This window comes from Medicago truncatula, chromosome 8, assembly GCF_003473485.1.
Source record: "Medicago truncatula cultivar Jemalong A17 chromosome 8, MtrunA17r5.0-ANR, whole genome shotgun sequence".
Taxonomy (NCBI): Eukaryota; Viridiplantae; Streptophyta; class Magnoliopsida; order Fabales; family Fabaceae; genus Medicago; species Medicago truncatula.
This window is the reverse complement of record NC_053049.1, coordinates 17,611,297-17,683,385: the sequence shown is the minus strand read 5'-3', so window position 1 is coordinate 17,683,385 and position 72,089 is coordinate 17,611,297. Positions and strand designations below refer to the sequence as shown.

Sequence of the window (72,089 nt, the reverse complement as noted above, 5' to 3'; positions counted from 1 at the left end):
GTTATTATTTCTCAAATTTCTTAGATTATTTTGTTTTCAACCGTGTGACTTGTGTGTAATATGTACTTATTGCTAGTGTACCTCTTATTTTTTTCATAAAAAGAGAAGCATCCCTTTTACTCCAATTCATAACAAAATTTGTTTACTGTAAAAATATATGATCAAGGGTGTTGTTTAAATTTAAATTTGAATCATCTTTCAGAAATAATATTAATATTAATTCATAACATAGAAGTACTATATGATAAAGGGTATTGTTTAAATTTAAATTTTAGTCATTTTCAGTAACAATATCAAGTACTATGATGATTTGATTGGGATTTGAATAATTTGTGTCCCTTTTATTCTATACCAGGAAGAGGACCATGTCCACGTCAACAAGGGGAAAAGCAAAAAAATCTCTTTTTTGGACAAACCTGTCCTGCTCTTCCCACCCACCTCTGATTCAACTTATATCTTAGGTAATATCCATGAAATTAATGGCCATTTTATATCCTTTTTGCACCGTCTAAAAATTGTATCTATCACATTTTCCAACTTTTTTTTGCTAACAAATGATGACTTTCATTATATGGTAATAATTATATGTAATATAATCACAATTTACACCTGTTTGGATTTGTTAATTTTGTTATGTATATCCATTTACTTTGTCCTTACCCTAAGTTGTTTCCACATTTCTGACCAAGTGTCACTTTTTGCTATAAACTTGAACAAATATTGCAGGGACTCCTGTGGACTTTGAAGTGGGTCGATTTTACCAGATTAATCATTCATACCTTCCACCAAATTGCCCAGTTCAAATAAAATGTGTGAACCTTGTAATGGTAATATAAAAAAGCTCACTCTTTTTCATTTGATTTTAAGTATAACATAAAAAGATCTCTCTTTTATTTCAAACACTTTATGAAGTTCTAAAAATGTCATCTTTGTTGGGTTTCATTTCATATACTAGTTGTTGAAATCTTGTAGGTCAGTGACAAAGGGGAGCAAAAAGTATCTCTAAGGTATCCAAGCCTCAAATCTCTTAGCACTCACTTTAACGATCAAAGCTTTGGAAAGCCAGAGGGGAAGAAAATCCCTACACTTGACGAGAAATACGTGATGGGAATCGAATTTGCAATCAAAACACTTTGTAGAAGCATCTCAGCTAATGAATTTGCAGAGAAAGGAAACTCATGGAGCTTCTGGGCCTCTCCTCCTAAGAGCCCAGTTATCAATGATGCTGCTACTAGTTTGGTTCCCAAGCAGGGTTCATGTTTGTCTGAGATCAAGTTCTCTGGTATGATGCAGTGGGGCCAACGCCGGCAAGTTCGGTTCTTGGGCCGTCATGAGGAGCAAAAGGTTGAACCTTTACCTGTGATTCAGAAGGAAAAAGGTGTCATTTTTAAGGCCAGAGTAGGGACTATTGTGAAGAAGAGAAAGAACATTGAAAAAGAAGAAATGGAAGAAGTTGTGAAGGTAGCTCCTTTTGAGGTACAGAGGGTGACTCGTCAATGCAACAAAAATCAACAAGGTGTAAGTAGTAGCAGCGTGGCCAAAAAGTCTAAGAAAAATCACCAAGGTGTGAGTAGTGGCAGTGGGGATAAAAAGTCTGAGAAAGCAGTGAATGACACCAAGAAGCAGGAACTTGTGGTTTATAGAAGAAACAAGCCAAAAATATGGATTGATAGATGGGCTGCTGAGAGGTAAATGGTTATTTGTATTTAAAGATGTAACCTTTTTTTCAGTACACAGTTCAGTTTTCCACTTGGTTTAATAGGTGTTAGTTAGTTAGTTTAGTTATTAATTTGATGTTATATACTTATATATGTTATCTTGTACATTTGAAGGTATAAGTTAGCAGAGGAGAACATGTTGAAGGTTATGAAGGAAAAAGGAGCTGTGTATGGAAACTCAATAATGAGGCAAGAGCTGAGATCAGAAGCACGAAAGTATATTGGTGACACAGGTTTACTTGATCATTTGCTGAAACACATGGCTGGAAAAGTGGCACCAGGAGGAGTTGAAAGATTCAGACGGAAACACAATGCCGAAGGTTCAATGGAATACTGGTTAGAGAGTGCTGATCTTGCTGATATTAGAAAGGAATTGGGTGTTCAAGATCCTTACTGGACTCCTCCCCCTGGTTGGAAGCCTGGTGACAGCATTTCACCAGAAAATGTTACTAGTCATGAACTCAGAGAGATAAAGGAGGAAATAATTAAGTTGAAAAGGTATTGCCAATTTCATTTTTTATTTTATTTTTATGATTGAATGGCCAGTGTTATTGGTTATTCTATTGATTGAGTTATTGCTTACTTTTCTTGATCTGCAAACAGAGAAATGAGGGAGCTCACATCAAAAAGAGAAGAGGAAGCATTGGCTCTTGTGACTACTCCTAGTTCTTGTATGTCAAGTTTGAATTTTGAGGACTATGGTTCCCAGGTTTCTAAGCAGGTGAGAGGAAGCATAGTAGTACCAGCTCATTGCTAACGGTTAACATGAATAGTAAAGTTGGGACTGGGAATTTGGGAGGTCACATGACATATAGACAACAGTAGCTTTTAATAATGATTTTATCTGTTGAATTGCAGGATATTTATTTGGAGCTGGTTCATAAAAAGGCTAAAATTGAAGAACAGCTAAAAGAAATTTCTTTGGCATTGAATGGCATGGAGGTAACATATATAAACTCTTTATTTTATTGAGTGCTCATTGATTGAATGTTTTCATTGCAAAATAATTATGCTACCTACCTTCATCAGAATACAATAAAATAATGATGCTAATGATTGCGTTGTAATATTCTATGGAGAGCTCATAGGATTGAGTGTTTTCATTGCAAAATAATGATGTTATGATTGCTATGAACTTTACCCTCAAAAATCTATATTTATTAGTCCAGAGTGTACCATAGAGTATGAACAGAATTATAAAAATCCCATTATGATATTGTGTGATGTTGCTTGTTATATTTTACTTTATATTCCCATCCATCTATCCGAATAAATGTTGAAGACTGATGAAAATCAATACTGTAATTACTGGCTTTCAACCTAAATGAAATGAATTTTTCTTGCCACTGATGAAATGCACTTAATGTAGGATCAAATGGGAATGCTGAAACCAACACTAGTAGAAGAACCACAAATGTCAGAATCATTAACACCACCAGTGTTATTGCTTGGACCAACATCATTGACAGAAAACATTGGAGAAGAGAAAGGTAATAATGTCAAAAAAACAAAATCAGCAGACACACAAATGGTAGTAGGAAGCAGAGCAGCAGAGGACAAAGCAGCAAAGATAGAAAGGCTGAAAAGTGGTTTCCAAATTTGCAAACCAAGAGGGACCTTTATGTGGCCAAACATGAGCTTGTCTCCACATGTTGTAACCAACCTTGATGAACATACTGTGGTCCCAACCCCAACCTCAGCTTCCTCATCTACCACCTCAGCACCCAAGCTTGTCTCAAATTCCAACACTCATAACTTGTCATTGTCCATACCTATTCCATCTTCTCCTGTTAAGCCATTAGCAGAGAGGCGCCCTGTGAGCACAACTACTTTGACACATGTCACTGGACCCTTTTCCCCTCATCTTTCTCCTCCACTAGAGACCACAAAAACCACAATCACTACCTCCATCACCAAGAATGGTTCATTTATTAACCTTAATGAAGCTCCTTTTGGCCAAGAGTAATGCTGCTAAGTCCTGCTGCATACATATATACTTATATAGTTATATATATTTGAAAGAAGCCACATCATTTTGAGACTCTGTTGGTAATAGTAGATTGAGCCAACTTATAGGCAGTGTGGCAACTATTTTTACTTATTTGACATTTAATGATTGAAGTTATATTACAATTATGTTGCAAATGAGATTGCAAATTGAATGTTAACATTAAACTAGCCAATTGCTAATATAATTGCTAATATTATGTTGCAAACTTCATATGCCTGGATGTCATTTATGATCAGCTGCTGTCCATTGGTGTAATGTTCTAACATCCTCCAAGTGGAGATTCTAGAAAGGTGCAAAATTTGTGCAGTCAGGCAGGATTTTTTTCTCGTAACTAGGTAGAAGCTGCTGAAGTTTATAATAGTAGTGAAGATAATATTTTCATTCCACTAAGTAATTAGATGGAGTATGGTTCTCATCAAATTGAGGATTTTATTTCAATTGCATATATAATGTGTGTGCTGTGCTCTATTAGGAATTCATATAATGTTTAATAGAACTTCATGTATTTTACTCTGAATATTTAAATCAATTATAATATTTAATAAAAATATCCTTTAATTGCATTTTTAGGCGAACCAATCAACTGAACCAAACCGCATATCCTCAATTTAGTTTAGTTCAGTTTCACTTCTAAGAACATTGAAAACTAATCTGGATCGATATAAATTTGATCGGTTTGAACAATTTTTGACCGTAAACCAAACCAAATCGTTACACTTAATGATACTCTCATGCCTTGGCCACGAACATAACTACTTTTGATGCTTCATCCAGTTTTCAACTCTGTTCTAAAAGGTTTATTTATATTGTGTACTTTAACCCTCAAACATCATACCAAATAATTTTCAAGAACAGTACTTCATTCATAGATTTATTGAACTTAACAACTCTTTATTACTTAACAAGTGGACTGTAATGTTATTTCAAGATTGATATTCTTGTGATATAGAAATGCTGATTCTACTAGAGGATTTTTTTTATTTTATGGCAAATCACATATACATTATAAATAGAGAAATGAAATGAATATAAGAGGTGCTCAGACCTACTTGAAAATAAAAGGAGCAGCAATGAAAGCTGGGACCTACAGATAAAGATTGGAGAGGACAACAACAAAGGACAAAGAAAATAACCCAAAACAAAGGGACCACAAAAACAACTAAAATCAGAAGCCGACATTCTACTAGGTCGTAATGAACTTTTTTTGGATTGAAATCATGATCTAATAATTTGCTAATTCTAGAAGTTGATATTAAGATGCAAGTGGTTTAAATTGCAATTAACTGTAATTGCAGCTACAATATAAATATTCACGATATAACAATAACTACAGTTTAAAAGCATGTTTGCATCTTTATAATCCATATACCAACCTTCAAGGTTCCAAGCTTAGACATTATGTTTAAAATTATTTCGATTTTCCTTAACTCATCAACCGAACTAGTAAATTACCTATATGGAACCATGGTCGTGAGCTGAACTAGTAAATTAATATAAAAGTTTATTTATTTGCATAAATTATTTAACATAAACTCAAAATAAGTCTATTTCAAACGAACCCTTAATCAGCAAACGTATAAAAAAAATCAACAAGCACTCCGTTAAAACAAAAAAGAAAACAATAAGCACACCAACAACAAAAAAATATTGGAACTCTTGTATGTTGAGGAGGGTATTAAAGGAAAAGCATGAATAAAGTTGTCTCTATCCTTGTTTCTTCGCATAGTTGGCGAGAAACAAATTCTTGTGGGATCCACACTAATTTTAATCTCTCGTCCCTCTCTCTTTCTCTACTCAAGAAACAGGGTGAGTTTGACATTTCTCTCTATCTTCTCTCGTCCCTCAATCTCTCTTCTTTCACGCGTACAAAACAGAGGTTTAGGGTGCATTTGATCTTCTAAGTACTAGAGAGAATAACACAACATAAGATAAAACAATACCTGCATAAAATTTTATGGTATTGAATAATTTTTGATCTTATACAATTTTTTGTGGATAAAGTTATTTTGGTATTTTTAATCAACTTATACATGAGACAAGAATTTGTGTTGTTGTTTAGTGAGGGACACAAATTTCAATATTTGTGTTGTCGCTTGCACCTAGTTGGTCATGTCTTTGAAACAGTCTTACGATTAAGACAATATCTCTTGCATCTAGTTTGTCATGCCTCTGAAAAAGTTTCACAAATCAAACAGTGTACAACAAATTGTCATGTCCCTCACTTTTTAATTGATCAAACAAACCTTTAGATGCTATTTCGCAAAATAAGTGTTCTCAAAAAATAAATAATATACAAATGCTAAACATTTGGTGATATTATTTTGACCAACACTTGTTCTCCTAGTAATAGACAAAGATGTGTCAATTGTACCTTTTTAAGTAGAAGATTTGTCGATTATGGTTTATCTTTCATACTACATGCTAGACTAGATAAGGTTCCAAATGGCCTTCGATTTCCAGCATAACACCATTATGAGAATTATTGCCTTGCAGAGCACCATTACAACATATAGATCCAGGTTGTGATTATATTTTTTTTATAAATAAATGTCATTACAGAAAATAATTATTGAACGTACAATTAATTTAGTCCAGAAGCTATAACTTCTCGCCAATAAATATCGACCAAAAATTCCTTAAACTATAAAAAAAAAAAAAAAAAACATCAATTAAGTTTCTAAACCATTATGAAAATTAACCAATATTGTTAACCGAGGGACTACATAATTGGATGGAAGAATAGGTCTAGGACTTTTTTTAATCGATTTTAATAGTTTAAATATTAAATTGGTGAGAGTGATAGTTTAAAGACTAAATTGATTGTTTGTTCCATGATTATTCTATAAATACACAGTTAATGGAAGTACATACACATACACATTCCAAATCATAACTCAATTTTGGTTTAATAGTCCTTAAAAATAAATACTTTCATCTTTAGTCCATAGTAACTTTATCTTCAACTCTGAAACTCATTTAATATTTATCTCGTGCTATAAATTCAAATATAAATAGCTTCACTTTAAGAAATTCATTTTCAAAAGGTAAAAGACGCACTCTTAGCAAGGAATCCAGAAGGTAATGTTACCATCCTAGGATATGGCCACTAATCACTATCATGTATGAACCTGTACGTATATCTTAGTTTCAAGACACTGTCTGAGAGATGAAAAAACACTTTCTCTAACAGTCATAAAGTCAATTGGCCATTACATTCCAAAGTCCAAACTATAAACTTGAGTCTTGAGCTCCTATCAGTGAGTCCAGAACCAGTATAATCGTAGCTGTAACTTTTCGTGAATCCAGGAGTATAAGGAACTCATAGCCATCCATCATCTACTTTGCACTGTACAAGTCTCTTCTTTATTATCAGTTGCAGCACACAAAGCCTTCCAAACATGAACTAGCATTTTAATTGGTGGTCTCATATTCTAGCAAACAAATTTATAGATTCTCCATTAATAGGTAAAAAAACATAAAACAGTTGTCTGAACGGTATCTCAGTTAAATAAATGCCTTATCATGTTACCATGAACTCTATACATTTAGCATTCCAATAATAAGCAATAGTATTCCAGAACCACGTAAAAAAGACGCTTAGAATGAAACCTAGTGCGAAAAAAATATAGATTTACCTTGAAAACTAACACCATTTCAGACTCGTCGCAAACAATCAAGGATAGAGTCCAGTAGCAAGTTACCGGAGTCACACATTCTAGTAAAACAGGTTTTAGAATCTTGTCAACGGGGACAAAGCTTCGGATGACTTCTCCACTGTAACAAAGCATCAACAACAAAATAAGTACATCATAGAACTGAATATAGGAAAAGCCATGCTGGAGTTAGAAGTGTCGTTGTGAAAGGCAAGCAAAATAACTACTTAAATGAGCTTAAAAATCTAGAAGAAATTTTCATGACCCACGAATGGATGTGGATTCTATACAGTCAAAGTAATTCCACATTCACATAGTGAAGTATTCTTCCACCATTTGATTCACCCAAAGGCCCATATCAACTCCTTTACTCCATTTTAGTTTTCAGTTTTGAGCTGAAAAAGCACCGTTAAATTTAATGAAGACCCATGATTGAACAAGCATACAGTTACCATTGACAAATCTGATACAGTAAACGGAAATGAAGAAATTGAATGAATTTAACATAAACAAATCTGATACAATATACAGACACAAATCTAATACAATTTGAGCTACAGGTGTTGGTATAGCAGTTGCTTTCCCTTGTGAAAATGGGACCCTTGTACTTCAGATGGCAAATTTATCCACTGAAACCCCAAAGCAGAGAGCACAGTTTATCACACTCAAACCTTGGTCTTGAATCTGAAATCCCCCTGAACCCAAAAGCACAATTTCTATCAGAAAGCACAATTTACTATCCATGCACAAGTTGCTTTCTAATAAGACCACAAAGCACAGATTCCTGAATCATTCCAAACGTATCCAGCAGAGACTCGAGTCCATGCAAATAATTTGTTGCCATCACAATCGCGGCAGAGGAAAATGTTGAAATTTGTCCCAAATACTGGAGCATATGTTCCGCCTATAGTCTCTGCCGTAGACGATGATGGAATCCATAACTGTATATCGGCTCTTCTGGGAAAGACCACTACCGGAGATGCAAGGTGTGCTTGAAAGGTGGTGCTGTTTTTGCGATCGAACAGTATCCAATCCTAGAATTGGCCTCAACACGGCCTCATGGGTCGGAGGAAAAAGTGTGCGCTTGAGTAAATCAAACAACTCCTTTGTGGTTTAAGACTTTGAAGTGAAAAAGAAATAAAGTGGACCTTTGGCTGAATCAAATGGTGGAAAATATGTTGACTTTGTGATTACGGTATTTTCCTACTGCAAGCAATCCACATCCCACAAACAAACTAAAGAACCCTGAACTAGCAACAGCATTCTAATGTCCCATCCTTTTCTTCAAAAGACTATTTATTATGAGTGCACAATTCTTTATAAAAAAGCTATATCTACACTAAGCTTTTCATGCATCCTAACTTAACGTTGATTGTTGAGTGAGTAACTGATTAATAAAAAGATTACCTCATATAGTGAGTCTCAAGTTGTACTCCAAAACCCGGCATAATCACAACAGACTCTGCAAGCAAATGCTAACCCTTGTTAAAATGACTAAAATAAGTTTCAAAACAAAACATACATTAGATTTATTTTCTCTCTTCTACAATGAAAATAACAATTATCTTTCAGAGCATCACATGCCCTGTTAGTCAAGTACTCACCTTTATTAACAGCCTTCCGAAGTAACAACTTGACAAGAAATATGTCAAAAAACAAGCTGTAATACACAAGACTGATCGATTTTTCCTGTTAATAGAAGGGATATAACCAGGTTAAAAAGAAAGAAACAAGGAAAAAGTCACAGAATTTTCAAATTCAACATCCTCAAGTCACAGACAAAGAAAATTTGTTGGAAGACATACCTCAAGAAAACACAGATAGATTGCACATGCTAAGACAAGAAGTGCTGAGGCATACACAAAAAAATATTTTGAACCACTCCTCCTCAGAACTATATGGTGCATGTCAGCATTTTGAGAGGGATTTTCCTGGTCATGCACATAAGTATATCTAGCATTACTTACTGAGAACTCAACCATCCTGAAATGCCAATACCTACGGTTGATATGGTCCCAATGTTATAAAACTCACATCAATCATCAACTCGATCAAAATACAACACTAGGAGTCTAGGATAATGGGTCATCAATAGAATTATACTAGAAATTGTTTTCACCGTGCAAATGATGCTTGGTTTTTACCAAATTTTACACGAGAATTAGCAACATATATATAAGTACTTCCACATGTTTATCTGGATTTCATCTTACTAAAATTTATCTAAAAAAATTCATGCCAACTACTGTTTCAGCCCAGAACTTTCTAGCACCATCTTATTTACACTACATGCAATACAGAATTTTATTTCACGCACTAAAACTTATATATATGCAACCAATTTTGATACACAACATCTCGACATATAGAAACAGTGACTTTTCACGAAATCATCACCCATAAGTGCTGAAAATTCGCTTGACTTTCAAGCTAAATACAGAAAATTTCCAGCATGCATTGTCCAACATGTTCAATATCTTTGAAGGCTCAACACTCAAATAAAAATTCCAAATTTAAAAACACAAGTCCCTAACTTACATATAAACACAATGCAAGCAATCCAATGTCAAAATTTTAAGTCAATAGTTCCTAGTAAATTCATGCAGAAGCTGTTTCAAAATGAAAATCAGAAAAGTTGAACTTCTATAATGCTTTGTAGTATCTGTGTAGCACCGACATTTCTGATAGAAGGTGTGACCAGTGTCACGGACACGTGTGATTACGTTCAATTAATTTATTTTTTCATATTTTTACCAGTGTCAATGACTCAACGTATCCGTGTCAGTGTCGTGTCCAGTGTTCGTAGTTGTGTCGGTGCTTCATAGTGCAGTATTAACGATATATACAATTGATTCAAGAAAAGCAAATTAATTTGTAAATGAAGTTGAAATTATAAATTTAGGGTTGGATAGAATTTGGGGGAAATGGATTGGTAAAGTAATTATGTGAGTGTTAACTTACCAGAGCAATGAAAGGGAGGACAGGATGACAATGGCAGCTCTATAATCTCCGACACGGCGGAGGGAACAAATGCCTCTGTAGAGTGACTCAGTTTAAAAATTAATGTGAATACTATTACATGAATAAATGATGAATTTAGTTTAAAACTATTTTTTTAACGAATGCTCGGGACTCTTTAAACATTCTATAAAAAGAAATTATCAATAAAAAAATTAAAAATTTAAATTTTCAATGATTACATTAATTTTAAAAAAGTTTTTTTTTGTCAGGTAGCCTATTAGCTAAAATTCATCTTATAAAGTGAATAAGTGGGATATCCGAGGTTCAAACCTCAGCCCGTCATGTAATAATGCTATGTTCATGGGACAAAATAAAAATTACTTTTAAAGGTCTTAACGAATGTTCTAGAGATACTCGTTAACATTTCCCTTACAACTATCATTCTCTAATTTAATTTCTAATCAAATTTTCATTTTTTTAATATTTTAAGTCTCTAAAAAAAATTCCCTCAAAAAAATAGATATCGTAATTCGGTATTTAGCTATGAGATATACATAAATTGATTCATTCTTTCGAATATTTATCATGTGGAGTTCATTAAACTTAATTATTTGGATAATTTCTAAACGGTATCTTCTTATTTATTAAAGTTAACCTGTAAACCTTAATTTTAACCTAAAATCTATTGCATAATTTTACTGTTTTAATCCTAATGCTCACACATAATCTCCTATTTTCATGAACAGTCCTAATGCTCTCACCTAATCTTCTTATCTTCTTATATATTAAAGTTAACCCGTAAACCCTAATTTTAACCTAAACCCTATTGCATTATTTTACTGTTTTAACCCTAATGCTCACACCTAATCTCCTATTTTCATAAACAAAGCAAATCGGCATCGCTTTATTTCCCCTATTTCTTCAAAACAAATCGGCCTATTTCTTCAACAAAACAAATCGCCCTAATGGAATAAAAGGGTTTTGAAAGATTATAGCAACATTTTTTTTTGTTAATATTACACTTTTCATCCAAATTAGAACTGAACTATCTTTGTTAAATATCTATCACAAAATGCATCAGAATTTTGCAATCTATATAAACAGGTGGAATAAACATTTCAACAAACAGTTAAAGGGTGTCATTTACGGTAAAGGCCAAATATTCGATAAAAGGAAAATTATTTAAATAAAACATATAACATTAACATATAATTTTTACAAAAGAATGAAGTAACATTTTGTCAAAAAAAATAAAAAAAAATGAAGTAACATAACAATAATATAACATTGACATATAACTTTAACAAAAGAAGGAAATAACACACGATTGATAAAAATTAATATTTTTAAGGTGAATAAGTGTGGTGTCTGAGGTTCAAATTCCAACATCTGCATATATTTGAGACCACATATTTCATTCTCTTTGATATGCATTGAGATTTATTTTTGTCTACTATATCTACAATGTATATGCACGGGTGGAAAGTCTAGTAAATATTAAAAGTGGTGAACAAAGTATATCAATTATCACCCCAAAGTACATAAATTATGTTAATTTAGTCTTGTCAAAAGGGATGAGAAACAAAGAATTAAATTGATACTTTATTTTGTATATATAATTTTTAAATTAATTTTAGAATTATTTATACAGCTAGACAATCATTGTTTTGATGAGACATACTATGAATTATTACTTAATTTTTTTCTTTTTCGAGAGAAACAAGGTCAAAGTCCAAAAAAGTAAGACAAAAATTTGTTTATAGAAAACAATTCTCAACAAATCAAATAAATCAAGTCTCTATTTATACAGAATAAAAAATCATAAATTTTGGTAATTTATTTTTAAATTAATTTACAACGAAATAAATGAGGTTCCATTAATAAAATGATAAAAATTCGGAAAACCAATCAAAACGCACCACGTGTTCCTATCTATCCAAAAGGTTGTGTAATTTAAGTTTAGTTCCTCTAAGGTTTGTTGTAATTTAAGTTTAGTTCAATTAGGGTTTTGACTAACTTGATCTTTCTTTCAACTAATGTTTTCAATGACTTAAGTTTAGTTCAATTAGGGTTTTGACTAACTTAATCTTTATTTCAACTAAGTTTATGACTAATTGAAGTTTAGTTCTAAGACGGATTTGACTAACTTAATCTTTATTTCAACCAAGGTTTTGACTAATTAAAGTTTAGTTCAAATAGGGTTTGCACTAACTTGATCTTTCTTTCAACTAAGGTTTTCAATAATTGAAGTTTAGTTCAACTAGTGTTTTTGACTAACTTAATCTTTAGTTCAAGGACTAACTTGATCTTTCTTTCAACTAAAGTTTTCAGTAATTGAAGTTTAGTTCAACTAGTGTTTTTGAGCAACTTAATCTTTAGTTCAACTAAGTTTTCGGCTAATTAAAGTTTAGTTCAGAGACAGATTTGACTAACTTAATCTTTATTTCAACCAAGATTTTGACTAATTGAAGTTTAGTTCAACTAGGGTTTTGACTAACTTGATCTTTCTTTCAACTAAGGTTTTCAGTAATTGAAGTTTCGTTTAGCTAGGGTTTTGACTAACTTAATCTTTAGTTCAACTAAATTTTTGACTAATTGAAGTTTAGTTCAAATACGGATTTGATTAACTTAATCTTTATTTCAACCAAGGTTTTGACTAAATGAAGTTTAGTTCAACTAGGGTTTTGACTAACTTGATCTTTCTTTCAACTAAGGTTTTCAGTAATTAAAGTTTAGTTCAACTAGGATTTTGACTAACTTAATCTTTAGTTCAACTACGTTTTTGACTAATTGAAGTTTAGTTCAAATTCGAATTTGACTAAAATCTTATTTCAACCAAGGTTTTGACTAATTGAATTTTTGTTCAACTAGGGTTTTGATTAAATTGATTTGTTCAACCAAGGTTTTGATTAATTGAAGTTTAGTTCAACTAGGGTTTTTACTAACTTGATATTTTGTTCAACTAAGTTTTTAACTAATTGAAGTTTTTCTTTCAACTAAGATTTTCAATAATTAAAGTTTAGTTCAACTAGGGGTTTGACTAACTTAATCTTTTGTTCAACTAAGTTTTTGACTAATTGAAGTTTAAGTGGATTTGACTACTTAATCTTTATGTCAAATAGGGTTTGAACTAATTAAAGTTTATATCAACTATGTTTGAACTAACTTAATCCTAAGTTTAATTAGGATTGAACTAACTTATTCTTTAGTTCAACTAGGATTTTAACTAATTAATGTTTAGTTCAACTAGTGTTTGAACTAACTTATTCTTTATTTTAATTAGGATTGAACTAACATAATTTTTAGTTCAATTAAGATTGAACCAACTTATTCTTTAGTTCAATTAGGATTGAACTAACCTATTCTTGACTTCATCTAGGTTTTTGACTAATTGAAGTTTAGTTCAACTAGTCTTTAAAATAACTTAATATTTAGTTCAATTAAGATTGAACTAACTTATTCTTTAGTTCAATTAGGATTGAACTAACTTATTCTTTAGTTCAACTAGGGTTTTGAATAATTGAAGTTTAGTTCAACTAGTCTTTGAAATAACTTAATATTTAGTTCAATTAGGATTGAACCAACTTATTATTTAGTTCAATTAGGATCGAACTAATTTATTCTTTATTTCAACTAGGATTTTGGTTAATAGAAGTTTAGGTCAACTAGTCTTTGAAATAACTTAATATTTAGTTCAACTAGTCCTTGCACGTGCTGCCGCACGGGTCATACAAATTGCACATGTGTAAATCATAAAAGCAAATTTTAATAGTAAGTATGAAACCTTCAAACATAAATTTTATAAGTGAGTTAATAAAATTGGGAGACAACAAAATACAATTCATGATAAAATTGCGAAAAACTTCTTTGTAAACGACATTTGAAGTATTGTTGATGCAAGCCCCATCGTCATCTGTCAGAAATATTTTCAGCCCACTCCTAGAAGTCACACGTGAAATAGCAACATAAAGTTGACCATGAGAGAACACAGGTTTTGAGAGATATACTCCAACTTGTTTGAGAGACTGGCCTTGACTTTTGTTAATAGTTATTGCAAAGAATACACAAATGGGAGATTGTCTTCTATTGAATTTAAACGGAATTCTTGTGTCAGATGGTGAAAGAGATAATCTAGGGATATACACCTTTTCTCCAACATTGCTCCCTGTTATTATCTTTCCTTCAAGAACATATCTACCCATCTTTGTAATTATCAACCTTGTTCCGTTGCAAAGGCCTGCAGTAATGTCCAAGTTTCGCAATAACATAACAGAGACTCCTACCTTCAATAAATCCCATGGTTATTCCTTTCAACCAGTACTTCAAACTGATTGCGTTTTGGATCTACCAGAGTAGCATATTGTTGGATTTGGTTTCCAAAATCATGGGAAAACATCATCGGCAGCATAATAGCACCCTCTGGAAACAAAAAACGTTGTTAGGGTTTTAAAAAAGAATAACAAATGGAAGGAGAACAGACCATAACAAAACCACACACATATTCAACGTCAACTTCAACCATGTATGTCCTATACTTAAGGCGTAGCTCGTTGATCCTCCTATCCATTTCGGTCACTGGATTGGGATCAAGTGGTGCTGCAAAAAACGACACACCAAATATCATGCTTCAAACCGCAAAAATAAGGAAATTGTATAGGGAAAACATCATGTTTTTAAGAAAAGTTTGTGCATACATACCAATGGACATGCTGTAAGAGAGCATCGCCAAGTTGTTATGGTGGAAAGTCATGTCTGCGCAGGAGGGTTTGGAGATGGTGGAAAGACAAATCCTGATATGCTGTTTATAAAGGAGAGCAAAACTCCTCATTTGGTGGAAACCAACCCTGGTAACGGCAAGGAATTCATTGCAGAATGGAGAAAACCAAAAGACTGTAGCTGTCTGCATTTCAATCATAATTATCCACTATAGTTAAATTTGGAATTCAAAAATCAGAATTAAATAGATTAGGGTGAGGGAATTCCCGCTGAGGGATTTAGGTTTTAGGCAAATGGAACATGCACTGTGAACCTTAGTATTATATATTAAGATTAGGATTGAACCAACTTATTATTTAGTTCAATTAGGATTGAGCTAACTTACTCTTTAGTTCAACTAGGGTTTTGATTAATAGAAGTTTAGTTCAACTAGTCATTTAAATAACTTAATATTTAGTTTACTTAGGATTGAACATACTTATTCATTATTTCAACTAGGGTTTTGATTAATTGAAATTTAGTTCAACTATTCTTTGAAATAACTTAATATTTAGTTTAATTAGGATTGGACCAACTTATTTAGTTCAACTAGGGTTTTGATTAATTGAAATTTAATTCAACTAATCTTTGAAATAACTTAACATTTAGTTTAATTAGGTTTGAACCAATTTTTTTTTTTTTTTTTTTTTTTTTTTTTTTTTACAGATGAATTAAACCAACTTATTCTTTAGTTCAATTAGGATAAAACATAATACCAATTTTTCTTTTCGAGGGAATACATAATACGAAAAATATTACTAAAAATATTAAGGTTAGGGTTATATTTTATTAAAAAACAATATTATCATATTTTCCATCCTTTTGTCTCTCATCTATTTATATTGTCTTCTCATAGTTAGATCAGCCAAACTTTTATCCAACCCACATCACATAACTATCGTTCATAACAAAATTTCATACCCATTTATCATTTCATGCCATCCTTAGCTAACAGATTAAGTTGTCCTCAACCATGGATTCGTTAAATTAACAAGGAACATGTTTGTGGAAGAGAGTGTGAGATTGTGATTTCGGTTTCAGATCCAAATCCGAAGAGACTTTACTATGCTTGCAAACTCAACACATGCAAGTTCTACAAGTGGTGTGAACCAATAAAAAAAGATTCATTTGTTGAGCTACCAAATGAACTTGATTTTGATAGCAGGTTTGGTAAAATCGAAGAGGACGTCAACTACATGATCCTCATCCATGAAGCTTACTACCGAGGTTTTCCTCGACAGTAAGCTACCGAGGTTTCCCATGACAGAGTTCTACGTAACTGACGTAGATACCCATAACAAAACCAAAAAATGAATGGATTAAAATGCTCAATATCTGTTTTTTACGTCAAAAGTGTGTTAATACCTCCTATGCTTGATGCTTGAATGATTTTGGATCAAGATTTGATGAAAAAAATATTGGATTTGGGGTTTGGATGGAAGTGGTATGGAAGTTGATGATGAAATAGTGTGTAGGGGGAGCAGGTGGCTGTTTCATCTGATGAAACATAATTCTCGGCAGTTAACTACCGAGGTTTTCCTTGGCAGTTAACTGCAGCCGGTTTTTGAATTCTTCGGCAGTTAACCGCCGAGGTGGTAAAAACGTATTTTACTCGTGTTTCTCAGCCTTATAAAATATAAAATGTATCAACAACAATTTTCATCTCAATATATGTTTCACATAGCTGGGACAAACATCAGAATAGATTTAAAAAAAAAAAAATTAATTAATTTAAACTTGTCGCAATAATTGACACATATATTTTAAATGAATTTATGTTAACCTATGGGTTTGATCTAACGGCAAACAAATGCATGTTTAAGATACAAAGGTTTTGAATTTGAGAAGGGTGTGTTTGGCCCAACTTTTTTTATGGTTAGAAGCAACTTTAAAATCAAAGTTAATAATAAGAACTTTAAAAATGAAGTAAAAGTTGTTTGGAAACTTTAGTTTTTTAAACTAAATTTATGTACAACTTTTTTTTTCTTTTTACAAAATGATAGTATATTAAAAAAATTCAAGAAATTGATTTGTGATAGAAACATTATATTTATGATAATTTATATCCATGCATTAAATTTTTATTTCAGATTATAAATTCTTTTATGATTTATAAACAAATATCATGCCAAAATTGTATATTTAAATTAAAATATTTATTATTTGAGATGTCATAATCACTACAACTCTTCAATTATATAAAACAAATTGATAATTATATTGCCTGTCTTATAAAAATAAAATTGACGAATCGGAACCGTCAAGAAAAAAAAATAGTTGTAATAACTTTTACGAGTTTAAAAAAATATAAAGAAGTTTTGAATGTCAAACAAATAGCAAAAGAAGAAGAAAAATATGTTGCCAGCGGGAATCGAAACACGAGTAGGAAATGACAAGGCGCATAAGTTTGTCCAAAGTTCAATTTGCTGACTTCTCCTTTTTATGTTTTTCTTCTTTAATATTAAGTCACTTTTTTTTATTAGGAACTTAAAATGAAATGTGTTTGACCCAACTTCTTCTTTAAAGAAGAAGAGAAGTTAAAATTAAGTCAGACCAAAAACTACCTAAGTAGTATATTTAAAAGGAGATTAATAAAATTCTTTATGAGAGTGTTCTTTGAACCCCTGAGGATTTCGACATTCTCTATCTTGCTACGACACTGTCCCTCCCATCTCCTTAATTTTTCTTATAAAAATGAATTTAATTTGGTATACTGTCAATATAATTATTTTGATGCTTTCAAACAAAGATTGTTAGCAACACTCTCTCTAACATTTACAGTTTTATTTGATTGAATCAATATTGGTCTGATACTTTTAAAAATAGGTCACACACAAAGTTGTGAAACTCACAATGATTTCATCGATTGAGAGAGTAAGTGTTAGAAAACATGTTTGAAAGAGAGTGTTTCTTACACTTGTCAGCAAGTTAAACCAATTTTTTTTTTACATAAACAAACAATATCCATTTATTCAAATTTATAAAGTATATCGATACAATATAAATTCATGGTCGCTAAAAACAAAATAGATGAATGTACTAACAAACTTACAACATCAATGTTAATAACATAAAACGATATAGTACATGTACCTACAAATATGACTATACTCAATTATTCTCCGGAATACTCGTTTCCATAACTGCAACGTTGACGATGCCAAAATTATTAATTGAATCTGCACTTGATCAAAGCTAATATTTCAACTCAAATCCAATAAACACCAAATTAAGACGAGAAATAAAAAACACAACATACAAAGACGGGAAATCAAAACAAACAAAATCAAACAAACGAAAAAGACCGAAAAAGATGTGAAAATCACTAATTTAACTAAGATAAAAATAATAATTTAGAGGAGTGATTTCGGATAAAACGGACCCTAAACCATTGCTCTTTGATAAAATAACTTTTGGCTGCCTAAGTAGTGTAAAATTTTCAAAGCGATTTTTATCAACCGTGAGAGCATTTACCATGGGGCTTCTTTGTCTATTAACAAATGATGTTTAGTAGCTTTCTGTAGATTGGAATCAAAGTAAGAGAAAATGCTTATATAAGCAATTAATGAGATTCGAAAAATAAAGTTTTTTTTTGGTAGAAAATCGAAATATAAAGTGATATAAATTAACTATCACATCTTTAGCAAAGGTTATCAATTTTGTAATAAAAAAAATGTTAAGTTTTACTCTAGCAAATTTATGTTTTGTTTTATGTGTTAAGCCAAATTTCAAATATTGCACTACGTTGACATTTATTCTTTTGAAAAACAAGGATAAATTACACTTTTTATTCTTTAAGTTATTTTTAAGTTTCACTTTGTTTCTTTAAGTTTGTTTCAGTTTATTTTTGTCCCTTAAGTTACAAAAGTTATATAATTTGGTCCTTAACGTTGGACTAAGTTAGAGATATTAGAACATTTTGGTCCCTCGTAAAAAGGATTGAACAGTTTAAAGTTTGTTGTCTAAATGATCAAATTATTTAGCTTAATTAATGATTTGGTCCCTTAAGTTATTTATTGGTTATATTTTGGTTCCATAAGTTATTAACGTTACAATTTAGTCTCTTAAGTTAGTACTCCCTCCGTCCCAAATTGTATGTCACTTTACAAAAATAATTTGTTCCAAATTGTATGTCACTTTACAATACCAATGAAACATTAATGTTACTTTTCCTATTATATCCTTAATTATTTATTACTTTTTCTTATTTCAATTCTTTCATTTATTTTTCCCATATCATTTATTAAGGACAATTTTGTAAAACAACTCATAATATCTATTTTCCACACAATATTAATTACATTTCTTAATATGTGTGAAATGCCCAAAACGTCATACAATTTGGGACGGAGGGAGTATATGTTAGCCAAATAAATCCTCACCGTCAATCTTTTGCCAAAACGTTAAATAGACACATGTGAACGGTGACGTGACAACTTGCAACGTGTATCCACCTTAGACATTGACTTAACGGTTTTGACGGTGGAGATTTATTTGCTTGATGGAAGATTACTTAAAAGGATCAAATTGTAACATTAATAACTTATGAGACGAAAATGTAATCAACAAATAACTTAATAGACTACATTATTAATTAAGCCAATTATTTAATGGTTTTGTGTTAAGTGATCAAAATGAAACGAAAAAAACATAAGGGATTAATTGTCTAACATTTGCAATTTAAGTGACTAAAATGAAACGAAAAAACTTCCGGAATCAAAGAAAAACTTAAAATTAACTTAAGGAATCAAGAATATAATTTAGCCGAAAAAGTATATCATTAATGTTTTAATTCTTAGTACAAATAATAAATCATGGACTATTTAAAGTGAACAATGAAATAAGAGAATTTTTAAGTAAACAATTGTCTGCATATTTTTTAAAGAAAGAAAATAATAAAAGAATAACTTTTATTATTTTTAAAAAATGCATCATCACATGGCCAGTACTACATCTTCTCTCCATATCACATCTTATTATTAGCAAGTTCAGATGAACGTTTATTTTTTAAAATGACAATGAAATATTTTTACAAAATAAACATGCCCTAATGTTTTCATTGGTACATATATAATTACTTTCAACATAAGATAACTTTCAACATTGACTTTGAAGTTGTTACTTAATATAATTACTTTCTATTGACATTTTTGTGACAAATACTACTTATACTTTTTAGTCTAATTTTCCTAAATTCACGACATATTACGAATTTGTAAATGCTATGTACCCACAAAAATAGCAATGAAAAACCTTTACCTGTTCATTCACTTTACTATATTAATTTTTGAAATATTTCTACAATTTCCTATATGATCAGATGTGACTGGATAAACTTATAAAAAAAATTAGATTGAGACATACCAAATAAATTTTCGATGATTACTACAACTAGATTCGTATTTTGAGCTACAAATATACAACAATCTAAGATGATTAATTCGAAAAAATGAGCTACAAATTTCTTTTCTATGAAAACCAAAGAAAATTAGTTGTGGGAAGGAGGACGTGTTCTTGGTCTAGAATAATCCGAGTAAAATCCTGGATTTTTACCCTCTTTTCTATGTGGATCATGGTCTGAAATCTCTTGCTTTATGTGGTGTACTTGCACAACTCCAATATTATTATTCCTAACCTTAATGTCTGTTTTTGTTGCTCCATTTGATTTTAAAGGTAGTTTCTCCACATTCTCTGACTCCTGTTCATAAATAAATCATTTGAAACATTCACAAAGAAATTAGCCTTATAATAATGAAATGGAAAATAGAAAAAATATAGACGTTAATATATGTGGTTGCAATGTGTTTTCTTCAACTTGATGTACCACTACCACATGTGAAAATTAGGTTTTAAAATATAGTTTTTTTTTATAAGAAAAATGAAAAAGTTTAAAGCATTTGAATGGTTTTCTTCTTTAGGAGGATACTAAACTTATAAATGATGATAAATATATATTCTGCATATATAATTATAAGTATGGAACTAACCTTTTCAGAAATGTTGATCTGGGTATCTTTAACACCTAAGAGAGTTCGAGAAGTGCATACATTCAAGGAAAGGAGCAAAATAAAAATGCACAATTGAAGGTACATTTAATTTAAATTATCATAAGCTAGTGGGAGGGTTTTGTGAGAACAATGGAAGGTGAGATTATATGTGAGAAAACCAAAATGTAAAACTAATGATTTTAAAGGAACTAATGAGGTAATGATTAAAGAGATGCAACTTTGGTTGATCTTTTAGTAGGATGAATTGAAATGATTATGTAGGTTGTGCAACATTTCAATTCCTTTCTAGCTGGTTGAAAGTACGTTTTGCTAACAAAGATAGGTTTGGGTCCCTAAATATATAATAGAACAATAATGAACTACTTTACTAGGTTATGTGAGTTAGGATGGAAAAAAGAAACTTTGAATTTTGAGAAATATAAGATTGACTACACTTTTGGATAATATAAAATGAGATTAAAAATTGAAGGAATATCACCTTTATTGTCTACTATGATGTACATTCCAAACTTAGGATACAGGAGTAAAACCCTTAATATAAGGAGAATGCTAATCAGTTCCTTAAAGATATTTGTTAAGCATCCAAAATAAGTAAGCTTTTATGAAAAAATTGTGTAATCATTACTTAATCAAAAGTAACATGTTATATTTTTAAGACAAAATTTTTATTTGTAGATTTCTTAACCATTATCTTGAGGACACCGATTAGCAATACCCTTAATATAATCAACCTTTGTTTCATTGTCATGGTTTCAATCAAGTCAAGGAGTAGAAACAAAAGTAATAAATAACATATAGGGACATTGAAGATGCATGTTTCCGTTCCTTGCGGAAACTATGTTCATTGGCAACACTTTGTGGGGGTTTGTGATTGTTTGAAGACAGCTACATAGAGGTTGGTGTAAAATTGTCAAAGTATTTCAAAGTGTAATTGTTATTTTACCTTTGAAAATCACAAGGGGTGTTCAAATCCAAGGAATGTAGGTATTGATAAATTAATTGAGTATGTTTGAGATTTTTAGGTATGAAAATCTCATGAGTACACCTTTTTCGTTGGTGTTAGTATTTTATACTTTGATTATGCACTTTTTACTCTTGGGTTGTACGCCACTTAGGGTGCAAGTCACATTAGCATACTTACCAAAGACCGAAAACAAAACTGTGGTAACGACTAACGTATTACTTCATTCCAAAATTTAAGTGCTACAAGGTTTTTGTAGGTATCCAATATATAGGAGGTCCAATTATTTATATATGAAGAGTCAAGCTTATAGTATGTTTGGCTAGGATAAGAAAGTGAGGAGGGTGAAAGAGATGAGAAAGACTATGAGAATACATAAGTGTGATGTTGGTTGAAAATATACATGTTAAAGAAATCTTACATTGTTTAAAATTGTGAACAAATAAGAAGCTTAAGACTAATATATATATATATATATATATATATATATATATATATATATATATATATATATTGAAAGAGCTTTTTTTAAAAAAAAAAAACAAGAAGATGAGTGAGACAAACTGGTCTTTACCAAAAGATGGGATCCTCAAGAAATAAAAGTGAAGGGTTGGTTTCTTTTAGTATAGAAACTAGGGTCAAGAAACATTTCAGAAACACCTTGGGTAATGAAACATTGAGATTCAGGAAAAGTGTGGAAATTAAGGTTTGTTATTGAAGGCTAATTTATTATAACTCTTGTATCTCTTTATAACAAACTCTTTCATAGTGGATTGAAGAACTGCTATCTTCCTCAGACGTGGATCAATTTGGACAGAATTGGGTAAATAAATATCGACGTGTTCTACTTTTTCTTCTCTTTTATCTTATTTTATTGTCTGTGATCACTTTGATTTGATTGCTGCAAATTTTTCTCCGCACATCAAAATATTGATGTGAGATTTTATCCAAAATTCACAACAATTGACGCCCATTGTGAGACAATCAGAACAAATCATTAAGTGAGCATCATAGGTACCAATTAGGATATAGAAAAAATTATTGGAGACAACGATTTTGGATTATGGAAGGTAAATATGCAAGCAGTCTTGATTCAACAAAAGTGTGCAGAAGCTTTGAAGGATGAGTCTGTGTTGTCGGTCACCATATTACAACTAGACAAGATCGAGATGGTGGATCACAAGGACATGAGTTGTATTGTGCCTTATAGATAAAGTTATGAAAGAAGTCGTGAAGGAGGCAACCGGGACAACAATATGGTCAAAGTTTGAGTCGTTGTATGTGACCAAGTTGTTGGTTCATAAACAATTTATGAAACAACTACTCTACTCATATAGGATGGTGTAGTAAAAAACCATCACGAAGCAATTAACGGAGTTTAAAAAAATCCTTGATGATTCGGCGAACATTGAAGATAAGGACAAGGCTCTACTCTTATTGTGCGCATTACCTAGATCATTTGAGCACTTCAAGGATACACTGTACTTTATGGTAAAGAAGGAACTGTCACCATGTAGAAGGTGCAAGCAATGCTCAGAACCAAGAAGTTAACCAAGTTTAAGGATTTGAAGGTTGGTTATAGTGGTGAAATCTTGAACGTCTCAATAGGAAAAGGTAGGAATGGAGGAAATCATGGAAATTGGTCACTTCAACAAGGATTGCCCCGAGTTATGGGACAATGATGATTCCACGCAATTTGAAGTTGCATTGGAGGATTATAACGATGCAGGTGCTTTAATGGTGTCATGTTTGGAGGAGGAAGAAGGTGGAATTGATCACCTTGAAAATAGTAACATTTTCAAGTTGACTCTCATGTAAAAGGATGGTCATCTAGACATACATTAAATCTCAACATCATCTTAGAGAGGTGGATGTAATAATATTAATGATCAAACTGAGTGGTGGAGGTTACAAGGTGAAAGTCAAAATGGATGTACACATTTGAAAGTTGAGGTGGAGAAAACTCAACTTGATGTGGATTCTTCCACTAGTGGGACTAGGAGGAGAAAAATGGTGTCACCGAAACGGTACAACTATAGAGTCATTGTGTGTTATGTTCTAGTTGAGAGCAAGAAATTCTTCAAGAGGACGGAAGGTACTTCAGAGGTTGAAGAATCTATGGAACAACTTTTAGGATTATGTAAAAGGCTAAAGGTAATTGAAGGCAAGTGGATCTTCAAGAGAATTGAGAAGCGAATTCCAGAGTTTGAAGAGGTCACGATGAAACTTGTGAAGCTACCTAAAAGACCTAAGGTAGTTAGGAACAAAATATTCTAGAAGGAGAAAGACGTTCTGATAGTCGAAGAGGTAAAAGTGAATTAATCTTGTGAGACTACCAGCCCCGTTCCTAATATTTTAAGGGTCTTATGCCAAGTTTGAGAAAAGGACCCCCTTACATAGTACATCATTTTTTTTTTCTTTTCTGGTGACTTGTTTTCATGTTCCTCATTGTTCTCTCCAAGATATTTTTTCTAATCACATGATGCTTTGTTGCAAAGATGGACGCTAATTCATTTCAAGCGTAACAATTTTTCCAAGATCCATATTTTTTTGTAAAACCCATCTTTCGGTAGTTTTCAAAATACGATAACTTAGAATATAATTGTTTTATGGTAGCTTTAATGCACATTGACTTATATTACAATTTTTTGCAAACCATATCGATAGCAAGCAAAATATTACACTAAAAAAAACCATATGCTGCAAAAACTCAACTTTCTAGTGCATTAATCAAACTCCTCCGCCCCACTCTTTGTCTTTGCATCATTATCACATCATAAATTTCGACAAAGCTAATCTTCTTTGGAAACATTGAAATTTAATGACTTTAACACTCTTAATTCGACTTTTTCAATCTTATTTTCTTCCGCATTTTAGATTTTACTTCTATAATTTGTGTTTTGGCAAATGCAATATTAGGGGTGTAAAAATAAAAGCCTTGGGGTGTGAAAAGAAAATTCTGCCTAGTTGTTAAAAGGATGGGTGAAGGGCTACTGGACTATGTTTAGGCCCTCATAGTGCTTTTTGCAATATACACCCCCTGTAAAAACAAGAATTATTATATGCATCCCCTCTACAAAAAAAAGGCTCCCTGCAGGCATCGGTTCTAGGTCATCGCACACCGAGGCTATGCCTTGGGCTGGACCCTGGAGATTACAAAATGTAATTGAAATATTGCTCTTCTCCCTTTTAAATTTTCTCTTTCCCTTAATTCACGTGAGACCTTTGCGTCATTTTTTTATTTATCGTGATTTCGACTTCTTAGTTTGACACTGCTTTGTTTGTCGTCTTTGTTCGGTATTGTTTGTCTTCCTCGTCTTGTTCAGGTGTTTGTTCAATTCAAATTTTCGGATCGGTTTCGATCTAGTGCAGATCCAACCAATGACTTTGACGTCGTCAACGTTGCAGATCCGGAGACATCGCTATTCCAAAGACTTTAATATAGTCATATTTGTAGTCTTCTGTACTTTGCCGTTTTATGCGATTAACATGAACGTTGGGAGTTTGTTCGCAGATTGATTCCTTTTGTTTTTAACGAATTTGTATTGTATCGATATACTCTATCAATTTGAATGAATTAATGTAATTTATTTTTTGTCAAAAAGAAATTTTCATAATTGAAAAATAGATTTATTTGAACGTAGTCTTTTCAAGAACATGATCAAACTGATTCACGTGATATATGCTTCTAATAAAGTAAGTTTCTCCAAAACCCTCCAATATTCATGGGAAAAAATGGATTTGACTTCATTTGCACGTACCAAACCCATGAACCACAAATTAAATTGGTGGGTGCATTTTTTTCCCTTTTCACAAAACTCATGCCGCAACTTTTCCTTTAGTGGAACTATCGATGGAGATGTTAAGCCACAACTTTAAAGTTGGACCAGTACAGTGTGTTCATGGTTTAATTGAAGTGATAGATTACTGCTTATTTCAAGTATATGTTGGCTACGCTGTTTCAGGAAGGTCTTTAAAAGCACACGTTGAGAGAGATGTATATATGGACCATCACTTAAAATAATTAGCAGAATATATATATATATATAGGGTGGTGATATTTTGATTCAAAGAGTAAGTGTAATATTTTACTCTAAATTTTGACCTTTAATTTCAAGATTCACCCATTCTATTCCTTCAAAAAAATTGCATAAGAAAAAAAAAATTGCATATATTTTTTTACGCTAAAAGAATTTTTTTCTTCTTTTTCCTTCTCCCTTTACTTTTTTTACGCTAAAAAAATTGCATATATTTTTTTTTTAAAGAAAACAGTTGTAAAATTCAAAGAATTGCATATTTATTCTTTATACAACATATATTTTTTTATTTTTTTATTATAATCCTGATCTTTTCTTATGTTTTTTTTGTAAACACACATTTTTGTACTAATCTGTCACGAAAAAAAAGACGATAGAGGAAGTAACCCTAGTCTTTTCTTATATCTAATTCATTTACAATAATTGCATAAAAAAATAAATAAATTTGTGTATTTTCTTATATAAATAACCACAAATTAAAATAATCATTTTCATCGTAATTAGTTTTTGTTGTCACTGACATACATATATGATGATGTTATTTGAGAAAGAGCTCAAGAATTCAACATAACATAAAAAATAAAAAATAAAAATAAAACACGTGAATCCAACATAACATAACATAACAAGAGCTAAAAATTCAAAAACAAATTCGCAAAAATTCCAACATCGTAAAGAGGGTATATTTGGTCACACATTATGCCACTCAAATGCCTTGTAAATCACTATGATGTGGATCCAAGCATGGCCATAAACCTGCATTTGAACATAAGTAAAATTAGTTTTTTTAATCATTAATTTAAATTAAATAATAAAGACAACATGTACAAATGTAAGAACACTTACCTACACATGTATTAATCATGTTGAATGTTTATTTCAAGGAAAGGATTTTAATTTAACCCTCAAAAAATATTTTAGCGTGAAAAAAAAAAAAACATTAGAAGAAGAAAAAAAATCATGCAATTAAAAGATATTTATTGTTTTGTTATTTTGTGGTGATAAGTGTTAACTACAATAGAAAATGAAATTAAAGTCTATCATATCAATTAATTTAAGCCATTAACCAATATTATAATTAAAGGTCAAGATTTGGAGTAAGATATTACACTTACTCTTGGAGTCAAAATATCCACATCCATATATATATATATATATATATATATATATATATATATATATATATGAGAAATTTCACTTGAACAACTTTGTAGTTTTTCAAGATTGAGTATGTATATGGCGTAGATACGATTTTGTTGTATAATTAATATTTTATAGTTACGTGTATCAGAATACAATATCAATTTTTTTTTTTTTTTACATGAAATGGGAAAAGCATTATAACAAAAATGGATCCGTACCAACTCCTCTCTATTAGCGCAGCGTAAGGTTTCTTGTAGTGTAAGCAAAACTGAATTAGGGTTTCAATGGAGAAGATGAAGTTGGTTATGGAGGTTGAAGTTTGTTGGAGAGAGAGAGAGAAAGAATATTGAATTGAAAATTTTATTCACAGTAATGATTGTGTTACAAGCAAGTATATATACAATGACTTATAAAGTAAGTCTCTTGTAACTAACTAAAATGAAGTTTATCCAAAATAACGAACTAAAATCTTAAGTGTTTGTTAAGCATGATTATGTATTAAACACACAAACTAATACATCCCTCTTAATCCATAATCCTAACATTCTATGAGACCTAATTTGTCCCTCAAGCAAGTGAACCTATCAATCTTGAAGGCTTTTGTGAAACCATCTCCAAGTTGAACTTCAGTAGGACAATATTCCACTTCAATCATTTCTTTTGTGACTTGTTCTCGGATAAAGTGAAATCTAGCTTTTATATGCTTGCTCCTGCCACGTGCAATTGGATTCTTGGCCAAATTTATTGTTGATCTGTTGTCAATCTTCAGCTTCAGTGGTTTCTTTACTTCACAATGCAGTTCCTTCATCACATTGTCAAGCCAGATTGATTGACATGTTGCAAATGTACCAGCAATGTAACTTGTACACCATATGCTCCTTCCCACTTACTTCAAATCCTGGTGGTTGTGTAATATACACTTTCTCTTCAAGTGGTCCATTCAGAAATGCAGACTTTACATCTAAATGTGATAGTGACCAGTTTTTACTGCTTGCAAGTGCCACTACCAATCTAATAGTTTCTAGTCTAGCAACTGGAGCAAATACCTCATTATAGTCAACACCATATCTCTGTAGGAAACCTCTAGCCACTAATCTGGCTTTGTATTTAGAGATTGAACCATCAGGATTCAATTTCACCTTGAAAATCCATTTAACATCAATGGTTTTCTTCTTATCAGGTAGCTCAACAAGTTTCCAGGTGTTATTCTTCTCAATAGATTTGATTTCTTTAGTCATGACTTTCTTCCATACTTCAGTTTGTATTACTTCTTTGTAGTTTAGAGGTTCTGCATCAGCTAGTAATGCAAAATGAATGAGTTCACCTTTATCATTCACAACATTATCAGATAGCAACTCACAGTCTTCCAATCTATTAGGGGCTTGCCTATTTCTTTGTGGTCTTGTAACTTGTTGATTAGCTTGTTCATCATCTGTTTCAGTTGCAGTTTCTATATCATTTTGAATCACCTCCATATCTTCATCAGATGCTTCACTCTGATCTGATTCAGTGAAGATATGTGAATTCACATTCCTTATTTCAGTGTTGGTGTCCCATTTCCAGGCTTCATTCTCATCTACTATTACATCCCTGCTAATGTGAACTTTCTTACTTGTTGGATCATACAGTTTGTATGCTCCAGTTGAATGATATCCAAGTAAGATCATTTTCTCACTTTTATCATCTAACTTGCTTCTTTTTGCATCTGGGATGTGTTTATAGCAGATTGAACCAAACACCTTCAAGTATTTGAAACTTGGTTTTCTTCCACACCAAGCTTCTTCTAGCACTTTGTTCTTCAGCTTCTTAGTGGGACATTTGTTCAAAATGTACGTAGTTGTGCTGACTGCTTCTCCCCAAAACATATGAGACATATTCTTTTGTTTCAACATACTTCTGGCCATGTCAAGTATTGTTTTATTCCTCCTTTCTGCTAAACCATTGTGTTGAGGAGTATAGGGAGATGTGACTTCATGAGATATACCTTCATTGCTGCAAAATTCTTCAAAATTCTTAGAGGTATACTCTCCACCACCATCCGTTCTTAAGATCTTAATTGATTTTTCACTCTCCTTCTCAACTAAGATCTTAAACTTCTTGAATACTTCTAAAGCTTCACTTTTTAGCTTTATTGTATATAGCCATAGCATCCTGGTATGCTCATCTACAAAGGCGATGAAGTACTTGCTTCCACCTATTGTAGGCACCTTAAATGGACCACAAATGTCAGAGTGTATGAGCTCTAGTGCAATTTTTTTTTTATCTCTTTGGCTTCTCAGACACAAAAGGAAGCCTACTTTGTTTTCCCTTCAAACATGTTTCACAGTTTTTCTTATTTGCATCTAAAACTGGTAATCCAGATACTAAATTTTTAGTGCTTAAATATGATAAGCTTTTAAAATTTAGATGACCATACCTCATGTGCCACAACCAGTTTGAGTCTTCATCAGTGGAAGCTGACATACACACATCTCTAGCATTTTGAATGTTGCACAAGAAAGTTCTATTCTTTGTTAATTTTGACTTCAACACCAGATTCTCTTGTTTATCATATAGATTCAGGATGTTGTCTTGCATTGTAACTAAAAACCCCTTCTCAATCAATTGTTCAATGCTTAACTAATTGCATTTCATTCCTGGAACAAGCAATACTTTCTTTATTAGTTCATTTCTTCCATCTTTCATCTTTATGGCAATGTCACCAATGCCTTCTAACACAAGATTTATGTTATCTGCAAGTCTAACATTTGCTTTTCTTGTTGAATCAAAATTGATCAACCATTCTCTATGACCAGTCATGTGATTTGAACATCCTGAATCAAGATACCAATCTTCACACAGTGGATTTCATTCACATGTAGTAGCCATCAACAAGATTACTTCAGAATCTGAGCCATCTTGTGCTATATTGGCCTTTTCTTCATTCTTCTAGTTCCTCTTTCCATCTTTCTTGTGCCAGCACTCATCAGCATAGTGTCCAAACTTCTCACAATTGTAACACTGAATTTTTCTTTTATTAGGATTCTTCTTCTTGTTTTGATCATGACCAAAAACTGCACCAAACTTTGAACTTTCTCCTTTCTCATCAGGCTTATTCCAATTTCCCTTTCTGAATTTTCCTTTCCCTTTATGCTTTGAAATCTTGTCATATCCATCCTTCTTGATGGTTTGAGCTTGCAAAGCTTGTTGAGCACTTCTTTCTGAACTTCTTTCAATCACTAGCATCTCATGAGTTTCAGGTGATGATTGAAGTTCCTCAATCTTCAGAGTTTTTACATCTTTGGATTCTTGAATAGTAGCTACTATGAAATTAAATTTAGATGTAAGAGATCTCATTATCTTACTCACAACTTGTTGATCTGACACTTCTTCTCCACATGCCTTCATCTGATTCACTACAGATTGCAGTTTGAAGATGTAATCACTGATCCTTTGATCATCCTCCATCAACATCAACTCATACTTTCTCCTTAGTGATTGAAGCTTCACTTGATTCACATTATCACTACCGTCATAGTACTTTGCCAAGATATCCCATGCTTTTTTGGATCTTGTTGTCTTTGAGATCTTCTCAAAGTGGTTAGAATCTACATTTTGCTGAATGTAGAACGGAGCTTTGCAAGCTTTCTTCTTCTGCTCCTTGAATGCAGCAAGATCTTCATATCCATTCTCAACCAATTCAGTAACATCTTGCATTCCAAACAGTGACTTCATTAGAGCACTCCATCTTTCCCAATTCTTTCCATCAAGAACTAGTATATTTGTACCAAAACCTCCATTGTTGACCATGATTGCTTCGCACGAAACTTTTGAATCTTCACACTTCACTCGTGTTTCCTAGAAAATTCACCCATCACAATATCTCTCGTGTTTCCCAGAATGAAAAACCAAAGCTCTTGATGCCAATTATTAGCGCAGCGTAAGGTTTCTTGCAGTACAAGCAAAACTAAATTAGGGTTTCAATGGAGAAGTTGAAGTTGGTTATGGAGGTTGAAGTTTGTTGGAGATAGAGAGATAGAATATTGAATTGAAAATTTTATTCACACTAATGATTGTGTTACAAGCAAGTATATATACAATGACTTATAGAGTAAGTCTCTTGTAACTAACTAAAATGAAGTTTATCCAAAATAACAAACTAAACTCTTAAGTGTTTCTTAAGCATCATTATGGATTAAACACACAAACTAATACTCTTTCCCCCTCTCTTTTGTGAGCCGTCGGCTGAAACCCTAATTTCTTTTCCTTCATCCACTAAAGAGGGTGGTTTAGGGTCAATTTTTGACTCCAAATCACCAATCTAAATCGTTTTTATCCTTCCCTTCTATTTAAATAAGTGATTTTCACATCGAATTAAGTTTTCCTTTTGTGATTTCGTCGTCTTAGTGCGACCCTGTTTTGTTTGTTGTCTTTGTGCGACGTTGTTTGTCTTTTCCCTTGTTCAAATGTTTGTTTGATTCAGATTGTCAAATCAGCTTCGATCCAGTGCAGATCCAACCAATGACTTTGGCGTCATCTGCAGATCTGGAGGCATGGCTATTCCGAAAATTTTAATATAGTCATATTTGTAGGCTTGTGTACTTTGTCGTTTTATGCTATTAATATGGATGTTGTGAGTTTGTTCACAGATTCATTCTTTTTGTTTTTAGCGAATTTGTATTGCATCGATGTACTCTATTAATTTGAATGAATGAATGTCCTTTGTTTTGTGTAAAAACAAAAAAAACAAAAATGGATTCGTATATGGGTAATGTTCAATTTGCCTATTTTCTTTGAGAGGTCTTTTTTTCTTTTTTAAAAAGAAATTCATTTATGAAAAAAGAAAATAAAAGAGGGGAAGACATAAAACTAGTCCAGTGGAGTGAAAATGACAAGACAAATAAAATGAAATTTAAAAAGATCCTCATATTACATATGCCATTTATGTATTTTCAAATGTATTACTTCTTTGTTACTACATTACATAACTTCAAAAACCAATAATACACATACCAGGATATGTATTACTATGGTTGTCCTCAGTTTTTGTCCTTCTAATTGTCTCTACAATTTTTTAGTATGGAGGATTTGTCAATTTTTACAAAATGAACCTCTTTTTTGCAGAGGCACAACAACTATGGGTATGCATGGGTAGAGCTTTGGCCACCCCAAAATTTATTACTTTTATTTATATACATTTTATGTTTAGTTTTCGAAAAGACATTTTATGTTTAGTTATCCCAATTAGACATATTTAGATACTCCAAATAAGTTTTTTTGTCGAAATTTAAAAGAAATAAGATATTTAAAAGATTACCACTTGTTTGATAAATAAGATATGTGAAAAAAAAAGGAACTAAAATTGAAAACAAAATATCTTTTTTTTTTTTTTTTTTTTTTTGTGATATGAAAACAAAATATCTAGAGGTACCAATAGAAAATAGATGGAAAAAAACGAAAATTTAGTATATTTAGAGGGATTAAAAACATATTTTACCTTTGAAAATATATAGAAATTCAATTATAGATGAATTAGTCTTTCTTTTTATATAAGCATGAATTTGACTCTTTCAAATATTATCGAACTCAATTTATTTATTCCTGATACTCTGTGTGTTGAAAGAGATAATTTTTCTTTTGACATTGAGATTGAGTATGAGCATCCTCCATACTTTTGTTTCACTTGTAATTCTATTGGTCATTCAATAGATCATTGTAAAAAAAATCTTACCAACAAAATTGCACGTGAAAAGGTGTCCACTAAGGATAGTCTTGTTAAGAATGTCCCAAAAAGACATGTGCAAGGCTGTAGTAATATTGTGGTTGATGAAGATCCTATTATTCGTGACATAATGAGATCTAAGGAAGTAACAACTAATGTGTTGGTGGGTGATGTTATAAACCTTGAGGAAGAACTATATTCTAGCACTTCCGTTTGAGCAATTCAAGTTCAATCAACACCTGTTCAAGCTATGACTGAAATACAAGGTGTAGACCAACAGGGCATCGATTTTCCTGATATGCGGATCGTTGGTCCTTGGAGTGACGCTGTGACAGACTTAGACTATAATCAAGACCCAACTTGGTATGGTTTAGGTTCTTCTAATGTCATGGTTTCTAAAGAGGTTCTAAATCCTAACATTGCTCATGACCTGGAGATTTTGCGACCATATTTGAAAGGCAATAATGCTTGTACAAGTGTGCCTCGGGTTTATTCTGATGAGGAAGAAAGAGCGGCAGCTATCAACTACTTGAAGAACCGTTCTGTTGCTGAAGAAGAGCCTTTTATTGAGGTGTCTAAGTCTAAGAAAAAAAAAGTGCAGAAACATTTTTAGGTTCATAACACTCGTTCTAGGGGCAGACATCCGAATTGATGTGAGTTCCATCTTTGGGTTTTGTTTCTCTCCTTGCTATCTTTTGGTATTTTTGCTTTTTAATTTCTTGCTTTGTTTTTCTTGTTTTGATTTTTCTTTGTTTGAGAAGGTTTTGGTTTATGTCCCCCTTCTCCTTTTGTTCTTTATCTATATATCTATGGGGTGTTGCAGCTGGTTCACCATCTGCACCTCTTTTTGCTTAAAAAAAAAAATATTAGACAACTATTGTTAGTTTATTTTTTATTTTTTTATCGAAGCTTATTGTTAGTTTTTATATTAAATGTAATATATTAAATTTAAAAATATATTATATTTCATTATATATAGTCACCTCGTAAAAATTGGCTACTTGCCACTGTTGTTTTGAAACTCAATAGAGAAATAAGAGGTTTTTTTGAGTGGTAACATAAGAACATAAGTTATTTTTTACTACAAATCTAAGATAAATATATTGACCAAAAGCATAATAAACATCAAAATAAGTATGAAGCATGGGGCATAAAAAATCGAAAGTATAATAATAGCGTACAAATATGTAACTAATTTTTTAAATTTACTTTTGGGTGTCAAAAGTTGGGCAAATGTCTGGACTTTACGGGTCGTACTTGTTCTTTTTGAGATGGTGTCTAGGTTGAAGGTGAATTTTAATAAAAGTATATTAGTGGGGTAAATATTGTTGATTCTTGGTTGGTTGAAATGGCTTCTGTGGGTAAGGTGCCTTTTATGTATTTAGGCCTTCCGATTGGTGGTGACCCTCAACGTTTGTCATTTTGGGATCCGGTTCTGATTTGCATTCGAAATAGACTGTCTGGTGGAAGAGTCACTTTCTTTCTTTTGGTGGTCACTTGATCATTCTTAAGTTTATCCTGACTTTTCTGTCTGTCTATGCTCTTTCCATCTTCAAAGCTCCGTCAGGTACAATCTCTTCTATTAAATTTTTATTGAATAAATTTTTTTGGGGAGGGTGTGAGGACAATAGGAAAATTTCTTGGATTAGTTGGAAAATGTTTGTTTAGGAAAAGAGTCTGGAGGGTTGGGGGTTAGGCATACGAGGGAGTTTAACACTGCTTTGTTAGGTAAATGGTGTTGGAGATTGTTAGTAGATAGAGGTGGTTTGTGGTATAGGGAGCTGGTTGATTGATATGGTGAGGAGGTAGGGCGGTTGGCAGTTGAGGGCCGGAGTGGTTCTTTGTGGTGGAAGGAGGTTGCGAAAATTTGTGATGGTGTAGGTGTAGATGGAGGAGGGTAGTTTGAGGATAGTATTAAGAGGAGGGTTGGTAATGGGGTTGATACATTTTTTTTGGACAGATACATGGTTAGGTGGTGTTCCTCAGTGTTTGAGGTATAAGCGCATATTCGACTTGTCTAATAATAGGTTGAGTTTGGTTGCGGTTATGTGTGAGTTAGGGTGCGAGGAAAGTTGGGCGGCTTAGTAGTGGCGCCGTAAGTTGTGGGCGTGGGAGAAGGAGTTGTACAGAGAGTGCATAAGTTTACTTTATGATATTTCTTTGCAGTCTAACATTTCAAATCAATGATTATGGAGGTGTGACATTTGTGATGGTTACTCGGTGAGGGGTGTGTATAACTTGCTCACTAGTCAGGACTCTCATGGTTTGAAAGCTACTTCAGACTTCATTTAGCACAAACAGGTTCCCTTGAAGGTCTTTGTTTTGGCTTGGAGGCTTATTGGTAATAGGTTACCGACTAAGGACAATTTGGTGTCGCGTAACATCATTTCTCATGACTCTCAATTTTGTGTGACTGGTTGCGGTGGATTGGAAACAACGCATCACTTGTTCCTTTCTTTCCCCGTTTTCGCCCCTTTGTGGAGCATAGTTAGGTCTTGGATTGGTATATCTTCAGCTAATCCGTATTCCTTACAGGATCATCTTGTTCAGTTTATTCATTCTTCTAGAGGATCGCGAGCTCGTCGTTCATTCTTGCAGCTTATTTGGTTATGTTGTGTTTGAGTTATGTGGAATGAGCGGAATAATAGAGGTTTCAAGGCTAAGGAAAACACAATTCACCAGATGTTCGATAAAGTCAAGTTACATTCATTTTGGTGGTTGAAAGCTTATAATCTCAATCTTGGTTTAAACTCTCATATGTGGTGGTCGAGCCCTTTTGTTTGTATGGTCATCAACTAAGTTTTCTTGTTTCCTTGTTTTTTGTTTCATCCTGAATGTAAATTTTAGAGGTTCTTTCTGGCAGACCTTGTGCTAGTAAAGACTCTCAGTTGGTGTTAATATAATCCACTATAAGTGAATTGTATAATATTTGTTTGAGCAAAGAGTATCATTTTGGTGGTTGAAGGCAAAACTTCCAAACTTATCTTTTGATCTTCATTTTTTGTGGCTAAACAATATTATGTGTTTGAGTTTTTCCACATAGCTTCTAACCTATATTGGCATCTCAGTTGTTTGTCTTAGTCATTTAATTAACTCTTTGTACTCTTGATTTCTATTTGACACTCCTTTCTATTCTTTTTGGTTACAATTTCTCATTCCTTATGCTCGGTTCGGTAGAGCTCTTTATTTAACTAATGTATTTCATTTTAACTTGTTAAGAAAAAAATCGTAAACCACTTTTTCATATTTTGCACGAGAAAAATAAATATTTATCACAAAAGAAGAATATTATAAACATTCTTTCAAATTAATAAGAATATTATAAAAATATTTCATTCGTCAACATATGTCCATATTTGGCACAGATCTATGTACTAGTTGTGTTGATTTTAACGATAAACTTAGCATCATTTACTAAAATACTTTTATTAGAAAACAACTCTTTAAGTTAAATGTTTGCTCTTTATTTAGCTATTAAGGTGAATTTGATTGGCTCTTTGATTGATAATATTGGGGATTGTCGACTCCACTAGTGCTCTTTTGATTTTCACGAATTCTGCTCTATTCCCCTTCAGGGTTAGGAACCGCTAGCATAATTGCTTGCATGGTGGAATTCACATTTTATCATCACAAAATTTTTGTGAAGGGAATGTATGTCGCTCATAAGCTTGTTAATCATGGTCATGAGCTTACCAATGTCGTTTGATGTGATTCTATACCCGTATTTATTAGTTAAGTTGAATGAAATTTCAATAAATAAATTCATATTCGCAACAAAAAAATGTGGTATTGATATTCTAAAATGATAATTATTTTTTTAAAAAATGTGATTAAAATAAGACAGACGAGTATAAGTTGAACACATTTCTCACGAGATTGATTTAGAGCTTAAGTTATACAATTTTATACATATTAAGAAATGTAATTAACTTTGTATGAAAAAGAAATATTATATTAATTGTTTTACAAAATTGTCTTTAATAAATGGTATGAGAAAAATAAATTAAAGAACTAAAAGAAGATAAAGTAATAAATAATTAAAGTTATAATAAGAAAAGTAACATTAATACTTTATTGTTATTGTAAAGCGACCTATAATTTAAAATAATATTTTTTCCTAGAACGACATACAATTTAGGACGGAGGAAGGGCTCTACTACTCTCTAGAGGACGCTTGATGGATCCATTGAGAAAGTGATCCTAACAAGGTTGATTTGGAGCTTAAGCAGCCAGGTACAGTGCTACTTCTTTTTTGGAGAATTTAAGGTGGGGTTGTGAAAACTAAACGTAATTAAAAAGGGAAATGAAGGACAAAAGTTCTGTATGGCTGTCAGATTTACCATGCAAGTGGGTTCAAATGTGGCTCTTCGTTATCCATTGAGAAAGAATTGATCGTTATACTCGTATGGGTGATGTGAAAGACTGTGACCATCGTACAAATACGACCTTTCAAATAAAAAGTTCAAACTTTGTATTTTATGCCATTTTTCCTCCGGAAATTATATTCTTTTATATCATTAAAAAGCTTCTTTTGGCCACTATTCCTTTCCACAATCTCATTGAAACTTCACGATCATTGTGGGTCAAAAGTCATTTGAATGATTGTTCTTAGTTCAACGTGGATACACTTGTATTTTAGACTCCACATAAATCTCAACGATGATAGTAGAGTCTGATTCGATATCAAGGATTCACATATATCATATTTGATGTAGAGAATGTTGATATGTCAAGTGTGATATATACATGTTAAGCAAAATATAAGTAATATGTTTAAGGGAAGGAAAAAGATAGGTAGACATCCTTTTTCATACACCTTTTATGTACACCTCATGTGTTAGGGGTATTTTAGTAATTTTATATCATATCATCACCCCTTTTCATCTCTTCATTCAATGTTTTCACCACGTGTCACAAATATGTGTGGATGTAAAAGGGTGTATGTCACTTAAGGTGGTTCATATATAAGAGTTCTTCAGGGAAATGTTAACTTGTGTCATTGAGGCATAAGTTAAGGAAGCAAATATAGAAACTTTTTCTTAAAAGTTGTGCATTCAATGCTTTGAAAGTTTCAAAAGTTATCATTTAAATATTAAATTTATTTGTTAATTCTATTTTAAGCTCCTTAACCTGTGTTCTAAAGGCACAAGTTAACATGACCCTATGTTTAATAATTTTTTGCTATTTTTTTTGCTTACATTCAATAGAAAACAGTTGAGCAAAATATAAGTAATATGTCTAATATTTTAAATTTTTGGATGAAGATGTGAAGTCTACACTCACTTGCGTAGTTGCTGTTAGTCTAATATGATGACACCCTAAAGTTTTAGGCTACCCAAAAGTCCCAACAATCATTGGTCATTGTATTATTACATGGATTTATTCGTATTATGGAATGCGATATTGCCAAAAAATAATAAAAAATTGACTTCAATATATAATTTAACATATATAGACAAAAAAAAGTCATATTTTATCATTTACTAAATTATAAATTTTTTTCTTAAAATATAGGATTAAATTTATTTCCGGTCTTTATAAAATTACAAGTTTTTTTACTTTAGACCCTACAAAAATTATTCAATTTTAGTCCACATTTTTATTATTTTCGACAAAAAAAAAAAAAAAAACTTTTAGTGCTCATATTTATTCTCTATGAAAGCTAAAAAAGAATTAAAGTTGAACAATTTTTTTGTATGGACTCAAATTGAAAGATCATGAATTCTATAATGACTAAAAATATATTTGACCAAAACTATACGATTAAGGTCACTAGCAAGCTTATAAGAATTTAATCCAATCAACCAACTTGTCAGTTATCAAATACCTTATTCACGAAAAACTCATATGCTACTAGCAAGCTTATATTATATGTAATCCACTAGTTTTTTTACTAAGGAGATCCTAAATGTAGGGTCATGAGATTGTTTGAAATAAGATTGTTCCATTGAATGGTTTTCTATTTGATTGGAAGTTTTTGAATAATATGTGACCAACAAAACATGTTTTGAACGTGCAGTGCTATTCTAAATGAAGATATCTCAAGTATGTGCATGTGAATGGTCGTGGTGTGATGGAATTGCATCACCATCTCTTTTTAGTTTTTATTGTCCTTTCTTGGAAAAGTGTGGTACGACGTCTTACATTGGTTTTAGGGATTTCAAGATACTTGTCAAATGAGAGAATTTACCACATGTTCATCAATTTGTTGGTTTGTTTTTGTGTAGTAGATTTTTGAGCAAGAGATTATATGTTGTTATTTGGTTGACAATGCTTTGGTCAAAGATGAAAAAAAATTGAGTGATTTTTGTGGTAGCACTTTGGTGACATTAGCACCATAATGTCAAGTGACATTGGTCAACCACAATGTCACAAGCGTGTAAAATGATAAAAAATCATGACTTTCTTCTTTCTTACTAACAAACATTTTTTGTCTTTTTGCACGCCTGTGACATTGTGGTTGGTCAATGTCATGTGACATTGGCACCTCAATGTCACCAAAGTGCTACCCTATTTTTGTGGGGCTGACTCAAATCTCATGTGAAAGGTTTCAATTTTGAATTTCATCAATGTTGTGCTCACTCTCATTGGTTCTTAGGAACTTTAGATCCTTAAATGTTATCTATTGTCTGATTTTTTGTATTTTTAATTTTTCTTCTTCTTATGGTTTGATAATATTTTTTAGGAAGGTCGGGGATGAGAGGTTCACTTTGTTTTGGGTGGACCCGTGACTTGATAACGTTCCGTTTGCAATGTCTTTTAGTAGGTTGTTTGAGATGGCGGAAAATAAGCTAGCCACGGTGGAGGAGATGTTTTTGTTAAGGTGGGAGGTGGATGGAGAGGCGTGGAAGTGGCGGAGGAGGTTATTTGCGTGAGAGGAATGGTTAGTTGGTGAGTGTCCGGACCAATTGCATTCTATTGTTTTTCAGGTTGGTGTGGATGATAGGTGGGTGTGGAAGCTTCATTCATCTCAAAGTTATACGGTTAATCTGCTTATGTTTATTTAACAACTGTTGAAAGTAATCCCACTGAAGGTTTTAATCATTTGTTGTGGCTCAAAGCGGTGCCGCTGAAGATGAATATTTTTGTTTGGCGTCTGTTTTCGAATAGACTAGCTACCAAGGATAATCCGTGTAGGAGACGTGTGCTTGAGACCTCCCAAGCTTCTTGCTTGGCGCTATGTGGTTGTATGGAGAACATGAATAATTTATTCTTCAAGTGTGATTACTACGGTCGTCTTTGGCTTTTGATTTCAGATTGGCTAGGTATTGGTAAGGTTTCCCAAGGTGATGTTATATCTCATTCGACCCACATTGGAGTTCTTTGTGGTTTTTCAAGAAACTTTAGGACAACGTTTACCATTATTTGAATTTCGGTTTTATTTGTTATTTGGAAAGATCGTAACAAGAGGATTTTCCACAATCAGACAGACCAACTTGTGGTGCTTACTGAAAAGGTTAAGTTTCAAATTTATTGGTGGGTTAAGGCGCGTTATATTATGTTTGATTTCGACTACCTTTCTTGGTGGTTACAAACTTTATGTTGCTTACAAGTTGTTGTGTAGTGTTTCTTTTGTTTTTTTGCCTGCTTGTTTGTAGACTCACTCTTGTGTAATAATAACTTCTGAGTTTCTTTTGCCACGTCTTATGCATAGGAACTGTATTGTTTTTCTTTAAGGGAAATGCTAACTTGTGCCCTTAAGGCATAAATTTAATAGCCAAATGTAGAAACTTGTTTTTGAAAATTGTGCATTCAATGTCTTAAAAAATTAAAAACTTATTTTTTAAATATAAAATTTATGCTTTAATTTTTTTTTAGATTCTTAACTTGTGCCCTTAGGACACAAGTTAATATGACCCATTCTTAATATAATTTCGTTTAGGACACAAAGAACAAATGACAAGCACAATGGACAACCAAAATAGACAAACACGTACTCTTTCATAAATCATAATAATCCGCAACTAATTTCTGCACAATTTCTCATACAATCGATTCCATGTAAAGTGGTTATCATGAGCTAATCATATCCAGAGTACACGCGCAAAAAAGAGAGTCGTTAGGTTTTTTTTTTTAAGGTAAGTCGTTAGAAATTAGCAGCGATCAAATATCTGCCAACTAAAATGGATCATAACTTTTTTTGAAAAAAAAAAAAAAAAAAAATCTTGTTAACGAGTGTCTCCAGGACACTCTTTAAACATTTTTTATAAAAAAAAAATTATTCTTTAAAAAAAGTAGAACTTCAATTTTCAATGCAATAAATACACAAACTTTCATAAAAGATTACCATAGGTGCTTAAAGAGTATCAAGAGCACTCGTTAACCTTTCTCAACAAACAAATAATAATAGTAGGATCAAAGCCTAGAGAAAGCAAATGTGGGAAGGTAAATTACTAAACTTTTTTTGAAGGATAAATTATTAAACTTTTTTTTTTTTTAAACAAGTTATTTTCTTAAACTCTTAGTAAATTTACATTCGTTTATCTTAATTTTTTTATACTGATGTAGGACAGTTTTCTTAGTAATTTAGTAGTATTTTATTTAACTCAAATCTTAATAATTTTTTAGAAATTTCTATTCTTATTTCGTTTTGTTTTATTTTATTTCGGCCCACATGTTTGTTATTTCTTTTGTTATTTAAACAGAACATTATGTAGCCTAAGAGGCACTTTTTGATTCAATAAAATTATTCGAGATTTTCTCTCAATTCTGGTGGATTCTGGAAACCCTTATTTTGATAGGTTTGTCGCTTGCAACATGTCAGTTTATCCTTTAGGTTTAGCGCTTGCTAGCCTACGCTTCCGTACTGCGTCAGTTGGTATCAAAGCAGGTTTCTCCTGTTCTTTTCCTAACATGATCAGCCATGGGAGATCAACTTATGACGAGGGCAGAGTTTGCCGACATAACCGCGACTCTTACCATGACATCAAAGATCTTTCATATCAGATGGTAGCGTTGACAACTATGGTTGACGACAACAACAACAACGCCAACAACAACTACAACAACAGAAAAAATCCGAACAGGAGAGGAGAACCAATTTCGGTTATTAGGGTTCGTAATAACAACCCTACTATTGTTATGTAGCGAAAATCAGAACATACCGTGAATCTGATTTGGAATACTGTGAGCATAGATATTACAACAAGTTGAAGGATGATTACTACGAGTTTAAAATCTCCGATTTGAAATATCGTTGTCCGTTTTGTTACAACAAATATTACTCCTTTACTGACCTTTTGAGACATGCTTCCAGAATGGCAGGTAACTCGCGTAAGACGATTAAGGATATTGCCAAACATTCTGTTTTGATAACTTATATGCAATGGTATCTTAATGTTAATGTTGATAAAAACAAGCCACTTGATGTTAATATTGCTAGTGATAAGCCATTTGGTGTTAGTATTGCTAGCGGTAAGTCAGTTAATTTGAGTGTCGCTAATCAGAAGTCGCTTGGTATGAATGTAACTAAGTGTCAGTTACCGAACGTGAATGTTGCTGACAGTTTTGTTGCTACAATGGAAGAATACATTAAAGAACCAGTCGAAGGACATTCTGTCACCGATGAATATGTCCAATTGAAGAATTTAATTATTGAGGATTCGAGTTTTTCAAAGGTGGAGGAGACCGATTCTTCTTGTCAGATTTCTATGGATGTTGCAACTAGTGTTTCTCAGTTAGAGGATATACCCATGGCTCTTGTCAGATTTCCGAAAACTCGTTTTCTCAAGGAAAAAGGGTAGGACTAGGGTTGTCTAGTATTGTTATGATTTGTAAAAATGTTTTTGATGGGAATCATGAACTTTAACTTCGTTTTACTTTGAAAACTTGAATTTTTTGAAAAGTGGAAAAATGATACAAACTTTGTGAAACTTTGAGATTGAGGTGAATTGACCTATGAGACGTATATGTATACACTAGTGCACTCATATGTGACTCATGTGTTTGCTTAGTTGAGTAACTTGGGAAATGAAAGAAACGATATGAACTTAGGGAATTTGGGTATTTGTCGGCTTTGGCCTATGAAACATATGTGTACACGTTACTGCACTTATATTTGATTTGTGTGTATACTCGGTTGAGGCGTTTGAATTCGTTTACTTTGGTTTTGGAGAATTTATCGAAAAATGTTAGTTTTCATAAACTTAGTCAAACTTTGTCAAATTAATACTTTATGGTCGGATAACTCGTAGAAGACTTTGAATTCATGTTAGTAAAATTTAATGTGAATGAATTTCTAAGGATTGGTGTTTAATTCGATAGATGTCAAGATGTGGCTAAATGTTCGTCTTTATGTGAAATGTGAATTTGAAACTCTATTGTTTCTTTGAGGTGTTAGATGATGATTATGGTGTTGATTCTTTTGATGACTATAAATAAATGAATTGATGATGACTTGTTGATTGTATGGATGTAAGTATTTGATAATGCAATTGTTGGTGAATAACATAGTTGGTGATGATTGTTATGTTAATGTCTATGTTGGTGAGTTATGCATTGCAAACAAAATCTACATTATCAAACTGTTGATTAGAGAGCCAATCCAAAGCTTTGTGCAGTCCAACAGCCTCCCCACATCTATATCACAAAGTGGAGCAAACCATTTTGTTCTTGCAAGAACAAAAGCACCATCAACATCCCTAAGACACATGCCTAAACCAACCCTGTTAAGAAAAGTGGAAAAGGATGCATCAATATTGCATTTGTACCTTCCAGGTGCCGGTTTCTTCCAAACATCTTCCTCTTGTCTCAAAGGCTGAACCTGTAGAGTTATAAATTGAGTGCTGCTGCTGGATCAAATTCTTTGGGCTATTCGCCATTCTTCAAGTACATGAGTTGCACATTGAAACACTTGCGAGTCGGTCTCAATTTGTTGCTGCCAAAGTTTCATGTTTCTACATTTCCAAAGGCTCCACATAATTGTTGCCATCAAGTCACATTGCCATGAAGATAAATTCTGTAAAAGGGTGAAAATGAGAGCACTAATATTATAATCTTGACGGATCACCCTGTCAATTATGTCCCATAAATTCGCATTCCGCCAAACTTGTACAACTTTAGGACACTCAATAAGGATATGGATGCTATCTTCATATTTAAGCGAGACTCCTCTACTATTTAAGCGAGCATGTGTTGAAAAACAACCACGACAAACACGCCAAAGAAAATTCTTGATTTTAGGAGGCACTTTTAGCTTCCAAATGAGGTTCCATCGACCATTAACATGCATATGAGAGTTGTCTGCAATTTCAGTAACACAAAGTCTATAAGCACTCTTCACAAAATACTTACCACTCCTTTCCCCTTTCCAAATCATTTCGTCCTCCAATACAAGTGGATGCAACGACGTGTTAAGGATGAGTTGTGCAGTTTGCGCATCAAACAAGCTACAAATGAGAGACACCTTCCACATTTTTAAATCTTGATCAATAAAATCACATAATTTCACATGCATCAAAGGCTCAACAATAGGATTAGTAGTGGATAAAGACAAGTCATCCTTGAGCCAAGAGGCACCTAAGAAAGGTATGTTGACCCCTGAACCAATCCATCATCGTGTACCCTTCTTTACCACTATTTTTGCGCTAAAAATGCTTCGCCAAACATAGCTTGGGTTATGCCCAATTTTGGACCCAATAAAATCAGAATTAGGAAAATATCTAGCTTTAAATAATCGACAAACAAGGCTGCTAGAATCAGTTTGGAACCTCCATCCCTGCTTCCTTAACATAGCCACATTAAAAGATGTCAAATCCTTAAAGCCCATACCTCCAAAAAAATTATGAACAGACAACCTTTCCCAAGACATCGAATGTAATCCGCGACGCATATCACCGCCGTGGCCCCACCAAAAAGGGATTAATCATTTTTTCTATTGCATCAACAAGCTTATTTGGAAGTAAAAAGATGCTCATGATATAAGATGGGATAGATTGTAATACCGATTTAATCATTACCTCTCCACCAGCCTTGGACAAGCACTTGCTGCTCAACTATTAATTTTGTGCCAAATATAGTCCTTTATAAAACCAAATGTCGCCTCTTTGCTTCTGCCCACCATAGACGGAAGGCTGATATATTTGCCTGTGCCCATCACCGCTCTGACACCTAAAATATTTGTAATAGTTTCCTTCAAAGGCGGTGGAACAACACGGCTGAAGAAAACCTAGGAATTTGGAAGGCTAATGGCCTGCCCCAAAGCTAGTTCATAAGTATGAAGGATATTCTTCATCACTTGCGCCTCATTATCATCAGCCCTGAAAAACAAAAAGCAATCATCTGCAAACAATAGGTGAGAAATAGTAGGTGCATTAGTACAAATAGACACGCCATGGAGGTCTCCACTTCGTCCTGCTTTTCAAATAAGGGCGGATAAGCCTTCAACACACAAAATAAATAATAAATAAGGCGACAACGGATCACCTTGTCTCAAACCTCTATCCGATATATTGTTATTAGTAATAAATCAATTTCCATAAAACGTCCTTTTAGAATGGAAAATAGAATGGAGGATATACGTGAAGAATTCAATAAACGTGCCGATAAAAACTATAACCAGAAGTAGTTGAAAAATAGAATGGAAACTTTGAGAACTGATTGGACGACATGGAAACAATTAATCGGTAAAGAAACAGGTTTGAGATGGAATCACCAGATAGGAAATATTGATGTTGATGCTTCATGGTAGGATGCTAAGATAAGACTGAGTATTATAAATATTGAATTTTTATCCAGTGAAAATTGAATAAGATAATTTGGTTTGTCTGAATATTATTTCTTGTTATTGGTTATGCAGGAGAATGTCAAATATGCAAAATTTCGCTATCAAGGTTTAGAATTTCATGATGAACTGAAAATCATATTTGGAGATGCAATGGCAACAAGTCAACGCCAATGGTCACCTGCTTTGGGTGTGCCATTTGATTGTAGTGGCAAAAATACTACTACAGATGTGCCACAAGAAATAATTGACTCCGATGATAGTGAATTTGATATTGGTGACCACTTTAGCCCTATGGAAAATACTCAACCCAAAAAGAAAAGAAAAGTTTCACCAGCTATTGGAGAGAAAGTGACAAAGGGAAAGGCAAAGGTTGGGACAACAACAACTATGAGAAGAACATTTGAGCGGTTAGTTGAAGCAGCCGAAGGTCATAATGAAGTTGAAAAGGCTCAAATTGCAGCCACCTCTCATGTCCATGGAGAGTACTCTATTCTAGATTGCGTTAAATTATTGAAAAGTGCAAAGGATGATGGTTTTTTGAATGGTCAACAATTTAGTCATGCTTTAGAAATGCTTAAAGATGAACAAAATCGAGTCCTACTAGTAACCTTAAAAGATTCGAAGGATGATTTGGTGGAGTGGATTCTATACAACTATGATGATAAGAAACCATCTAATATTTAGGTTAAGATTGGCGTTGGGGTTTCTAGTTATATTTGCATTCATACTTTATGTTTATATTTAGATTTTGCTTTATGCTTTATCTTTAGTACTTTTTTTATTTGGCATTTGGTATTTTGCTTTTGGTTGAGAATTTTGTATTGATATTTATGCAATATTTGAGCAACTTTACTTTATATAATAATTTATAAATTTTCATTTGGTTTAAAAGAATCAGGTCTTTACAAAATTTATTTTTTTTATAAAAAATGTCTCTTATTTTATTTATGATAATTTGTAATAAAATCGCAAAGCTCTTTTAAAAATATTTTGCCAAACAGATTTTAACTTAAAAGTATTAATTAAGTTAAAAAAAACAACAAATACCAAATAATTTTAACTTCAACTTCAAAGTTTTAATTTTCAACTTTATTCTAAAAGTGACTTTTAGACCTAAAAAAAAGTAGGGCCAAACGCACCCTTAGTCGGACAAGAATTAATATAGGTATTTACTTCATGTTAAATCATCCTAACTAGACTTTCCACCCGTGCTGCCGCACGGGTCATATACATTGTAGATATAGTAGACAAAAACAAATCTCAATGCATATCAAAGAGAATGAAATATGTGGTCCCAAATATATGCAGATGTTGGAATTCGAACCTCAGACACCACACTTATTCACCAAAAAAATATTAATTATTATCAAACGTGTGTTACTTCATTCTTTTGTTAAAATTATATGTCAATATTATATTATTGGTATGTTACTTCATATTTTTCTTCTTTTTTTTGAAAAAATGTTACTTCATTCTTTTGTAAAAATTATATGTTAATGTTATATTATGTACCTAAAAATAGTTCATTCTTAACCTCAACATGTAAAATGTTTTATTTAAATAATTTTCCTTTTATGGAATATTTGGCCTTTACCGTAAATGATACCCTTTAACTGTTTGTTGAAATGTTTCTTCCACCTGTTTATATATATTGCAAAATTCAGGTGCATTTTGTGGTAAATATTTAACAAAGAGAGTCCAGTTCTAATTTGGATGAAAAGTGTAATATTAACAAAAAAAATGTTGCTATAATCTTTCAAAACCCTTTTATTCCAATAGGGCGATTTGTTTTGTTGAAGAAATAGGGCGATTTGTTTTGAAGAAATAGGGGAAATAAAGCGATGCCGATTTGCTTTGTTCATGAAAATAGGAGATTAGGTGTGAGCATTAGCGTTGTTCATGAAAATAGAAGATTAGGTGTGAGCATTAGGGTTAAAACGGTAAAATTATGCAACAGGGTTTAGGTTAAAATTAGGGCTCATGAAAATATGAGATTAGGTGTGAGCATTAGGGTTGTTCATGAAAATATAAGATTAGGTGTGAGCATTAGGGTTAAAACGGTAAAATTATGCAACAGGGTTTAGGTTAAAATTAGGGCTCATGAAAATATGAGATTAGGTGTGAGCATTGGGGTTGTTCATGAAAATATAAGATTAGGTGTGAGCATTAGGGTTAAAACGGTAAAATTATGCAATAGGATTTAGGTTAAAATTAGGGCTTACGGGTTACCTTTAATATATAAGAAGATAAGAAGATAAGAAGATTAGGTGAGAGCAATAGGATTGTTCATGAAAATAGGAGATTAGGTGTGAACATTAGGGTTAAAACAGTAAAATTATGCAATAGGGTTTAGGTTAAAATTAGAGCTTACTTATTAACTTTAATATATAAGAAGATATGATTATGGGGTTTTGTCAACACAAAAAAAAAAAGAAAAAAAAGAAGTGACATGTGGGTATAGAACCCTGATTATGAGGATAAAACCCTAAGTAAACAACAAACTCCGTTGCGTGTGTTTGACACCTTAGTACAATTGATAGCAATATGAATTGCGCAATTATCGCTAACTGAAAAGTTAGGATCTTCTCAAGAGAGCTATAACAAACTAGGATAGCTATAAACAACACAACGCGTTGTTTTGTGTTTTACACATTTTACTATCTTTTAAAATATTTATGAGTTCCACTATTTGTTTCTGTTTCAATACATTCATATTTACAACATGAATTGCAATCGATTGTTGAATGTTCAAGTAAGTTCGTTTTAGATTTATCTCTCTCTCTCTCTAAAACCTAATAAGAGTGTTGTCTCACTAAAACATCAAAGTGTGGTTTCAGATACCCAAACCACCGGAGCAGAAGAGATCGGTGCAACCATCTTGAAGCACGACCGTGTGTTTCATAGTAAGTGTATGTTTAATTTCACACGAGAAAACAAACTTTATTTTAGGGTTTATAATTGATTTTAATATGTTTCTCGTTTTCGAGATGAGTTGATTTTGCATTATTGATTATTTTCCGAACAAACAAACTTTCTTCTAGGGTTTTGCGGAGGAAACAAAACTTTCTTCTAGGGTTAAGAATTGATTTTAATATGCTTGTTGTTTTTTATATGGATTGTTTTTGTCTTTAAAATTGAGTATGATCTATGGCTAGAATTGGTAGTTTTTTCATTGAATGCATCCAAATATTTGTAGTTTTTAGCCTTAGATGTATCATCCAACTCAATTTCATAAAAAGCATCCGATCCTAAATCACTTTTAGTTAAATTCCACTCTATGAAGCACGAAACCGGACACCACACAAACATTCACTCGTTGGCATTTTTCATAATTTAAGAAAATCACATAATTTAATATAGGGTTAAATATGTTTTTGGTCCCTATAAATATGTCAACTTTTCATTTTAGTCCCTCTAAAATTTTCCTTCAATATTTAGTCCCTATAAAATTTTCAATCACTACTTTTGGTCCCTATTTTTAATTTAATTTTTGTATTTTTTAATGAAATTATGCAGAAATGTGTAAAATATTCTAAAAAAATTTCCTTTAAAAAATTAGAATTTTTTAACAAAACACAAATTAAATATGAATTTTAAACCGTAAAGAATATAAAAATTCATATTAAATTCATGTTTTGTTAAAAAATTCTGAATTTTTTTGGAGTGATTCTTATAATATTTTGAATTTTTCTGGAAAATTTTATTAAATAATATGAATTCTACATATGAGTTTACTTTAAAAGAGGGACCAAAAGTGAAGATTGAAAATTTTATAGGGACTAAAAATCGAAGGAAAATTTTAGTGGGACTAAAACGAAAAGTTGATACATTTATAGGGACCAAAAATATATTTAACCCTTTAATATAATTATATGTGTCTGTGTCGTTGTCGGACACGACATCGAGATACGCCTACACCCAAGGAGTGTACCTGCTTCATGGTACTATTGATTCAAAATCAACCCAACACACGTTTGTGGCTTCCCTCCCATGTTGCTTCTTTCTTACACTTCTATAACTCAAATTACCACAAACACAAACATAGTATCTAAACCTTGATTATCCTATGGAGGTTGGCCCAATACTAAAATGGGAATCTATCATAAAATGGTGTGCACATAAGCTCATATAAGATAAAGATTATTGGTATACATGTCTCTTAAATAGAATCTGTGTCAATTCAATTCCACTACTGTATATCTTTAAAATTTTAAATGAAAACACTTATATTAGTTGAGTCAAAGGAAAACAAATCTTCATTTCTTAACCAATCATAGCTTACTGTACATCAGGTACACATGTACTGTTGTAATAGTAAATATCATTTGGATAAAGATTTGATTTTCCATGTGAAAGCAATTTAGGTATATAAACACAAGTCAAAAGTCACACACAGAATCATCCTCAACATCTCAGCATATATACAAGTCTTGTATCATTTTGCTACTTCTATTCCATTTTATTGTAACTTTATTTGTTGAAACAACATGGAACATTTTACCACCACAATTTTATACCTCACATTTTATCATATTCTATTTATTTATTTCCTATATATATATATATTAGAAGCATAAGTTTTTTATTTATATCACAGGCATCTCACCAAAAAGGGCAGGGAAAAAGGGACATAAACCAGCCCATCCAAGTCAAATCAGAATTACTATAAATATGCTCATTTTCTAGTTGATTGATTCAAATCAATTACATCTCCTTTAATCTAGAGGATTCATTCCTATCATGCCATTCTCATATGTCAATAGATTTTTCAATATGTTTTGGGTTGATGATTTCCAAACTGGTATGTTGCCATCTCTTGGAGCAAGAGTCCACCAAGAAACTAAACTAAGAAGTTACATAATCTCCCCCTTCAATCGAAATTACTGGTAACGACGACGTCTCTTTATCTTTTGAACTCTGTCTCTTGAGGTTACAAATTTAAACTCGTAACACTAAGTTGACACATGGACTAACGATGTTATAATATTATATAATATAATTTCTTGCAGGGCTTGGGACAAGTGGTTGATAATTCTAGTGCTTTACTCTGCATGGATATGCCCCTTTCAATTTGCTTTTCTGCCTCAAAAACATGACACACTATTCATCATAGATAACATTGTGAATGGTTTCTTTGCAATTGACATAGTGATGACATTCTTTGTTGCATATCTTGATAACCATTCTTACCTTCTTATTGATGATCATAAGAAAATTGCAAAAAGGTACATATCTAACCACTTCACTATGTTATTTCTTTTTTCCTTGTAAATAAAATGAATTTTAAATTATCAAATAAAAAATTTGACAAGAATTATTTTTTTCTTCTTCCCATAAAAACTTCGATTTCAGGTACCTATGTACCTGGTTTATCTTTGATGTTTGTTCAACTGCACCTCTTCAAGCCATTAGCTCCATATTCACTGATCATAGCAGCGAGTTTGGATTCAGAATTCTTGACATGCTTCGTTTATGGCGTCTCAGACGAGTCAGTTCACTCTTTGCAAGGTAAATCTTCATATCATGCTCATCTTTATTCTCGATTTCTTCCAAGCATTGTTTTAAATCACAATCGCGCTTCAATTCTCAATATTTCAAAGAATAGTGGTCAAATGCAGCTAATACTATCCTAAACTTAATCGCGTTGTCGAGACATCAAAACCTTGATGTCACGACCCAAATTTCAGTCGCATAACTTTATTTAAAACCATACTTTCGAGTATCATGGTACTTACTAGCTCTTCCAATTCGTTCTTTCAGCCTTGAGAAGAACATTCGCTGGAATTACTTTTGGATTAGATGCATAAAGCTCATTGCGGTAAGCTTCTACATAAACTTTTCTATTTTTGGTTTTTAATAGGTTCCTTCTAACGGAGGTAATCCTATTCGAAGAATCAATTATTATTATTTTTGAAATGTTTCCACTTTTGATCAAATTTTTCAGGTGACCTTGTTTGCAGTACACTGTGCTGGATGCTTTAACTATTTACTTGCAGATAGGTACCATGATTCAAAAAGGACATGGATTGGTTCTGTGTACCCTGATTTTAAGGAAATGAGTCTTTGGGATAGATATGTGATAGCAATGTATTGGTCAATTGTGACACTAACTACTACTGGATATGGAGATTTGCATGCTAATAACACTCAGGAGATGTTGTTTGACATTGGCTATATGTTGTTCAACTTGGGATTAACAGCTTATATCATTGGAAACATGACAAATCTTGTTGTTCAATGGACAAGTCACACCAGAAATTTTGTATGTTTTCTCAACCTTATGCTTTTTATATATTGTTTAAGTGATTTATCAATATTATTTTATTTATAGAGTTCAACTATGATGCACGGATACCGGTCACGACACGGACACTGACACGCCGACACAATTAAAAATTTGAAAAAATTACATAATTCAATGTAATTACAAATGTCGGTGTCGGACATATTCCTAATATGAGGAGTGTCTGTGCTTCATACTAATTCAATAATATATTTTTTTATTTGTATGGACCAACCAACATTAGATCATATCTTACTATTTAAGTATTTTAATTTGGTCCCTCATAATTTTGTAGCGGTTCAATTTAGTCCCTGTAACATATTTAGACAAATTTATAAAAAAATATTTATAAAAAGGGTAATGCTCCTTAACTAGTGCCCGGGGGTAAATATTTATTTATATATATTGGTTTGGGTGGTAAATACACACAAACTTGAATGGATATATGATTGCAGATATTAATACTCTAGGACTCAACCTTAGGGGTGTTTGAGGTGCGGTTTGGTTCGGTTTTGAACATAAAAGTCATCTAAACCGCGAGATAAAAAAGCGTGCGGTTTGGTTCGGTTGAGTTTTAAAAAGTCATCAAAACCAAACCAAACCAATGCGGTTTGGATTGGTTCGGTTTGTGCGGTTTATCGCGAGATAAAAAAAAAAATTACATTAACTCTAATGTTGCCTACTTGTTACAAAATAAACATAAGACATTTTATATTGCTATTTATATGATAAAATAGGTAAAACTTATATCAAAATAGGTAAAATTAAAAAGAAACATAAGCATGAAACAAATTATTTGCAAGTAAAGGAAACAAATTCATCACTGGAAATGAATTGAAAGAGATGGAAAGGAATTAGAATCAAACCTGATGGTGCAATAATGGAAAAATCGAATCGATAGAGATTATTCTTGAGGTATGTAATTGGGCTAGTACATGTTTAAGTAATATTCATTATTCTTGCAGTTTGATTTGGTTCGGCTGCCGAGATGCAAACCGCAAACCAAACCGAACCACGCGGTTCAGTGCAAAAGTAATCCGAATCATCCGAACCAACTGCGATTTTTTGCGTTTTCGGTTTGGATTGGTTTTGTTTGCGATTTTTTTATTTGGTTGGTTTGGTTTTGAACACCCCTACTCAACCCACCCATGACCAACATATATAAAAATATATATTAATTGTTTTTAGCAAAAAATGTATATTAATTGTATTTTACAAATTAAATTATATTTTTTAACAAGGGTTAAAAATTTAATTTTTTTTCCTCAAAAAAAGAAATTTATTTTTTGACAAATAGTATTCTATAGGATTTCGCTAGCAAGTGTTGTAAATTTATTGAGTAGAATCCTATTCATTCTTGAGAGGGAAAACTATTAGTACATATTAATATTTTTCTTCTGTACTTCATATTCTTCTTGTTTTTTTTTTAAGTATTTGTACTTTTTATTCCTACTTAGTGCATTAAGTAACATTTTCCTTAGAATAAATCAGGACTTTGGAGTCTCAATCACAAATTGAAAATTAGCATTGAGTATTGATCACACAATTATTATTCAAGCTCTAAAGTTTTGATTCTGACATTTAATTTTTTTTAACCTCAAATATGGTATATTTAAAACTAATTTTCTTAATAGTATATCTTTAAATTGGTGATGAAAGTTATTGAACACACACACAATGAAACAGTTGACAAAATATATATACCATAAATACCAGTTAACCACGAATAAAAAGTATACCAAAGAATCATTTGTTCCGCGTGAATCTTACATATGACTAGTATTTTTTTTTCATATTTTTATTTAATCATAAGTATAAGCATCGAATCTAAAATTTGTCCAAAACTTTATGACTGTAACCAAGTCATTAGTTGTCAAGCCAAAATTAGTCCTGCAATTAAAGGAAACCAAAAATAAAATAAAATAAAAAAAGCATTTATTTTGTCGTGTAGTGGTAGCAATCTTTTAGTGGGTCCATATGAACCATGTTATACCCACTGACATTGGTCCAAATTTATTTTCCAATTGGGGAATGTGGACCATATTACTATAAGTTCATAACGACTTGAACGTGTTTTGGTAGGATAGCATCTGTGTACCATAATGGTATATATTATTACCTAATTAGATTGTGTCACGTGGCACATCCTTTAAAAAAAATATATCAAATAAAGTATTTATAAAGTAAGATTGGTAGGTGGGACACTCTAATTGATCAATGATATATACCATTGGTACCTTAATGGTACAGAGGTGGTACCAACCCGTTTTGGTAGGGTGCAATAGTTCTTTTTTCAGCCAAGTATACAATGGTATGGTTTTCAATATTTTTTAGACGTGAAATCGAACCAAACTAAATCGATGATGAACAACATTTAAGCAATTCGTTATATTTTGTCCGATGACTTAAAAATTAAGCAACTGTTGTTTATTTACCGCATCGATTTAAGATCTTGCCAATATTACAATCCTACTTGATTTTCTTCACTGTAATGAATAAATATTAATTTTTGTGGCACAGAGAGATACAGTGAGAGCAGCAACAGAATTTGCATCAAAAAATCATCTACCTCATGAGACACAGGATCAAATACTATCACACTTATGTCTCAAGTTCAAAACAGAAGGACTAAAACAGCAAGAAACAATAAATGGCATGCCGAAAGCAATTCGCGCAAGCATTGCACACCATCTTTTTTATCCTGTTGTGCAGAAATCCTATCTCTTCCAAAGAGTTTCACATGATTTTCTATTTCAACTGGTACATTTTCACTTTTATTATTATTGGAAATATATTGTCTATTACAAGGTCTAATGTAAGTAACTTTGTAACAATAGGTTACAGAAATAGAAGCAGAGTATTTTCCACCTAAAGTAGATGTTATGCTACAAAATGAGTCTCCAACAGATCTTTACATGTTAGTCTCAGGGTCAGTGGTGAGTAATCTTAAGTTTGCAGTCAATTAATCGATCATATAATCGAAAAGTATGCGTATCTGATGATCAATTTAATCTGTTGCAGGATCTCATTCGCAGTGTTGATGGTCGTGATCAAGTACGTCATAACATTCAAACATTGCATGTTTACTTTTTCATGAATTTAAAACGCTATGCATCAATGGTATTCAATCATATTTCGCAATGAAACAATTCTATCTACCCTAACATAAATAATTCAGGTTTTGATGAAGGCAAGTGCAGAAGATACATTTGGAGAGATTGGAGTTTTATACAATAAGCAACAACCATTCACTGTTAGGACCAAAGAGCTTTCACAAATTTTAAGGCTTAGCAGAACTTCATTGATGAATGCCATACAAGCAAATCCAGAAGCAGCACCAATTATAATGTCAAATCTTTTTATGGTAATAAACATATTACACTTTTCTAGACTTATTTTATAGCATAACCTTTTGAACCTCTTATTTTTCACAAACTTAGGAGGCGTTTGTTTCATGGATACAAAAATTATTCCCTGGAATAACATTCCCAGGAATATATTCCTTGGAATTATATTCCTAGGAATATTTTAAAAAAGTGTTTGGTTACCAATTTGAATTCCTTGGAACTTTCTTTCTAAATTCCTGGGAATACTAGAAATATGTTTAAAATGTATAATCCCAGGAATAAATGTCAAAATTATTAAAATACCCTTTTACATTCAATAGATGAAAAATAATATTTTTCATGTTATTTTTAATCAAGCAAAGTAAATTATGTGAGTCAACAAAGGTATTGGTCAGGGTATATACTTGTTTTTTAATACATAACAAGAGTACTCTGTTTCAAGTTGTTACACGCCATTTAATTGAAGGCTGGCAGGCTGCCCAACACCTTTGACATGCAACAGCAACAGAATGGTGGATGCCCGCTCGAATATCAGTCACCGAAACTCGCATTTGCGCGGCCCAGCTCCGCTGGTACAGCAGCCTGGCAGGCCGAGAATCTGTCCAGCAGTTAAAAAAACGCAAAAAACAAAACATAAGACACAAACCTGTTATGGATGGATCTGGATCCAGATGAGTGAAAAGAGAGAGCAAAGAGGGGTTTATATATACGTGGGTTTCTATTAATTTAGAAAACGCGTGGGAAAAATTAGGAGGGAAGAAGCGCGGGTAAAATAGCGGTATGGGTGGGTTTTCGCCATGAATGTGGAGATTTCATTCCCAGGAATTGAAGATTCCAGCCCACCACCCCCGAGAATAAAAATAGAGAGTCAACGGGTAAATAAGATTCCTGTGAATCATTTATTCTTGGGTATATTATTTTTGTTCCCTTCTACCAAACATAGGAATATCGTATTTAATGCCCTTATTCTCAGGAATATATTTTTTATCTCCCAAACAAACACCCCCTTACGATTTTAGTTCGTAATTTCTAAATCTAAAATATAATCCTTCAGTTCATATTTTGGATTTAGAAATAAGGAACTAAAATTGTAAGTCTCTGAAAATAAGAGGTTCAAAATTGTATTTTCTTCGCCACTAAATTTGTAGCTTATCTTTCCTGATGTGTAATGTTGAATAATGAGTTGGTCCGTCATTGGATTGTGTAACAATGCATATGTGTAAACTTAAAACATCAATTTTCTCAACAAAAAAAATATACATAGCCACATCACCTAATGACTGATCAACTCATTATTAAACTTCACAAATTAACAGAAATACTAGAAATTTTCAAATTTTAAAAACTGAGAAACTATATTTCCGAATTTAGAAATGGAGGGACCAAAAAACTTGAATTAAAGGAAATAGGAGGATAAAATGTGCATTTAGACTAGATTTATAGTCTCTTAGAGAAAAACGGCTTTTTTGTTGTTGATAATTAATTTGTTGTTTATTTTGACAGAGGTTAAGTGGTCAAGAAGATTTGGGTTTTGGACATCCACCTACTAGATTGTCTCTTGATGACATACAAGTTGGAAACAACACAAGGAGAAATTCACATGATGAATTTACAAAAAATTCACATGGGGAAGACATATTGCATGACATGATACCTAACATGATTGAAAATCAGCCAGAAAAAGAAGCAAATGAAAAGAAGCTAAGTCCTGTTAGATGGAAACAGAAAGATCAAGAAGACAAGCAACAAAACAAGAGTCATGAAAATGGACAGACATTAGATGAACATATAATAGACTTTATGGAGACAGATAATCTTAGCCATGTTAGGAGTGACCAAATTTCTTTAGGAGCAAGTAACCATCAAATCGAAAGAAAAAAACCGATTTTTGTTGATAAGAGAGTTACCATTCACTATGTAGGCCAAGACAGAACCACCTTACAAGGACAACATGGGAAGTTGATAATTTTACCTGATTCATTGGAAGAGCTGCTCAAGATTGTTGGTAAGTATCTAATTAAACATTCTGTCAAATACTCTTTGGTAAATAATGTCGGTATATAGGTGTTTCATGCATGTTTGAATTGGCATTGAGATTGACAAAATCACGGTGAGCTACCTCGATTTTGACAAAAGCTAAAATTTGATGGTTCAACAAAATCACAATGGCACCGTAATTTTGCCAAACTCACTATAAATTTGAACATATACTTACAGAACGTTTTCCACGGTCAACTAATTATATCTTTTAGCATGATGTCACTCTTTGATGTTCATATTAAATATTTATATGGTGAAATATAATTCGATAAAAATGTAAAACTTTTTTAAGTAATGTGTGTGCATGGTCATTGAGGGGTAATCTTGGCGCAACCGGTGAAGTTGTTGTCATGTGACTGAAAGGTCACGGGTTCAAGTCCTGGAAACAGCCTCTTGTGTAAAAACAGGGTAAGGTTGCGTACAATACACCAAAGGATGTGACCATTTCCCGGACCCTGCGTATGCGGGAGCTTTAGTGCACCGGGTTGCCATTTTTGTGTGTGTAATTAAATTCATGTAATGTCAGAATGGTTCTTCTTAATATAAGGAGAACAGACCCTCTCATTGAAATTCTTCAGGTTCTTGTCATATGAAACTTTTGTTTTTATCTCTTCTGCAAACATTAAATAGTTAGAATTGTACTAAAATTTGTGAGCATAGAACTAAAGAGAGAAATTCTATGTAAAATTTTAGACTATTTCAGTAGTTGCTTTGATCTTACATTCATATTCTTGCTATCAATCTGTGAAATTTGCAGGAGAAAAGTTTGGAGGGCCAAAGCCTACAATAATACTAAATTCGGAGAATGCAGAGATAGATGAACTTTGCGTCATTCGAGATGGTGATCATCTGTTTTTTCTTTCCGGCGACAATGAAACTTTGAGTTAATAGTTTAGATATAAAACTAGAATTTATAGTATTCAGATACACACAGATTACATAAAATCTCATTGGAGATGTTGCTAATCTCCTTTTACTATGCAATAATTTTGAAAATTTCTTTTCATGCTTATACTAGATGCAGATCATAATGAATGCACACCCAAAGGAATGAAAGAAACAATACAAAACTACATAATAATCAAACTTGTTGCTAGCTCTGGTTGTTTTGCTTCATTTTCACATGCATTGTATCACTGCTAACCTAAATGAAAAATTGGAATAAAATACTCGGTTCACGTGTGAGTGGTTAAGTTCACATCGTCTATGAATGGTGAAAAAGTGGATAATTAGAGAGGTGACTCATACACCTAATGTATTAAGATTTTGGGTGGAGATGTGGCGTCTCTACCTCTCTCTTGTTGTCCAGGAGCATTGACCCATCGTTGTTTCTGACACTGCCTAGACTCCTCAAGTGGTATCAGAGTCTTGATTCGGCTTGGTGGAGTGGGGGTGGATTTTGTTATAGGAGATGGAAACTCATCCTTGTGAGGGAGATTGTTGTGGTTAAGTTGCACATCGCCAATGAATAGATAAAATGTTGGATACATAAGAGGTAACCGCATATATCCAATACCTTAAAATTTTGAACGGAGATATGGCGTCTATCTTTTATCTCCGTCTCTTATGGTTTTGATTTTGCCGCGTACCCGGGACACCCCAACATGAAATGTCCTCCAACACATTGAGTGCATAGCATGATCAATGCATTGTAGAAAATTTAATACCATAAAGTTGTCTTGTGGACAATATCCCACATTTTCCTTATACTCCGCTTCGACCCAAAAGATTTCAAGACTAAAAGAAGCTATGTGGATTTCAAGACCAAAAGATTTTAAACCTAGAGTCTTGACTGAACCTAAGCCTTATAACTTCAGGCACAAGGCACAAAAGAAGTATAAACCCTTCAGAATCAACCCAAAAGGACCCATAAAGATATGAGTACCGAAGTCTGAAATTGTCTATGCTGCAGATATGCTTAAGAGGAATGGAAAAACAGAGATCAAGGTACCTGAACAATGGCTGCTCGCAACAAATGACAGGAGAAAAATATATGTTCCAAACCTTGTCCATAAAAGAGGGAGGAACTGTGAGATTTGGAGGAAATAAAAAAGGCAAGATTATTGGTATGAGAACTATTGGTAACTATTTTATCTTTATTAATAATGTTTGGTTTGTTGATGGATTGAGACATAACCTACTTAGCATAAGTCAATTTTGTGATAATGGTTATGAAGTGATGTTTAATAAGAACAACTGCACAGTAATCAATAAAACTGACAAATCCATAGTGTTTGAAGGTAAAAGAGAAAACAATGTTTACAAAATCAATTTTTCTGAATTGGTTGAATAGAAGGTAGTTTTCCTTCTATCAGGGAGTGAGGAGAAATGGTTGTGGCATAGAAGGTTTGGTCATGCTAACTGGAGATAAATCTCTAAGCTTAGTAAGTTACAACTGCTTAGAGGTTTATCAGACATTAACTATCACTCAGATGTGATGGGATAAAACCGCAAGTGCACGGTTCTACCGGTGTAGTAATAAAAGAGTATTGTTCCGACAGGGAGTTATGAATTCAATTAACTTTTAATAATGATTAGATTGAAAGTTTAGAAGGTAGAAAGTTGTATTTTTGTTTAAAAGAAAATAACAATAATAATAAGAGAGGTGTCTTGGAATTATTGGTTCATCTAATTGACAAGTCCTTCACAAACCAAACTATTAAACTTATAACCTTATGTTAGACCTAACTTTTAAAGACAGTTTCTCTTTTGTTCCTATAGCAACCAAGCCTATTTCGCTGACTTGATTACTATTAGATTTTGGTTCTAGGTTGCAACCAAGCCTATTTCGCTAACTTGATCACAATTAGAATCCTTGAAGTTCGAAACTATATGTCTCAAAGATTGTAAAGAGTATGTCGCTGCCTTTACAATCTTTGTCTAAATTCACTTGTTCGAATATCAAAGCTCCACTTTCGTTTTATGAGTTGAGATTTGAGAAGATGGATTAACAATTATCAAACCCTCCACTTTCGTTTCCACAGTTTGATAATGGTTAATTCATGTTAAAATGGTGAATTTAGATTAGAAATTAGGGTTACATAAGATTAAGGTTTAAAGCTTGGTTTGATTAGGATTATGTCATTTAGACTTATCCAACAATCCCAAGACAAGAGAAGTCTACTTACTAACGTTCATTGTAGACATAGAAGATAAGAAGACGAAAAAGAACATAAAATAAAGGTGAACTTTTATTCAAAGAAACAATTGTCACTTATTATTTCAGAGAACAAAAGATGAATATTTGTGATGGGTAGATACTCTATTTATAATTTACATTCGACTTAGAATCTAAGCAATTACATCACTAGAATGTTCCACAAGAATACCAAAATAGAGTAGCTTAAAATCTAAGCAAAAGCAGCAAAATGGTATAATGGGCGCGCCACTTTTATATTATTGTACAAGATCTTCAAATTCTTTGCACAAGATATTTTTGTATGAGATATTCATATTTTTGTCCTCAATCCTTGCACCAGATATTTTTGTATAAGATCTTTTATATTGTTGGCACGAATCAGCTCAAATTCTCCTTTCTTTTGCTCCAAGACTCAATCTTTAGAATATTTGTTCCTGAAATATAATAACTTGCAATTGTATTAAAAGAGTTCTAAAAAGGAAATAAACTTAAATAAAATAAACTCAAATATAAATAAAACGAACTTAAATATTATATTAAAATAGATAATTATCGACTCATCAAGATGCAGGCTGCGGTTATGGTGCATATATAAGTAAATCCTTATGCATCATCCATAAATCTAAAAATGGTTTCTGTGAGTTGTATTCCAAAACCATTAGATGTACTTAATGGTTTTCAGCACCCTGCATATATCATAGTATGTTTTGTATAAAATTATGCCAAAACCATTTTACTGTGGAAATGGTTTCTGTGATTTGTACTCCAAAACTATTTCTGGATTTAATGTAGGGTGCATAAGGATTTCCTTATGCACCATAACTGCACCCCAAGATGCACTATGTGGAGCATGTCAAAAAGGAAAATTTTTGAAATCTTCTTTTAAATCTATAGACATTGTTTCTACTTCTAGACCATTAGAACTACTTCACATGGATTTGTTTCGACTAGTTGGTACAACATCAATTAGTGGGAAAAAGTATGGTTTAGTCATTGTTGATGTGGACTTGGGTCAAGTTCCTTAGAACTAAAGATGAAACATATGATGTGTTTAATAACTTATGCACACAAGTACAATCTGAAAAAGAAATGGAAATTTTAAAAGTCAGAAGTGATTATGGTGGAGAATTTGAAAATGAGTCATTTGAAGCTTTTTGTAAAAACAAGGAATTATCTAAGAGTTCTCTTCTCCTAAAACTCCAGAACAAAATGAGATTGTAGAAAGAAAGAACATATCCTTACAAGAAATGGCCAGAACCATAATTCATGAAACTAATATGGCTAAGTACTTCTGGTAGAAGTTGTAAACACAACATGTTATGTTAAGATTAGAATCTATATTAGATCAATTCTGAACAAAACTAACATATGAACTCTTTAAAGGAAGAAAAACCAAGCATTTCTTCCTTTCATCAGTTTTGATGTACATGTTACATCTTGAAAAATAAATTTTATCTAAATAAATTTGATGTCAAGGCTCAGAATGGAATGTTTTTAGGTTACTTTGAAAGATCCAAGGCATACAGAGTGTATAATTCTGAAACACAGTGTGTTGAAGAATCAATGCACATCAAATTTGATGACAAAAAGTCTGACAATGAAATGCTAGAGCTAGTTGAAAGTTTTGCAGATATTTAGGAAACTGAATAAGCTTCAGAACCTGTTCAGACTTTCGAGTCTGATTTCAATCCTAAAGGTTCAGAAGATGATCATACTCCAGAAGCTCATCAAGATAAAGAAGCTTCTCAAGAAGCAACTCAGACAAGATCCAGGGGAAACAAAGACAGACCCAAGAAGATAATATCATCCTTCAGAAAATAACATTCAATGTTGGGACTGATGTCAATGATTGAACCAACTTCTGTTGATGAAGCACTCTCTGATGATGGATGGATAGTTGCAATGCAAGAAGAACTCAATCAGTTTCAAAGAAATGATGTTTGGGATCTGGTTGTTAAACCACCTCAGAAGAACATTATTGGAACAAGATGGGTATTAAGAAACAAGTTCAATGATCTAGGTGAAGTTATCATAAACAAAGCAAGACTTGTAGCTGAAGGTTACAGGCAACAAGAGTGTATTGATTATACTGGGACATTTGCTCCAATTGCAAGACTAGAAGCAATAAGGTTACTTCTATCATATGCAGTTAATCATGGCATAACTTTATATCAGATGGATGTTAAGAGTGCCTTTCTAAAAAGTGTAATTTCTGAAGAAGTGTATGTCAAACAACCTCCTGGTTTTGAAAATGTAAAACATCTAGATTATGTTTTTAAACTTAAGAAATCACTTTATGGTCTTAAACAAGCTTCCAGAGCTTGGTATGAGAGAATGAGTAATTTCTTGCTGGAAAATGATTTCTTAAAGAGGACAAGTTGACACTACACTATTTAGAAGAACACTTAAGAAAGATATACTAATTGTTCATATATATGTTGATGATATAATATTTGGTTCTACTAATGCATCTCTTTGCAAGGAACTTTCTAAATTAATGCTGGATGAATTTGAAATGAGGATGATGGGAGAATTGAAGTCCTTTCTTGGAATTCAAATCAACCAATGCGGAGATGGAGTATATGTTCATCAGTCAAAGTATATAAAGTAGCTTCTGAAGAAGTTCAATCTTCAAGAATGTAAAGTGATGACTACTCCAATGCATCTAACCTGCACTTTAAGTAAAGAAGATACTAGTACAAAGGTTTGAGACTGATTTCATTAGGTTTCCCTTCTGAAAAGTCAATCCCTTTGCCATTGTTTCTGTAAATGTTGTATATCATAGAAGCAACTTTGCTCCTATCAATACCAGATATAATGTACTCCTCAAGAGCAATTTCCTCTTTGCTTAAAGACTTTCCACTACACTTCTCTTGTAGCTTCTGACAAAGGTGCTTGAGTTTTTCTTCATAAGCTCTACAGATGAAGTCAAACCCTTCTTCAGTAGCTTTCAGATCCAATAGAGTTGATTCTTGTTGCTTCATCAAAGCAACATATTTTTCTTTTAAATCTTTAAACTCATTGGTTCTGAATTCAAAGTGTGTTAGAAGTTCTTTAAGAAACTCAATTAGTTTTTCTCTGGGAAATTTAGAACAAACCTCATTTTCATCTTCAGAATCTGAATCAGTATATGCTTCTGAAGTCACTGTAGCCATTGTTGGAACAAAATGTGTTTCACAATAAACCTTAATGAATTTTGATGATAACAAGGTATTAAAAATTGTCAATTGGTTATTGCTAATAATTGTTCAAGTGTACAGGACCAAAGGCAAGTCAAGTAATTTCAATAGGTCTTGGAAGAACAATGGAGAGCAAAGGACTTTAAAGCATCTGAAGAAAACTGCGTCTGAAGCTAAAGTGCTTCTGAAGCTGAAGTGCTCATGAAGTGATGACGTCATCAGAAGCAGAAGGTCATCAGAAGAAAGGTTTTTATCAGAAGCGAAATCATCACCAGAAGTTACATTTGATCAGTAAAATTCAAACTGAAGATTCAAAGTAGATGTTTAACATTTCAACCTCGTCTAAGAAGAACGAAGAATTGAAAGGGAGGTATCAACGGTCATTTGGAGAGAACTGAGTACTTGTCCTTCGTTAACGGAGTTGACAAAGTACAAGTGTACAACCACTACCTCCACTACTCTGTTTTTGTCCACTCTACAAGACAAGACAACAGCTATGCCTGCAGAATTGTTCCTTCAAGATGGGAATGAATTTGAAGCTAATTCTTCAAAGGACTACACCCAAATCAGGCAAAGGATTACTGGTGGATGATCAAAGGAACTCAACGACTCTTTAGACGTGCTAATCATCTCAACGTCTCTTTCACGCCTCTATATAAAGGAGTGAAGACTTGAAGATTGTAGATAGAGATATACAAGTTAAAAAGCGCCAAAACTCTGTCAATTTGATTCTACAAAGCACATTGAATTTCTGCACTGATTTGATACATCTTAGAAATTCACAAGTCTAGAGTCTTTATTGTATTGTATTGTGAACACCACTGATTGTATATCAAGTCTTCAAGTCAAACATATTTTCCTGTAATTTTTGTTTGATCAGAAGACTCTTGCCTGCGTGCTTGAGCATTAGAAGACTCTTGCTTAGTGCTTGAGCATTGGAAGACTCTTGCCTGTGTGCTTGAGCATTTTGAGAAGTCTCATACTTAGAGAGTATTGAGCATTTGTAATCTTTGTGATTATAGTGAAATCTCCTTGGAAGTGCAAGGGGGACTGGACTACTTCCGATCTGTGGAAGGAACCAGGATAACTGCTTGTGTCTTATTCTTCTTTTCTCTACTTTGATCTTTTCCGCTGCATATCTGATTCTGGTCATTACATCAGAAGCTTTCCTAAACTGCTTCTGAAGTATTATCAGAAGAAGTATTTTTTTGAGAGAAAAAGAAAACACAATTCAACCCCCCCTTCTTGTGTTTTTCTCACCTTCAAACATGCAACAACAAGAGGCTCCTGCCTACGAGATTAAAGGAAGGACCATGTCTTTGGAGGAATGGGACTTAAGAATTCAGTCTGAATGTCCAGTAGATTTCATCTCTTTGGCTGCTCACAACTGTGACATTAGGAATTTCTACGACACTTAAGGCTTGGGAAGCTACTTCAACCTTCTAAATGGTCCAACTTATCAGTCACTGGTACGACACTTCTGGGTCAGGGCCAGCATTCACGATAGAGAAGCTTCATAAGCTGAAGAAGCTGAGAAAATACTTCTCAATCCTGAACTGGAAGGGAAATCCAGAAAGGAGATGGGATTGGAACCATTCTCTCGGACTGAGATAAGGTCAAGCATCATGGGGATTCCTGTATGCATTATAGAGGAAGTTATAGCTTTCGTTCTCAGAAGGCCAGTTGGAGGGGAATATAAAGCTGGCATTACAAACGTGAAGGATAGCCCCTGGAATGATATTGTGAATCAAACACTCTACAACAAGCTCAAAAACTATTCTTATTCTAATATGTCACCTCACACTAAAGTGATGCTGAAGATTTAGAACGAGAATCTACTACCAAAAGGTGGTGGTAGTGATCAGCCTTCTCTGGAGCACAAAATCCTTCTGCACTTCTTCATCACTGATGTAGAAGCAAATGTGCCCAGATACATTTTCAGGCACATGGTTCAACAGCTCAGAGAGAGCCAGCAGAAGAATAGGTGCTGGGTGCCCTATGGGAGGCTTCTCTCTGAAATCTTTCACCAAGGAGGGATTCTCAAACTGCTGAAGGAAGTGGACTTCTTTACTGATGAACAGTTGGGAACTGTTAGAGGGAAGATCATAAATGCAGAAACTCTAAGGTCCATGCGTCTGATTGATGTAAAGGATCTTAAGAAGCTGAGCACAAATTTGACAGAATCTGATGTTAAATCAGCCCTGATGACTGATTTTCCTCCTATCTGCAAGCAAGACCCTCTGGAGGTTCAGATGAACTTCATCAGAGAGCATTTTTGAAAGGACAAAGGAGAAAATCAGCTTGAAGGATGTACTTGAGCAAATGTATGGAGGAGTTCTTCCTGTTGCCAAGAGCAGGAAGACAAAAAGCAAAGCACTGTCCAAAGAAGAATACTTGGAAGAAGAAATACCAAGAAAACCTTCCAAGAAATCCAAGAAAGCTGATCAGGTTGAGGTTGCAGCACCAAAACTCAAAAAGGCTAGAACTGTCAAGACAGAAGGTTCAACAGTTTCTGCTTCTGAGAAAGTTACCCAGAAGAAGAGAAACAGAGAGCCAGATGTTCAAGTTGCTGTTGAGGAAGTTGCTCCTCATAAAAATGCTACCAGAAGGGAAGCTGCTCTTGATGCAATCAGAAGCAAAAGATCAAAGGGAAAGACAAGCGTTCAGGAGCGTATCAAAGAAGCTGCTTCAGGAGCTACTTCTTCAGAACCAGCTTCAGAAGCTCATTCATCAGGTATTCCTTCTCAACCTAAAGCTAGAGTCAATATTCAGATTCTTGACCTTCCATCTTCACCCTCCTCATCATCCTCTACTGACTCAGATGATGTTCCTTTGAGTCAACACCTTAGTAAATTCCTTACAGGTTTCAAACCTACCAAATCTAAAATTTCTGGTACCATAGACTTTAAGCAGACGCAAATCAATTTCTCTGAGCAGAGGATAAAAATCTGTGAAAAATTGAATTTGCCTGCTGATCATTTCTTTCAACCACCCTTGATTGAACCTGTTAGTATCCAACATCCAGAAACCAACCCTGTAACCAACTCACAAAATAACCAAACTCCACAAAGAGCCTCTGAAGTAGTTTCAGAAGCAACTTCAGAAGACCCCCAACAACAAGAAACCTCAACACTTCACAACCTAGAAAAATATCTAGGAGGTGAAATGCAACCAACACCCACAAAAGCCTCTAAAACAGTCCTTGAAAAGACTGTTTTGGAAAACCAACAAACAAACACCCAACCAGAAACTCAAACCGTCCCTGAGCAAATTGTTCCTGAACCTACTGTTCCTGAACAAGTTGCTTCTGACCAAGAGCAAAGTGTTCCTGAACAAACTGTTCCTGAATACATTGTTTCTGACCAACCACAACAACAAGAACAACAACCAGAATCACCAACCATCAATCTAACTTCTCCTGAACAACAAACAACTTCTGACCAACCTTCTACATCTCAAACAACCATCCCTGAACCTACACCTATTCCAGACACCATCCTGGAATCTGAATATATTGATGAAGAGCTTATAAGGTTAAGTGATGAGATTCAGAGACTGATTCTTCTCAGAACAGTTCTTGTACCCCTAATTCACTATCTTGATCAATGGATGAATCTGAAGAAGGATTTTAATGAGTTGCTGGATCAACTTAGTTCAAAATGCATCTCAACTCATTCTAATATGCTGAAGAAAATGTTGGATGAACTTCATGAAGCTGCAAGAGTAAAAGAACTTGATTATGTGCCTCTGTTAACCAATACTCCTTTCTATCCAGAGAGTGACTACATCTCAAGGGCTGACAGAATTCGTGAAGGGCTGAGAAGAAGACTGAGAGCCAAGGAAGAAATGGTAAACAAGCAACAAGAAGAACTCAAGAAGAAGTCTGAGCAGATTAAGTACTTAATGGAACAAGTGTCTAAGCTAGCCAAACCTTAGTTGCACATCAATTTTGCTTGTTTAGATTTTGTTTTAAGTATTATATTGCTTTGACTTTGTACTTTGACTTGTCTATCATTACTTCTGAATCAATTGATAATTTCTCATGCTAATTACAATTTTTTGCTCTGATTATAATTGCTGTATTTTTATTTGTTTTTGCTCTGATACGTATGTTAATTACAGTTTTACACAAACTCTTTCTTTTGTTTTATTTACTTTTTGTTGATGACAAAAGGGGGAGTAGTTGTATAGTATTTTTAGGCTCTGAGCCCCATTAAATTAACTTGATTAAGTTAACTTTTTGATGAGCTTTGCTCTGAACCATTTTTGTGCTCTGAACCTTTTTTTAAATACTTCTGATATTTCATCATCTTGTGCGTATTCTATTGAAATTTAATTAATGAGTATAGAACTCAGGGGACCTCACCTTAAAGATCTATTAGACTCAGGGGGAGAGCTTCCAAACCTCTATCCCAGTAGTAAACTTATTAATTAGATCAACAACAATTGAGCATTTTAAATACTATTGTTTGTCATCATCAAAAAGGGGGACATTGTTGAAACAAAATGTGTTTCACAATAAACCTTAATGAGTTTTGATGATAACAAGGTATTAAAAATTGTCAATTGGTTATTGCTAATAATTGTTCAAGTGTACAGGACCAAAGGCAAGTCAAGTAATTTCAAAAGGTCTTGGAAGAACAATGGAGAGCAAAGGAATTTAAACATCTGAAGAAAACTGCGTCTGAAGCTAAAGTGCTTCTGAAGTGATGACGTCATCAGAAGCAGAAGCTCATCATAAGCAGAAGGTCATCAGAAGCAAGGTTTTTATCAGAAGCAAAATCATCACCAGAAGTTACATTTGATCAGTAAAATTCAAACTGAAGATTCAAAGTAGCTGTTTAACATTTCAACCTCGTCTAAGAAGAACGAAGAATTGAAAGGGAGGTATCAACGGTCATTTGGAGAGCACTGAGTACTTGTCCTTCGTTAACAGAGTTGACAAAGTACAAGTGTACAACCACTACCTCCACTACTCTGTTTTTGTCCACGCTACAAGACAAGACAACAGCTATGCCTGCATAATTGTTCCTTCAAGATAGGAATGAATTTGAAGCTAATTCTTCAAAGGACTACACCCAAATCAGGCAAAGGATTACTGGTGGATGATCAAAGGAACTCAACAACTCTTTAGACGTGCTAATCATCTCAACGTCTCTTTCACGCCTCTATATAAAGGAGTGAAGACTTGAAGATTGTAGATAGAGATATACAAGTTAAAAAGCGCCAAAACTCTGTCAATTTGATTCTACAAAGCACATTGAATTTCTGCACTGATTTGATACATCTTAGAAATTCACAAGTCTAGAGTCTTTATTGTATTGTATTGTGAACACCACTGATTGTATATCAAGTGTTCAAGTCAAACATATTTTCCTGTAATTTTTGTTTGATCAGAAGACTCTTGCCTGCGTGCTTGAGTATTAGAAGACTCTTGCTTAGTGCTTGAGCATTGGAAGACTCTTGCTTGTGTGCTTGAGCATTTTGAGAAGTCTCATACTTAGAGAGTATTGAGCATTTGTAATCTTTGTGATTATAGTGAAATCTCCTTGGAAGTGCAAGGGGGACTGGACTACTTCCGATTTGTGGAAGGAACCAGGATAACTGCTTGTGTCTTATTCTTCTTTTCTCTGCTTTGATCTTTTCCGCTGCATATCTGATTCTGGTCATTACATCAGAAGCTTTCCAAAACTGCTTCTGAAGTATTATCAGAAGAAGTATTTTTTTGAGAGAAAAAGAAAGCACAATTCAACCCCCCCTTCTTGTGTTTTTCTCACCTTCACAACCTAACTGCTACTTTAATATCTTCTTCAGAATCCTCCTTTTCAGAGTCTGATTCGCTATCTAAATCCTCCCATGTTGCCATTAAGCTCTTTTTAATCTCCTTCCTGAATTTTCTTATATTGAAGCTAGATTTCTTTGGTTTGTCCTTGGATTTTTCCTTCTGAAGATCAGGGCAATCTGCAATAAAGTGTCCTGGCTTCTTGCAGTTAAAGCATCCCTTCTGATCTTCCTTCTTGAAATTCTTGTAGCCATTCTTCTTCATCAGAAACTTCCTATTCTTCTTCGCCAGATACTCCAGCTTGTTTGAATCCCCATCAGGTGATTCTTCTTCAGATTCCACAACCTTTAAAGCTTTTGATGACTTTCCTCTTGATGGTAGAGCAATGGATTTGCTTTTCTTGGAAGATTCATGTTCATTAAGACTTATCTCATGAAATTTGAGAGAGCTCACCAGATCCTCAACACTTAGAGTGTTTAAATCTTTAGTTTCCTCAATAGCAGTCACCTTTGGTCTCCATCAATTTTGTTGGCTTCTTCTTTTTCTCGTAACTAAAAATACAGATCAGAAGCAGATAGAGTTCTACTTCTGAAGAGATGTTCAGACTAATTGTAGCGGATAAAACAGAGAGAGAGAGAGAGAGAGAGAGAGAGAGAGAGAGAGAGAGAAGAAAGACACAAGCAATTTATACAGGTTCCTTCCACAAACCAGAAGTCAGTCATGTCCCTCTTGCACTTCCAAGGAGAGTTCACTATGTAATATCTGATTACAAATGCTCATTACTAAACTTAGTAAGAGACTTCAAATGCTCAAGCACAACTGCAAGAGACTTCCTATGTTGCTGAACACAATCAAGAGACTTCTATTGCTCAAGCACAACTGCAAGAGACTTCTATTGCTCAAGCACAAATGCAAGAGACTTCTGAATTCAAACAGAATTACAAAGAAAATGGTTTGAAGTTGAACACTTGATATACAATCAGTGGTGTTCACAATACAAATCAGATACAGACTCTAAAGACTCTAGAATTTCTAAGATATGAGCTTTGATAAGAAATTCTAAGTGAACTTTGAAGTGGAGAACAATTTCAACAGAGTTTTGGCTCAGTTAATTCTTCGTATTGTTCTTATGAAACTATGAGTCTTCACTCCTTTATATAGAGGTGTGAAAGAGACGTTGAATTGCCAGCACATTCAAAATAGAGTCGTTAAAGCTTTTGATCAATCATGAATGATTCATTGCCTTATATGGTTATTGTCCTATGAAGGATAAATTTCAAATGTATTCCCATTGAGAAGAAACATTGTTGCAGGCAGAGCTGTTTTTTCTTGTCTTGTAGCAGAGACAAAAACAGAGTAGTGGAGATAGTGGTTGTACAATTCGTACAAACGTACTATGTCAATGCTCTTTGAAGAATAAGCATCCAATGCCTTCCAAATTAGTCGTTGTTATACTTTTCCAGTCTTCTGCAATCTTCAGACGAGTTTGAATCCTTTTGAAGCTTTAAGTTGCATCTTCTGATGAACTGCAACTTCTGGTGATTCACAGCTTCTGATGAACTTGCTTCTGATGACGTCATCACTTCAGGAGCACTTTGTCTTCAAGAGCACTTTTAACTTCAGGAGCAGTTTTCTTCAGACGCTTTAAGCTTCCATTTTTGTTGATGTATTTGCTCTTTACTTGTTCTTTCAAGACTTTTTAAGTTGTCAAATTTTTGTCTATAGTCCTGTACACTTGAACAAATATGAGCATATCCAATTGACAATTTTTAATACTTTGATATCATCAAAACTCTTAAGAGTTATTATTGCTAAACACATTTTGTTCCAACGGTCATCTCTTTGTTGGATAATTCATTACAACATTGCGTCCGGGGCTAAAAAATGGTTTTTCTTATTAAAAAAGTTTATCCACTGCGGGGATGGGGCAGTGATACCAGAACCCGACGGGGATGAGGTTCGATTTCTAATCCCCACTAGATATGGATAGGCTAACAGGTAAGTATATGAGAGTAGGGTATGGGGACAGGGAAGGTAAAATTCGTCCCCACCCCACCCCATTGATAGCGTAAGACCCAATTTTTTTCCAGGGGACGTAAGACCTAACTTAGTATCTAAAAAAAAATAAGAGAAACTTTTATCTACATGTATTTAGCATATTTTATCTAATGAAATGCAATGATTTCCTTCCCTCAAAAAAGAGAAACTTTTATTCCATGCGAAAAATAAATGGGACAGTTAGTGTTGTCCTCTTTACACTTGTTTGGTTGATAAAAGAAATCGAAAAAATAAATGGGACGAGTTAGTGTTGTCCTCTTTACACTTGTTCGGCTAATAAAAGAAAGGGTTAAATATGTTTTTAGTCCCTATAAATATGTCAACTTTTCGTTTTAATCCCTCTAAAATTTTCCTTCAACTTTTAGTCCCTATAAAATTTTCAATCACTACTTTTGGTCCCTATTTTTAATTTAATTTTTGTATTTTTTAATAAAATTGTGCAGAAATGTGTCAAATATTCTAAAAACAATTCCTAAAAAAAATTAGATTTTTTTAACAAAACACAAATTAAATATGAATTTTTAACCCTAAACAATATAAAAATTCATATTAAATTCATGTTTTGTTAAAAAATTCTGAATTTTTTTTG

At 33.0% G+C, this 72,089-nt stretch overlaps 5 protein-coding genes across 7 annotated transcripts; 2 read left to right on the top strand and 3 right to left on the bottom strand.

Moving 5' to 3' along the window:
* Window positions 1-698: 698 nt before the first annotated feature.
* On the top strand, window positions 699-4,055 carry LOC25502410 (protein DYAD). The gene is made up of 6 exons (XM_024771634.2): window positions 699-827; window positions 973-1,688; window positions 1,833-2,216; window positions 2,322-2,439; window positions 2,577-2,660; window positions 3,088-4,055. Exons 1-6 carry the CDS (start codon window positions 825-827, stop codon window positions 3,682-3,684), a joined length of 1,902 nt encoding a protein of 633 aa, XP_024627402.1. The 5' UTR covers window positions 699-824; the 3' UTR covers window positions 3,685-4,055.
* Window positions 4,056-6,745: 2,690 nt separating this feature from the next.
* Window positions 6,746-10,471, bottom strand: LOC25502409 (uncharacterized). 3 transcript variants are annotated; one of them, XM_024772417.2, is made up of 6 exons: window positions 10,344-10,471; window positions 9,188-9,380; window positions 8,987-9,071; window positions 8,790-8,844; window positions 7,365-7,503; window positions 6,746-7,160 (listed from the first exon to the last, which is right to left on the bottom strand). In XM_024772417.2, exons 2-6 carry the CDS (start codon window positions 9,362-9,364, stop codon window positions 7,062-7,064), a joined length of 555 nt encoding a protein of 184 aa, XP_024628185.1. In that variant the 5' UTR covers window positions 9,365-9,380; window positions 10,344-10,471; the 3' UTR covers window positions 6,746-7,061. The 3 variants fall into 3 exon arrangements, with proteins under 3 accessions (XP_024628185.1, XP_024628186.1, XP_024628187.1); XM_024772418.2 differs by having other exon boundaries at window positions 9,188-9,365; window positions 10,344-10,456; XM_024772419.2 differs by having other exon boundaries at window positions 9,188-9,313; window positions 10,344-10,456.
* Window positions 10,472-20,511: 10,040 nt separating this feature from the next.
* Window positions 20,512-21,365, bottom strand: LOC25502408 (uncharacterized). The gene is made up of 2 exons (XM_039828660.1): window positions 21,086-21,365; window positions 20,512-20,796 (listed from the first exon to the last, which is right to left on the bottom strand). The coding sequence occupies exons 1-2, from the start codon at window positions 21,188-21,190 to the stop codon at window positions 20,587-20,589; spliced, it is 315 nt and encodes a 104-aa protein (XP_039684594.1). The 5' UTR covers window positions 21,191-21,365; the 3' UTR covers window positions 20,512-20,586.
* Window positions 21,366-48,367: 27,002 nt separating this feature from the next.
* LOC25502404 (potassium channel KAT3) lies at window positions 48,368-58,438 on the top strand. The gene is made up of 13 exons (XM_013589811.3): window positions 48,368-48,424; window positions 48,510-48,575; window positions 50,270-50,558; window positions 50,682-50,897; window positions 51,025-51,180; window positions 51,433-51,490; window positions 51,617-51,934; window positions 54,476-54,715; window positions 54,793-54,891; window positions 54,977-55,009; window positions 55,134-55,319; window positions 56,806-57,307; window positions 58,100-58,438. Exons 3-13 carry the CDS (start codon window positions 50,413-50,415, stop codon window positions 58,228-58,230), a joined length of 2,085 nt encoding a protein of 694 aa, XP_013445265.1. The 5' UTR covers window positions 48,368-48,424; window positions 48,510-48,575; window positions 50,270-50,412; the 3' UTR covers window positions 58,231-58,438.
* An 11,001-nt stretch (window positions 58,439-69,439) lies between these two features.
* Window positions 69,440-71,503, bottom strand: LOC112417350 (uncharacterized). Its single transcript, XM_024772933.1, has 2 exons — window positions 71,499-71,503; window positions 69,440-69,908 (listed from the first exon to the last, which is right to left on the bottom strand). The coding sequence occupies exons 1-2, from the start codon at window positions 71,501-71,503 to the stop codon at window positions 69,440-69,442; spliced, it is 474 nt and encodes a 157-aa protein (XP_024628701.1).
* Between the last annotated feature and the right edge of the window lie 586 nt (window positions 71,504-72,089).

Bases quoted from the DNA above. Each gene is read 5' to 3' on its own strand.
- LOC25502410 (XM_024771634.2), top strand. The intron at 2,217-2,321 runs GTATTGCCAATT...ATCTGCAAACAG, and splicing joins GAAATAATTAAGTTGAAAAG to AGAAATGAGGGAGCTCACAT. The intron at 2,440-2,576 runs GTGAGAGGAAGC...GTTGAATTGCAG, and splicing joins GTTCCCAGGTTTCTAAGCAG to GATATTTATTTGGAGCTGGT.
- LOC25502409 (XM_024772417.2), bottom strand. From the start codon at position 9,364: ATGGTTGAGTTCTCAGTAAGTAATGCTAGATATACTTATGTGCATGAC. The intron at 8,845-8,986 runs GTGAGTACTTGA...ATTTGCTTGCAG, and splicing joins TCGGAAGGCTGTTAATAAAG to AGTCTGTTGTGATTATGCCG. The intron at 7,161-7,364 runs GTAAATCTATAT...TTTGTTTGCTAG, and splicing joins AAATGGTGTTAGTTTTCAAG to AATATGAGACCACCAATTAA.
- LOC25502408 (XM_039828660.1), bottom strand. From the start codon at position 21,190: ATGTACCTTCAATTGTGCATTTTTATTTTGCTCCTTTCCTTGAATGTA. The intron at 20,797-21,085 runs GTTAGTTCCATA...ATTTATGAACAG, and splicing joins AGATCAACATTTCTGAAAAG to GAGTCAGAGAATGTGGAGAA.
- LOC25502404 (XM_013589811.3), top strand. From the start codon at position 50,413: ATGCCATTCTCATATGTCAATAGATTTTTCAATATGTTTTGGGTTGAT. The intron at 50,559-50,681 runs GTAACGACGACG...AATTTCTTGCAG, and splicing joins CCCTTCAATCGAAATTACTG to GGCTTGGGACAAGTGGTTGA. The intron at 51,935-54,475 runs GTATGTTTTCTC...TTTGTGGCACAG, and splicing joins CAAGTCACACCAGAAATTTT to AGAGATACAGTGAGAGCAGC.